Here is a 72,089-nt window from a genome sequence, read left to right as displayed (position 1 = left end):
CATTATTCCACACTTGGATATGATACGATACATTATATGTATATGTATATGTATATGTATATGTATATGTATATGTATATGTATATGTATATGTATATGTATATGTATATACATATATACATATATATACATACATATATATACATACATATATATACATATATATACATATATATATACATATATATACATATATATATACACATATATATATCCACATATATATATATATATATATCTAATTTACATAATTACAAAGTTGGCCAATATACAAGTTAACACCAATATTACAAAGTCAACTCAAATGAAGACACTCGAGTTCTAAAGATTGACTTAGCGAAATTATGATACATGGCATCCACTATCACTATTCAGCATCATCATGCATTTGGTAGAAGTAGAGGCTCGGTCCATACTAATCATCAGAAAGTAGTCTCAAACTCGATCTACACTGGTGACTCAGTAGATACTGTATAACTTGGTAGAAATTGCATTACTCATTTACCATGACTACACTCGATAAACACTAATTATCACATAGCTCAGTTAACACTAACTTTGCTTATCATTAACTGCTAGCTTGGTAACCACTAAACTACTTAGGTTAAACTATTGGACTTCACATTGCGTGATTCTGCTCGATTTGAATTGTTGCACTTCACACTAACTGAATTCACTTGGTAACCACTAGGATGCTTGGTAGGAATTGTAAAGCTCAGTGCCTATTGAATAACATGGAAAACAATATAGACTATTCAATGAGCTCAGTAGCCATATAGAATCTGAATAAGTGTTGTCACTAATAACAAACTTGACTTAATGTCAACAATCTCCCCCTTTGGCATTAGTGACAAAAATACTTATAAGCCAAAACTTATATACATCATAGTGTGATACCAGCTCGATGTGGTATACTATTTTTGAGATTTTTCAAAATTTGTTTTGGCAAGTATATACAGTATATTGTATCTGCAAATTCTATACTTTCCTTTCCTTTACATGATTCTCCCCCATACATAGTATAATAAGTATCTCATTATATATTGCAATATTTTATTGTCTCACCCCATATATAGCACAATGTCTCTCCCCCTTTTTGACAATAATGCCAAAGATTTATTCAAAACTTATTTACACAAAGACACCAATATAAGAAATAAAATCATAATGTACCTTAAGTATGAGTGCTAAAGTCTTATCTCAATTTTCTAGCAAAATTTTGCATGTAGCAATTTGGACTTCTGTAGAGAGTTCTATCATGTGATCTACAATGGAGAAGTTGTCATGGATCAATGCTTTTGAGTAAACAATGTGCTTTTGCATTGTATCCATAATGGGAAGGATCATATTCTAAGCATCTATCAGTGAAGACTAGATCCTTTCTTCTTCTCTCAACAACTCTACCTGCATATCTCACAAGAATCTAATTTTCATATGATGTGGAGAGCTTGAACTAGGGTGAAGTTGCAACTGATGTGCACAAGCCTGTAGATCTTCATCAATCTTTGTCAGTTTTCTCTTTATTTCCTTTGTGAACTCAATAACATTACATAATTTTCCAAAAAGTGATGTTACATTTGTGCAAGAGGTTTCAAGATTGGTCAAAATTGAGGAAAGCTCCACTTGTTGAATGGCAATTTGTTGACCAATGTGCTCAAGCACTTTGTTATCAAATTTCTTCTCTGATTTCTCAATCATTTTGTCTTGACCACTGGAGTCCTCATTAAACTTCTGGACTACCTCTTCTTATTGAAACAAAATGTCTTGAGAAGTATCAATTTCAACATCTATCACCTTAGTCAAAATATTCTTAGCATCTTCTATGATTTTATATTCTCTATCTCTTTCCTCTCAATTTCTTCTCTTTTGCCTTCTTTTGGAGGAGTTGACCAGCTATTTGCATTTAATCCATAATGACATTATCAAAATCTCATTTTGGAATTTCAATCTCCTCATCTAGGTCAATATCCTCCTTTATTTCCTTTCCGCTCAAAAATATTGTACTTGGTTGAGCCTTAGGTTCAACTGCCTTTGTACTTAATGCCTTAGAATTTGGAATAGAAACAATAGTAGAGATAGTAGGACTAGTTGTGAAAATTGATACAGTACTGATAGATGGAATACTAACTGGTGTGCTTACTAAATCCAAAACTGAAGTATTTATAGAAGTATCCAAAGCTATAGAAGACAAAACTGTAGAATCCAAAATTGTGGAACTTGAAACTGAAGTACTTACTGTTGAAGAACACAAAATTGTAGAACATATTGTACTCATTGTTGATGATGTTGACTCAGGAGCTGAAGAAGAGGGAAGTTGCAACTCGGTAGATGAAGTAGTAGAAACTTCTATTAGTGATGTGCTAAGCTGTAAGGGAGTGAAGAGTGATTGGACATTTGATGTATCTGTTGTGGTCACAATAAAACTTGTTGAAGCTATCTCCAAACTTGATGTAGTTGCTGATTTACTTGGAGAGTGAGGAAGTGAGGCAATACCTTGTGACCTTGTTTCTTGCATTTGTGACACTTGACTTCAAATTATGGTTTATTTTTACATTCATTAGCCTTGTGACCATGTTGATTGCAATTGTAACATTTACCATTGAATTTTCCTTTACCATTACTCCAACATTTGTTTGATGTATGACCTATCTTACCACAATGATTGCAAGTAGGTCTTTGATTCCTTTGAGCACCTTGTTTGGAGAATTCACCTTCTTCTTTGTATCCAATTCTTGCTTTACCTTTTTGTCTATAGAGATTCTGCCCATTCAGTTGATTCGATTAATTCATGTCTGCTTGGGATTTCATCATTCTCTCATTGATTTATTTTTCAGTGTTTAGGCCATTTTTCAATCTTTCATTGATTTTCTTTTCAGATCTCATCTCACTTCTTATTATTTCATTGATTTTTTTTAATGAATTTAGATCATTTCTTAATCTTTCATTGATCTATCTTTGGCTCATTATTTCCTCATTTGCATCGAAGATTTGATCTATAAGATCTACATGCTGAAGGGATTGGTTATGGATCTCATTGTTTCTTCCATCCATTTCTTCTTTCATCTTGTTCCTTTGTTCCAAAATTTTATATAGCCTTACTGACTGAATTTCTTGTTCTCTTTTGTGTTTTCTTACTTCTTCTTGTAAGGAACCATTCTTCTCTAAGAGTTCTTTGATTGCATCATTTGCTTCATCTAAACTGCTTGAAGGAAAAAGGTCTTCAATCTTTTCTTCAATGTATTGATGATCATTCATTTGATTTGCAAGTTCCTTCCTTCTTTTCAAAGATTGGAAAAGTTGCTCTTTAGCTTTCTTGAGTTGTGCAATTGTCATTTCTAGATCTAGCTTTTCATTTTCAATTGCCTTATCAAGTATAAATATCTCCATTGTTCTTGATCTTTGCTCAAGCTATCAAGCTTTATCCTGAGAACCACAAATCTCTTATACCAATTGTTAGAAATATTCAAGACTATGTTAGGTTACTAAGAGGGGAGGGGTGAATCAGTAATCTCAAAAACTTTACCAAATTTAGATCTTAATTGTAATCATCCAATTACCAATTAATTCATTAAATCAGATCAAGCTACATGCATGAGAAACTAAATATATAAACATCCATAACACATGAACACAATAATTTTGTGACCCATAAACCTTCCAAATAAAAAGTAAAACTGGGGTGGGGATTGTTAGAGTAATTATTTGTTTGCACTTATTAATTAAATCCTTGTTTGCTTTCTGTTTCTGTTCATACTTCCGCAGAACATCTGCAATATCATTTCGCATACTTCCTTCCTTGGCGACCCAACCCCAAATTTTACATATCAAAGCCCTAAATCCCTCATTTATCTAATTTTAGGGTTTGCCCTATCTTTTTCACCTCTCATCCAATCGCCACCAAACTGAGCCACAAGATTCCATTCCTCATTTTGCTCCCTTATCCCTCTTGGACTGTTCGCCTTATTTCGCCTCCCTACCCTTGAAACCCTCATTTTTCTGTTTCCCTTGTCCCTAGATAGTCTCCCACCACCCGTCGAACACCCATTTCCTATCTGAGTTTTACCCAAATCCAAGTTTGCCGTTACTAAAAAAGTTTTTGTTTCTCATCTTCTACCCATTCCAAAAAAAAAAAAAAAAAAAAAAAAAAAAAACCTTGCTTTATGGTTGTTACGCGTACAGGAGCAAAAATCATGGAAGAAGAAATGGCATCCCTCAAAACCAAACTTCAAGATCTGGATGACAAAATTTTGGGTCTTAACTTTCAGCAGTCAGCCATGAGCCGAAACCATTCAGGAGATACTGGGTCCTCTTCTGGCAATTTCCGTGGACCAAAGCTTGATTTTCCACGCTTCGATGGTTCTAATCCGACTGGATGGATCTATAGGGCAGAGCAGTATTTCAGCTTGCATAATACTTTGGATAACCACAAAGTCCCCCTTGCATCTTTTCATTTGGAACATGAAGCTCTTCAATGGTTCCGTTGGTACATCAAGGCTAATGTAGGCCCAACATGGAGAGAATTGTGCACCCTCATTTTGGAGCGCTTTGGCCCTAGTTCCTTTGATGATTTCACAGGAGCACTCACTAAACTGCGTCAAACAGGCACTGTAAGAGAATACCAGACAGAGTTTGAAAAATTAGCTAATCACACAGAGGGCTTGTCTGATGAATTCTTCCGTAGTTGTTTTGTCAGTGGTCTGAAGGATGCACTTCGCTCAGAAGTCAAAATGTTTCGACCTACTACTATGATGGAAGCCCTTGGGTTGGCTAAGTTAGCGGAAGACAAGATTAGTGCTCTACAACGCTCCAGATCTAATTTTGTTCCATTCAGAAATACAGGTTCTCACAACCCTCCAGTCATACCAGCTCCCAGAACTACTCCGATCAAGCACTTGTCTGAAACAGAGATGCGGGTCAGGCGAGACAAAGGGCTTTGTTATAATTGTGATGAGAAATGGTCTCGGGGCCATAGATGTGTTCAGCAAAAGCTCTATCTCTTGGATGTGGATTCTCCACCGGAACTGGAAGAATATGTAGATGCTCAGGAAACAGTGGATGATGAGGTTGAGCCTCACCAGCCTGAACCTCCTTCACCAGAAGCTCCACCAGAGATATCTGTCCATGCTTTGGCAGGAGTCACTACTCCACAAACCATGTGGGTCCAGGGTTTCTTCAAGAAGATCCCTCTTACTATACTCATTAATTCTGGTAGCACTCATAACTTCATTGATCCACGAATAGCCAAACAGGCTGATTGCTTTATCCATCCCTGCTCTAGCTTTGAAGTCATGATTGCCAATGGGGGCACTTTACCTTGTAAAGGGAAATGTTGCAATGTGCGTCTCTCTATTGGAGATTATAACATGCGCTCTGACATGTTTGCCTTACCCTTAGGTGGCTGTGATGTGGTTTTGGGTGCCCAATGGTTACGCACTCTTGGCCCCATTCTCTGGGATTTTGCTGAACTTTGGATGCAGTTTTCAGCCGAGGGGCACCAACACACTTTGAAAGGCTTACAACCAGGGTCTCTCAGCATCATCAGTTCACACCGTATGGAAAAACTTCTTAAGAAGAATTCACATGGTGTCATCGCTCAGCTCCATTCCATTCAGATGCAGCCATCAGCAGTCTCTAGCACTCCTGCCGATCTCCCACACATTTTGGACAAGTATTCTGGTGTATTTGCTGAACCTGTGGGATTACCTCCTTCTCGTCCAGAGGACCACCGTATTCAGCTCCTTCCTGGCAGTGTTCCGCCCAACATCAGGCCCTACCGCTACCCATTTCATCAGAAGACCGAAATCAAGATACTTGTCCGTGACTTACTGAAGCAAGGTATTATTCGCCCTAGTACCAGTTCCTTTTCTTCTCCAGTTCTGCTTGTTCGCAAAAAAGATGGGTCATGGCGACTCTGCATTGATTTCCGAGCACTTAATCATCTCACTATAAAGGACAAGTTTCCCATTCCAGTTGTTGATGAACTTCTTGATGAACTTCATGGGGCTCATTTTTTCTCCAAGTTAGATCTTCGTTCTGGGTATCATCAAATTCGGGTTAATGCGGAGGATATACCTAAAACTGCCTTCCGCACACATGATGGTCACTATGAATTTTTAGTCATGCCCTTTGGCCTCACGAATGCTCCTTCAACATTTCAGGCAGTGATGAATAACATATTTTGACCATACCTCCGAAAATTCATTCTGGTCTTCTTTGATGATATCCTCATATATAGCAAAACTTGGGCTGAGCATCTCCATCATCTGGAGCTTGTCTTGCAACTTCTCTCTGATCATCAACTCTGTGCAAAACTATCTAAATGTGTGTTTGGCCAGGAGGAAGTGGAGTATCTCGGGCATATTGTTGCACACCATGGAGTGCGGGTGGATCCTACAAAAATAGATGCCATGAAAACTTGGCCGCATCCTAAAACTCTCAAGAGCCTTCGGGGTTTTTTGGGGTTGACTGGCTACTACCGCAAGTTTGTCAAAGATTACGGAAAAATTGCAGCACCATTGACAGCTCTGTTAAAAAAGGATGCCTTCTCCTGGACCCCTGTTGCTGAGACTGCATTTGAACAACTGAAACAGGCTATGTGCAGTACACCTGTTCTCGCGATGCCAGATTTTTCCAAACCCTTCACTATTGAGAGTGATGCTTGCGGCAATGGATTGGGTGCTGTTCTCCTGCAAGATGACCATCCTATTGCGTTCACTAGCAAAGCCCTCTCTGGTAAGAATCTAGCCCTCTCTACTTATGAAAAAGAAATGATGGCTATTTTGCATGCTGTACAGAAGTGGCGGCCATACCTCTTAGGGAGTCATTTTTGCATCAGAACCGATCACCAAAGTCTGAAATACTTCTTGGAACAACGGGTATCCTCTCCTACACAACAGAAATGGGTCAGCAAACTCATGGGGTATGATTATGAGATCACCTACAAGAAGGGTAAGGAGAATATTGTGGCAGATGCTCTTTCTCGCACATTTGATAATCAAGCTTCCCTTTCCGCTATTTCTATGCCCATTCCCAATTGGTTAGCGTCTGTTCAGCAGGGCTATGACAGTGACTCTTCTTTATCTCAAATCATTCACCAGCTAGCCAATAATCCTTCTGCTATACCACATTACTCTTGGGATGGTGCTTCTCTTCGATACAAGGGTCGGCTAGTGCTTCCTCAGAACCCAGCTCTACATCAGGCTATTTTTTATGAACTCCATGCTTCTCCTTCAGCAGGGCACTCAGGCTTCCTCAAAACTTATGAGCGAGCAAGGAGAAACTTCTTTTGGAAAGGGATGAAACAGACGATTCAACAGATGGTGGCTGAATGTGATACTTGCCAACGCCACAAGGGTGAAACGACCCTCCTTCCTGGCTTGCTCGAACCATTGCCCATCCCTACACGGATTTGGACTGATATTTCTATGGATTTCATTGAAGGGCTTCCTAAATCCGGTGGCAAGACAGTGATCTTGGTTGTGGTTGATCGTCTCTCGAAATATAGTCATTTTTGTGCCCTCAGCCACCCCTATACTGCCTCCTCTGTTGCACAAATCTTCATGGACCAGATATTTCGTCTTCATGGACTCCCTTCTTCCATTGTCTCTGATCGTGATGCAACTTTTACCAGTCATTTTTGGACTGAACTGTTTCAGAAAACTGGCACCAAACTGAAGATGAGTTCGGGCTATCACCCATAAACTGATGATCAAACTGAAATTGTCAATAAATGCTTGGAAACTTATCTTCGTTGCTTCACTTCCGAACAGCAACATCAGTGGGCCAAGTGGCTCCCTTTAGCTGAATGGTGGTACAATACCTCTTACCACACTGCCTCTAAAATGACTCCATATGAAGCAGTCTATGGTCAGGCACCTCCAGTGCTCCTTCCCTACACTCCCAACAGCTCACCAGTCCAGGCAGTTGACATAGTTCTCCGCAGCAGGGATCAGATTCTTCGTACCTTACAGGATAATCTTCACATGGCCCGTAATCGGATGAAACAGCAAGCAGATCAACACCGTTCTGAGCGCTCATTTCAAGTTGGGGATATGGTTTTTCTTCGTCTACAGCCATACAAACAATCCTCCCTAAAGCTGAAAGGGCGTCATAAGCTGGCCCCAAAATTTTATGGGCCTTATAAGGTTCTGCAGAAGATTGGTTCAGTTGCTTATAAACTGGAACTTCCTCCTTCTTCCCGCATTCATCCAGTCTTTCATGTTTCTTGTCTAAAGAAAGTTCTGGGTACCACTGTCAGCGCACAAACTACTCTCCCTGAAATGGATACGGAAGGATCCATTATCCTGGAGCCGGTGGCAATCATTGACCAGCGCACTCGCCAGCTTCGCTCTCGCTCCATCTCTGAGGTCTTGATTCAGTGGCATGGCATGCAACCAGAGGATGCTACCTGGGAACCCCTTCTTCAGATTCAACAACAATTTCCACACCTTAAGCTTTGAGGACAAAGCTTTTTTCTAAGGGAGAGGGGATGTTAGGAACCTGTGTGTTCCTTCTGTTTATTTTGTTAGAGTAGTGTTGTTGGACGCATATGCTTTGTAAGTCGTCCCGTGAGTATATTTTATTATCCCACATGCATAGGTAGTATTAATTTTCTAGATCGTACTCAGTATATAAGAATAGGTTGAGGCCCTTGATGGGCACGGACGAATTTATTGTATTGAGCTTGCTCAAAGGAGGTTACCCCCTCGAAGTGGCCTGCGATCAGTAGATTCATTCTGAGTTCTGCTATCACTTTGTATTCTATTATTTCGAGCATTCTCACGATATTGCTATAAGGAGGTTCATCACACATATTACTCTAGTTTGCTTAAGCTATCTTGTAGGTGCATATAATTAATATTTTATTAATTATATTGTGCAACCTAGCTTTTTTAGGCTTTAGGTTACCCTTTTCGGGTTTCAATCTCCTTTTATAAGGATTGATCTCTTTGTATTTTTCATTATGAAGATCTGTTGAATAATATTTTCTTCGTCTGAGTTTTTTAGATCAAACCCTTGCCTCTTCTTGTCTTTTTCTTCTTTGTGACAAGTTTTTTGCATGCAGGTTTTCTTGGGCTTCGTGGATTTGTTGTGCACTTCTGCTCAAATCCTACATGGTATCAGAGCCAGATCTGTTGTAGCTTGTTCGGTGTTTCAAGAAAAAGGGAGAACAAGAGTTTGGTAGATCAGATCTGGTGTTTCTTTAGGTTTTTCTAAGAAAATAGGGGGGTCACTAATTTTTGCAGTAGTTTGAGGCCAAACGGACATCACAGATGGATTCAGAAGGTGTCAAAACCCCCATTTTGATATAAAATTTGTCTAATTTGGACAACGTTGATCTGGGAGGCAAAAAAAATTTGTCGTACAGGGCCATACGGCCTCTGCATGCACTCTGAAACACGGAAAATTTTAAAAAATTACACGATTTTTAGCCATGGCGATTAGAAAACTGTGGCGAAACCGCTGGAGGTCTGCCAACAGCCCCGCCACAGCTCCGCCTGAGGCACCCCTCCACCAGCCCACCACCACAGCTGCCACTCCACCGGCGGTGCAGCAGTGGTTGATTTTTTTTTTTTTTTTTTTTAATTAAAAATAATAATTTTTCATGCATTTTGGAGGCCCTGGAGTTTTTTTCCCGTAACTTGAGCATATGGACGTATTTTTTCGATCCGAAAAATGCGTCGAAAAGCTCGTTCTGAGACAAAAAATTTGGTATAGACTTTTTTGAGTTTTGATGCAGTTTGGTTTCCTATTTTGGCAGTCAAAGCCAAATGTTCTATTTTGCACTCTAGGAGGCGCATCTTGAGCATCTGATCTCCATTTTTGGACTTCTTTATATCGTTGAAAAGATCTTTCTGCGCTCTTTTCAATGATGCTAGTTGTTGTTCGAGATTCTACTCCAGACACATTTTATTCAGCCTTCTACATTTTTGCATGATGGTGGATATCCTGGCTGTTTCAGGTCCGGGGATCAATTTTGTTTCTTCAGATGCTTCGTTTTGGGCTCTACCTTCTGTTGTTTCAGCCTTATGCTTTTTTTTATCATTGTTGATATTCATTGTAAGCATCTTTATGCAACGCACTAAGATAAAGTGCCACTCTTATGTTTCAGGATCTTTTTCATCATTGTGATTCGTTGTACTCACACTATTTTATAAAGTGCCATTGGGGGGATAGTTGTTTGCCTCTTATAGGCCCTCTTTCTCTTTTGCCTCATGCAGTGTCGATGACAGGTGCCTTTATTGGTGTCTATACCTCACTCTCAATGTGTCTGGTTCCTGTGTTGTAGGAGATTATTTGGCCCACCTTTTCAGCTACCTGTCACCTCACCTGCATTAAGGGGGGGTTATATTCTTGTTCTATGCTTCTTTGGTTGATGGTTCGTTGGTGTGAGCTATGTATTTAGTACCTGATCCTCCATACTAGGCGATTGCAGTGGCTGGCTACCTATGCATTTTGGTGAGATGGATCATCTACCATATAGGCACACTTGGTTTGTGCCTTCTATTTCTGTGGAGGTTCTACAGATCAACACCTTTTGATAGATTTTTGTGGTTCTTCATGCTTCAGTGGTTCTCTTCATGATCTCTCTTTGCTCTTTCTTATGGAACATTCTTTACTATCTCTTTTTGGAGTAGGGTTTTTCCCATGTGGTTTTCTCTATTTCTCCTCTTTATAGAAATTTTGTTGTGATTGGGTACCTGATCAAGCCTTGTTGTTGGCACCCAATTTTCTGCTTTCATGGCTGTGCTAGGTTAGCTTACCTCCTGAGCTTCACTTAAGGGGGGGTGTTAGAGTAATTATTTGTTTGCACTTGTTAATTAAATCACTTTGATTTAATTAATTAAATTTCCTATTACTCTAGTTTGCTTAAGCTATCTTGTAGGTGCATATAATTAATATTTTATTAATTATATTGTGCAACCTAGCTTTTTTAGGCTTTAGGTTACCCTTTTCAAGTTTCGATCTCATTTTATAAGGATTGATCTCTTTTTTATTTTTCATTATGAAGATCCGTTGAATAATATTTTCTTCGTCTGAGTTTTTCAGATCAAACCCTTGCCTCTTCTTGTCTTTTTCTTCTTCGTAACAGGTTTTCTGCATGCAAGTTTTCTTGGGCTTTGTGGATTTTTTATGCACTTGTGTTCAAATCCTACAGGGATGATACACACAAAACTTCAATACTACAGCATAAAGTTGGCTTGTTAAGGCTTACAATGATCACTTCTGATGATATGCCCTATTAGGAGCAATTAGGATTGCTAGGTCCACCTTGTTAGAGGTTTTACAAACATACAATGAAGTATGCACTTGGTAAAGAGATTTGACAAAAGATTGTTAAGTCTACCTTGTTAAAGGATTTAGATTGGTTCATCTGTTAGGATGAAACAGTAGATCTCTGACTTACAACTGATTTTCTAATAGAGATTCTTTGAAGTACTAATCACCTTTATGTGATCGATATGACTCTGCTACTCCTTTGCTAATATGGCCTTACAGTACACTTTGTCTGTAGCTGATTGACATTCGCATGCTTCTATTACACATTAAACATTATTTTGCACATTATTCCACATCAATCCAATTTACATAATTACAAAGTTGGCCAATATACAAGTAAACACCAATATTACAAAGTTGGCTCAAATGAAGACACTCAGGTTCAGAAGACTGACTTAGTGAAGTTCTGATACATGACGTCCACTATCACTACTCGGCATCATCATGCTTTTGGTAGAAGTAGAGGCTTGGTCCATACTAATCATCTCAAAGTAGTCTCAAAGTCGGTCTGCACTGGTGACTCAGTAGATATTGCGTAACTTGGTAGAAATTGAATTACTCATTTACCATGATTGCACTTGGTAAACACTAATTATCACATAGCTCAGTTAGCACTAACTTCGCATCTCATGAACTACTAGCTTGATAACCATTGAACTGCTCGGGTTGAACTATTGGACTTCACACTACCTGATTCTACTCGTTTTGAACTGTTGCACTTTACACTAACTGAATTCACTTGGTAACCACTGGGATGCTTGGTAGGAACTGTAAAGCTTGGTGGCTATTGAATTACAAGGAAAACACTGTAGATTGTTCAATGAGCTTGGTAGCCATATAGAATTTGAATAAGTGTTGTCACTAATAACAAACTTGACTTAATGTCAACAATCTCCCCCTTTGGCATTAGTGATAAAAACACTTATCAGCCAAAACTTATATACATCATAGTGTGATACTAGCTCGGTGTGGTATACTATTTTTGAGATTTTTCAAAAAAAAATTTGTAAGTATATACAATATACTATATCTACAAATTATATACTTTCCTTTCCTTTGCATGATTCTCCCACATACATAGTATAACAAGTATCTCTCATTATATTTGGCAATCTTTTATTGTCTCACCCCATATATAGCATACTGTCTCTCCCCCTTTTTGACAATAATGCCAAAGATTTATTTGAAACTTACTTAAAAAAAACAAACCAATATAAGAAAGAAAATTAGAATGTACCATAAGTATGAGTAGGGTAAACTTTAAGAAAGTTGCCTCCAAAAAAAGATATAAAATATTGGCGAATCTTTCATTATTTTGAAAAAACAAAATTATTTCTATTGACGAATCTCTCAATTTTTTATTCTAAATATGATTAATATTGGCGATTATTTTTGAATCATAATTTTTTTTGTATAAAATATTAACGAATCTCAATAATAATAGGAAGTTAATTAATCACCATGAAATATTACAAATAAAAATTGAATATTTTTTTACCTCATGGAATATTATGAGAATCATTACATATACTTTAAATCAATAGTAAAAAATAAATATTGGTGATATATCCCTAAAGTAACTAGTAATTATGATAATTATTGGTCAGTTCAATTTAATTTCTCCAATAATATATTATATTTAGGTAACTCAAACCTATTCATGTCACGAATATTGTGGCGAATATTTGAGTTTAAATTTTTCAATAAAATAAATTATTGAGTGATTTTAAATATTCTAGAACTGAATTTTATAAAACTATGGCGATTTAGGTTGTATCAAATCTTAAATTATTAGCCAAATTACTGGCCAAAAAATTCTAAAATTAGCCAAATTACGAATATTAGCCACTAAATTATACCCTAAGTATGAGTGCTAAAGTCATATCCCAATTTTTTTGCAAAACTTTGCATGTATATAGAGCAATTTGGACTTCTGCAGAGAGTTCTATCATATGATCTGCAATGGAGAAGTTGTTGTCGTGGATCAATGTTTTTGTGTAAACATTGTACTTCTACATTGTATCCATGATGGGAAGGATCATATTCTGAACATCTATCAATGAAGACCGGATCCTTGCTTCTTCTCTCAAAAACTCTGCCTACATATTTCACAAGAATTTGATTTTTATATGATGTGGAGAGCTTGAACTAGGGTCAAGTTGCAACTAATGTACACAAACCTTCAAATCTTCATCAATCTTTGCCAATTTTCTCTTTATTTCCTTTGTGAACTCGGTAACATCACATAATTTTCCAAAAAGTGATGTTATATTTGTGCAAGAGGTTTCAAGATTGGTCAAAACTGAGGAAAGCTCCACTTGTTGAATGGCAATTTGTTGACCAATGTGCTCAAGCACTTTGTTATCAAATTTCTTCTCTGATTTCTCAATCAATTTTTCTTGACCCCTAGAGTCCTCATTAAACTTCTAGACTACCTCTTCTAATTGAAACAAAATGTGTTGAGAAGTATAACTTCAACACATATCACCTTAGTCAAAATATTCTTAGCATCTTCGAAGATTTTATATTCTTTGTCTCTTTCCTCTCTCAATTTCTTCTATTTTTCCTTCTTTTGGAGGAGTTGACCAGCTATTAGCATTTGATCCACAGTGGCATTATCAAAATCTCATTTTGGAATCTCGATCTCCTTATCTAGGTCAATATACTCCTCTATCTCCTTTTCACTGAAAAATCTTGTACTTGGTTGAGCCTTAGGTTCAATTGCCTTTGTACATAATGCCTTAAAATCCAAAATGGAAACAATAGTAGAGATGATAGGACTAGCTATGAAAACTGATATAGTACCAATAGATGGAATATTGACTGGTGTGCTTACTAAATCCAAAACTGAAGTACTTACAAAAGTATCCAAAGTTGTAGAAGACAAAACTGTAGAATCCAAAATTGTAGAACTTGAAACTGAAGTACTTACTGCTAAAGAACACAAAATTGTAGAACATATTGTACTCATTGCTGATGATACTGACTTGAGAATTGAAGAAGAGGGAGTCTGCAGCTCAGTAGATGAGGTGGTAGACACTTCTATTAGTGATGTGCTAAGCTATGAGGGAGTGAAGAGTGATTGGACATTTGATGTATTGATTGTGGTCACAATCAAACTTGCTGAAGTTGTCTCTAAACTTGATGTAGCTGCTGATTTTCTTGGAGAGAGAGGAAGTGAGGCAATGCCTTGTGACCTTGTTTCTTGCATTTGTGACACTTGACTTCAAATTTTGGTTTCTCTTTACATTCATTAGCCTTGTGACCATGCTGATTCTAATTGTAACATTTACCATTGAATTTTGTTTTACCATTACTCCAACATTTGTTTCATGTATGACCTATCTTACCACAATGATTGCAAGTAGGTCTTTGATTCCTTTGAGCACCTTGTTTAGAGGATTCACCTTCTTCTTTATATCCAATTCATGCTTTACCTTTTTTTCTATAGAGATTCTACTCATTCAGTTGATTCAATTGATTCATGTCTACTTGGGATTTCATCATTCTCTCATTAATTTGTTTTTCAGTGTTTAGGTCATTTTTCAATCTTTCACTGGTTTTCTTTTCAGATCTCAACTCACTTCTTATTCTTTCATTGATTTTTGTTTCTAAATTTAGATCATTTCTTAATCTTTCATTGATCTGTCTTTTGGCTCATGATTTTTTCATTTGCATCAGAGATTTGATCTATAAGATCTACATGCTGAAGGGATTGGTTCTGGATCTCATTGTTTCTTCCATCCATTTCTTCTTTCATCTCGTTCCTTTGTTCCAAGATTTCACATAGCCTTACTAACTGAATTTCTTATTCTCTTTTGTGTTTTCTTACTTCTTCTTGCAGGGAACCATTCTTCTCTAAGAGTTCTTTGATTGCATCATTTGCTTCATCTAAACTGCTTGAAGGAAAAAGGTCTTCAATCTTTTCTTCAATGTACTGATGACCATTCATTTGATTTGCAAGTTCCTTCCTTCTTTTCAGAGATTTGGAAAGTTGCTCCTTAGCTTTCTTGAGTTGTGCAATGGCCATTTCTAGATCTTGCTTTTCATTGTCAATTGCCTTATCAAGTCTGAATATCTCCATTCTCCTTGATCTTTGCTCAAGTTGTCAAGCTTTATCTTGAGAACCACAAATCTCTGATACCAATTGTTGGAAATATTCAAGACTATGCTAGGTTTAAAAGAGGGGAGGGGTGAATCAGTAACCTAAAAAACTTTACCAAATTCAAATATTAATTGTAATCATCCAATTACCATTTAATTCATTAAATCAAATCTAGCTACGTGCATGAGAAATTGAAAACATAAACATCCATAACACTTGAACACAATAATTTGGTGACCCAGAAACCTTCCAAATAGAAAGTAAAACTGGGGTGGGGATGATACCCACAAAACTTCAATACTGCAACCTAAAGTTGGCATGTTAAGGCTTATAATGATCACTTCTAATGATTTTCCCTGTTAGGAACAATTAGGACTGCTAGGTCCACCTTGTTAGAGGTTTTACAAACATACAATGAAGTATGCACTTGGTAAAGAGATTTGACAAAAGACTGTTAGGCCTACCTTGTTAGAGGATTTGGACTAGTTCACCTATTAGAATGAAATAGTAGATCTCTGACTTACAACTAATTTGTTGATAGAGATTCTTTGAAGTACTAATCACCTTTCTGTGATAGATATGACTCTGGTGCTCCTTTGATGATATGGTCTTACAATACACTTTGTCCTCTACTGATTTACATTTACATGCTTCTATTACACATTATTTTGCACATTATTCCGCACTTGGATATGATACAACACACACACACACACACACATATATAATTTACATAATTACAAAGTCGGCCAATATACAAGTTAACACCAATATTACAAAGTCGATTCAAATGAAGAGACTCAGGTTCTAAAGACTGACTTAGTAAAGTTCTGATACATGGCGTCCACTATCACTACTCGACATCATCATGCATTTGGTAGAAGCAAAGGCTCGGTCCATACTAATCATCTCAAAGTAATCTTGAACTCAGTCTGCACTGGTGACTTGGTAGATACTGTGTAACTTGGCAGAAACTGAATTACTCATTTACCACGACTGCACTTGGTAAACACTAATTATCACATAGCTTGGTTAACACTATCTTCGCTTGTCATGAATTGCTAGCTCGATAACCATTGAACTACTTGGATTGAACTGCTAGACTTCACACTGCCTGATTTTGCTTGGTTTGAACTGTTGCACTTCACACTAACTAAATTCACTTTGTAACCATTGGGATGCTCGATAGGAACTGTAAAGCTCAGTGGCTACTAAATTACATGGAAAACACTATAGATTGTTCGATGAGCTCCATAGCCATACAAAATCTGAATAAGTGTTGTCACTAATAACAAACTTGACTTAATGTCATCAACAATTTCATTTCAATGTTTGATGGGAAGGATAAAGAGTTAAATATGTAACTTTTTTGAACTAAAAGGCTTGCTTATTCCTAGATTTTAACATCTCAATACTTGCAAGAAATGAAGGAAACCAACCTCCACTTGGAGGCAATCTATGATGGCTTGATATGTAGTTCATTTCAAGATTTGCAGGAGGAATGATCATTGCTTTGAAACTTGAATCAATCCATGATCCAAGGCTTGGTTTCATACTAATGCAATGTAGTCTTATGAATACATCCAAAGTTTAACATTTAATAAACTTAATTATTTTCCTTCTTTGTTTTGCAAGGTCAAAAATGTATGATCCGATAGGTGGAAGATGGAGATGATGTTTCAAGCTAAAGTTTGGGACCTCAAACAAGATCAAGCTAGATGAGGAGTTCTTCAAGTTTCAAGATGTCCAAATGAGAGGAAAATACATGATCAAAGTGCAATTCAAGTTCAAGATCAAGCCAAGTACAATCACATGAAGACATTCTCAAATATAATCAAGTTCAAATTAGATTGAGATACAAGTTTAAGATGCAAATTCAAGTTAAGGCATGAGAAAGATCTCAACAGATAGAGAAGACTCACAAGATGAGGCATTTGAGAACATGGGCTAGCACATTCATCCTCAAGAAGTTAAAAGTTTTAGAAGAGTTAATCAAAGTTAGAAATGTTGAGAGTTACTTTCTAATAATTAACAAAGAAATATGTGTAGTTTTAATAGCCACATTACACAAACCAGCATTCAAAACACATCTTCTCAAATGGAGCTATAGGATAAGGATGATGAGGTAGCACCAAGTTATCTTCTCCAATCAAGAAATTACAATTCAAGCAGAGTTAATCACATTATACCAAGTGTCATTTTCTCATTAGCTAAAAAATCATTATAATGTTTTTATTGTACCATGATGTAGTGTGCTCATGTAATTGGTTGTAAAAGATATGTATTGACATAATCGAATATGATTCGAGTGTTGCCGACCAGTTGGAAGCAACTACTGGATCTTGTTGTGAGAGAAATTACCAACATGGATATCTCCAATATATTTGTTTAAACAATTAAGATTGCTTCGCAATCATCTTAGCTATTTAGGGGTAATTTTAGCACATGCTAGTGTTATTCTTCCAGTCACCGAAGTTTGATTTTTGTCGTGTTATCATTGTTTTATGCATTTATCTATGAAGGAATGAGTTATTGTTTAAGCATATTTATATCATTAATTTGTTATTTTATATAGTTATTCATTTAATTAAATCATATTTTCTTATTTATTAAAATGTTGTTAATAATTTGTTTTCAGTAAATATAATTTTATTTTGCATTTCATTAACTAATTTATTTAAAGAATCTTTCATATATGATTATGATATTGATCATGTTGACGTTCACATCCACACATGAATGACGTTCACATCCTTGTTCATGACACTCAAGTGACTTCATTTTTGCCAAGATCTTATCATTGATAAGTAAACTCAAAATAATCTCAATGTCCACTCCCTAGCAATCTATAATCACAAATGTGGATAGTAAAATCAATTTCTATTCTTTCAATTTTGATTTGGATACCTCTTACAAAGTTCTAGGTATTCCGGTTGCTTCTTCAAATAATTCTTGAGACTCAATAGCTTCCTTGTACACCGGTGTATCTTTAAAGTGTGTTGCACCAAAATTGTATGTCCTGACTACTAGTCGACAAGAAACAATCTACAAAAAGAAGAGATCAATCTCATTCATTATTGAACACAAATCATTATCCCACAAATATATAGGTGTATTTAAAAAGCACAAGAAAATTATATTGCTTGAAATACTTCTGCCATTAAACATAGATGAAATCTTTTTGAACTTTGAGCTTCTTGTACATTGCAAGATAAATTTCTTCAAATGCCTCCTCAAACAACAACGCCATCATCGAAGGGGCACTACACTATTGAAACATAGCAGCGGGGGTTCCTTGAAATTATATGGGGTGTTGCTAGTGTATCTTGTGGTAGAAAAGTTGTGCATTGAAAACCCAACTCTCACTATCCCAATATTGCCCAAGCTGCCTCTGCTTCCAACTTAAAACTTCATACACATTGTCTCACAATCTCAAATCCTAATCACCAAAAGATTTGATGATCTTGCTAGGCACAATCATTCTGAGTGTCAATGCACACAACAACTTATAAAAGTAACCCCTGCTAACTACAAAAGGTAACAAGGTGGTTGGATTTGGATGGGCCAAAACTAAGGCATCAAAGTATATGTGTATATGCAGCTAGAAGCCCACATACCTCCCACAAGATATGCACAAAATCCTCAGCTCCCGCAATAGCTCCCACAATCCTAAAATTCTTAGCTCTCGCAATCCTCAACTCCTACGAGATATGATTATTCAACTCCTACAATCCTCTGCTCCAATAGTGCACGAAGATAGAACAACAAATTAACAAATTCAAACTTTTAGCTATTTTGTTAATACAACCCAAGTTGGTATAAATTTTGACCAAATTTGGAAACACTAAGTTGGTCAAAATTTCAATCAACTCGAGCATAAAAACAAAACAAAAAATTATTGAACACAAGTCTCTTCATATGTTGGTCAAAATTTGACCTATAATGTACTAGTGTATGTCCATGTCCTTTCCTCTTTAATGTGAGTTGTATATTTGTACTAATGTCTTCCTACCTTGCCTAATTATTGAAAAAATGCAACCTTAGAAAAAAAATGTAGTTTTCATTCATTAAATTTTGATTTTTATATTGTTTCTTTTCTTTTTAAGTTTGACTTATGTTTCTTTCTTTTATACATGACATAATTCAAGGAATCCCTAAGATGATTTCTCAACCTAATTGTAAGACAATGTTATAAGGTTTAAGAGTTCTCGAAGTACATTGTTGTTTTTCACGCATTATAAAATCAATTTAAAATTCTCATAAAATTTCAATGACCAATTACACCCAAATGATATTATACATAGATACAACCATGTCATAAAAAATAAAATGAAATAATTTGATCTAATAACCTTCAATTACTTGGAATTACATCAATTGACAATAAAATATAAATCCACACTATGACTCATTAAGTCTATACGAACATTCATATGATCAGATTCCACATTTATCTATTTTCAATTATATTGAAATATTAAACATATAATTGAAATATTAAATGTTTCAAATATGTGTGTAATATATATTATGTGTGTACATATCTATGTATGTTGAAAACATGACAAAATTATAGCAAAGATTTGATGTGTTATAGTGATAATTGTGCATTCAAGAAATAGTAAAGATTTGATTTGCTATAATAGTAATTGGGCATTCAAGATACTCTCTAGGGATTGTGTTGTGAGTTAGAAAACTTGTTATAGTGTATATTGAAGTTGTAGCACCACTACACAATTATTCTTTCTTTGAACCCTTCTTAAACACAAGGTGGCATTGACCCATAGTCCACTTTTCTCCATTCTCACTCACTACCAATAGAGGGATTATTTGTTGGGTATGTGAAGCCCAATAGTCACGTGACCATTTTCCTTCTCTCTTCTCCCAATTTGATGGTTGTGTGTATTTCTATAAATGGCTATCTACATGCCATGGATTGTGTTATATCAGTTAAGCATTAATAAAGATGTACCTTGCCTTGAGAAAGGACATAGACAAATTCTTCGAAGCATGATAATTTGTTGTATTGTGTTTTGTCTATTTTTATCATTGTCTTAGATATGTTTATTTGCTTTATCTACTTGATTAAAACTTGCAAGTGGTATCAGAGCTTGGTTGAAACCAAGGAGCAAAAACATAATATTGCGAGGCTCTTATTGGTACTTCAACAAAATTTGTAGCAAATGATTGGGTGTTCAACACAGGAGCATCATTTCATACTACCATGCATAGGGAATTTTTCAAAACCTTTCAAAGCATCAATTTTGGTAAGTTATTTCTTGAAGATAATGAATTTCTTAGTATTGTTGGTAAAGGAGATGTTTTATTAAAACTAGCCAATTGAAAGTAGTTGGTTGGTATGGGATGTTAAGTATGTACCTCAACCTTAAAATAATTCAATTTCAATTGGGCAATTGTTCTATCAAGGATTTAATGTTAGGATGGAATTGAGTAAATGAAAGGTGACTAAAAGGTCTCTTGCAATTATAAGAGGAAGCAAGTTAGGTACTTTGTATCTAGTAGAGACTCTAAATGAAGTGGGAGCCATTCACAACAACAATCCAAAGTGTTGGCACAAGTTTCTTAGTCAGCCACAACAATGAAATGTTGAAAAAGAACAATTGAAGCGTAAGGTAAGAAATTGAGAAATAAAAACTAGTAGATCTTTTTTTTTTTAAATAAAATTGCATATGGCGGGGAAAGAGCTATTACTATTGAATGTGAGATTATGTCAATGGAAATAGTTAAAGCAGATTGTTTAGAATAGAGCAAGAATATGGCACTATGTTCTGCACCGAATAATGAAGAGCCTGTAAAAAATTGAAAGTAAGAGAGTGCAAAGGAATATCTATGCAGTGCCAATGATGACAACTTTATGTTCAAGAGACTCTTGAGAAACACTACAATAAAGGTGAAAACAATACAACCCTTGAGAGATGACATGTTTTTTTGCCAAGAGAGCAAGTTTCCATAATTTCTAATGGATGTATTGGGGTAGAGTGTTATCTCGGGTCTCAGGAATTTAAGAGAAAGGGGGGATTGTTGTCTAGTTCAACTTTGCCTCTCAAACAGCTAGACTAGGGTTCTATAAAAGGAGATACTTTAAACAATGAGGACTATGGTATTCCATCAGAGGTTGGAAAGTGGCACATGGAATCTTCGTCCCTCCCTGTGCTCAAGGAAATTGTTGTTATGTGAGCCTGTTCAAACTTAGAACTTTATTTTTCCCCACTTTATTTGGCACAGTTTAGGGTTTAAGCTTTAAGGTTTAAGATTAAGATTTTTTCTATGAGGATTTGGGGGCAGCACTCTCATGATGGGGTCAAGGGACAATGCTCCTAGCACGGTCCTAGGGAAGAGCCCCATGTGCACTTCCTATTACGATATGCAAAAGGGTTGAGAGGCATTACCATGCAAGGCCAAAAATGACTTTATTATTAGAAAAGACATCAACAATTATTTTTCTATTGGGTGACATATTTTAGCCCTAATTTTGTAAGCAAGATTTAAGTCTTGTGTAAAATGGATTAGGGTTAAAGGTTTTATGAAGTATGATGATTTAGTAGTTTTTTGAGGTATTATTAAGGGATTGCAAATCATGATTAGATTGAAATCACCATATAATAATATTGGACTTGTTGTTTGGTGGGCGTAGTCTACAGATTGAGTGAACCACTTTAAATCTTTGTGTCTTTTGTTCATTTCTGTAAGATTTATTATTTTATGATATTATTTATATTTTCATGTAATTGTTATTTATGTCCTCTAATTCTAATAGAAAAAACAAAAGCGACGATGATTCAAGAGCCCAAGTGGGATAAAGTTAGAAGTAACTCATTTGTAGGCACTCTACCATGGGGAAAGTTTTGGCAGAGGAGAAAGAGACTCGACAGTTGGCTAATAACCCCATGAAGCATAAGGATGTGGAAGAGCTTTACCTCAACTCCTATTCAAGCATTCACCCAATTCACCCAAGGTTAATTTGAATCACCACATCAAGAAATGTTTTGAGCTAATTGATGTATTAGAAATAGAAAATAATCATTTAAAGTTTGTCTTGATCCAATACGTAGAAATACTCTTTCAAGATGTTGTTGTCTTTCAAGAGTAAATGATTTGTCAAAGATGAATGCTTCCAAGAACCATTTTAGGAGACAAAATCAGCAAGGGAACAAAAGTTGGTTTCTTCAATGCCTAAAAAGAGGAAAGTTGCAGTACAGTCATGGCTAAGGATATGGAGGGGAGCTAGCACTTCACAAAATGTGGGTTTAGTTATGGTTTTCGGCTTACAATATAGAGTACACTTCTTCCATAATTTGACAAATTAATCAAACAATATAAGCGTTGATGCTAAAATACACACACACACACACACACAATCGAATTCAAAAGCAAAATTGCATATGGCAAATGGATTGTGGAGATATGATAATGCTAATCACACACTAAGCTTCATTCCAAGACTAAAAGTACTAAATAGTCAAAATTGACTTATTTTTTCCAAACTTAATTTTCTCCTTAATGTGTGATGTTTAAGGATTACCCAAATTAATTAGATGTCGATATGGTCTATTTGTATATATGGCACTCCTTTGTCTCCAGTAATGTATAAATATGATCAGATGTATTAACCTTTTGTAGGAATGTATTTTGAATCTGTAGAAAGCGGTATTCTTGATCATAGATTTATATGAAACTTTTTGCCTATAAAATTTGTAAGAGAAGATGTTCGGATGGTAGATTGTATTCAGATTGATACAATTTGGAGAAGGTTGACTAATAGTGTGCTTGAACAAAGCTTGGCGAAGCTTAAATCTCATATGGGCTTGGTTATAACATAATTTTAAAAGTGGAAATGCAATGAATGCCATTGTCCATGACTGTGTCGATTGGACTTGAAGTGGGAGATTGTTGGGTATGTGAAGCCAAATGCCTTCTTTCTTCTCCCAGTTTGATAGTTGTATATGTTTCTATAAATGACTATCTACATGTCATGGATTGTGTTATATCAATTAAACATTAATTAAGATGTTCCCTACTTTAAAAGTGGACATAAGAAAATTTATTGAACCACAATAATTTATTGTGTTGTATTCTCTATTTTTATCATTATCTTAGATTTTTTTATTTGTTCTATTAAAACTTGTATTATCAAATTATGTTATGTTAATGATTATAGAAATTCTCAAAAGGATTTGAAGATCAAGAAGAAAACAATGTCAACCTATATCTAATTCTAGGAAACCAACAAAAAGCTATGAACAATCCCAGCAATTGTGTAGTGTGTGTAAAAATTTGGAGGGTTCACCCGTTGAATTCAATTTTCCATCCTTTGCATCGACACCTCTTTCAAGTGGGCAATAAAATCCCTAATAAACATCAACACCAATTGTAATGTTCAGGTTTTTAAAAAAATTGAGAAATTGTATTGATTAATAACCTATTTGGTGAACATGAACCTTTTTAGACACCTTCACCTTACCCATAATTGCATATCTAGACAAAAAATAATTTCCATGGTGTCCTAATGGGCTTTTCAAGAGGAAGAAACACAAATTGCTTACATGTTCACTTTGAACAAGTATATTGAGGCATCTTGGGTATTTGATTGTGTTGGGGTTGTATAGAAAAAACTTTCACCATTATCATTGTATGTGGGTAGGTTGACCTGACTAATATTTGTAAATATTGGCCATGTTTAGATTACATGTACTTGGCTATAAGATAACCTCACATATTGAAACCAAACTATATACAAATAAAAATAGTTAAACTACCACATGTATCATGTATGTGAAGTGTTCTAAGTTTTACCCATAGGATTCCAAGATTTAGTTAGCTTTCACCAATAGGGTGGAAGTGACGGATGTCAAGAGCTATCCATGATATGGTGTAAAATCTATTTAATCAATTCTCAGAGTTATGTAGGTAACAAATGCTAGGGACTACTGTCATATCATCTAGCTATATATCACTAGTAACATCGATGCAACAAATTCCAATAACAACCCATTGTATGACATGGCTTAAGTGGCCTTTCCCATCAACTTGCAAGTGATAAATGTCAAGAGGTATCGTATACCAGCTTTAGTCAAGGCATGGAAGTGATTGTTGTCAAGATCTATTGACTTCAAAAGTTTAACAAATTAATAATATCATTAATTACCTTGTGTGATGTGTTGAAACACTTACACCTTACCATGATGTTTGCTCATTATCACAATCGATGTAAAGAAAGAAGGGAAAAGATCAAATATGGTATGCATTGAAAAAGATTTATTAATATTAATGAAAAAGTAATGGTGAGATGAAGCATCCAGCTTATAGCTAGTTAACTACAATTTATGTGAGTCAATTATTATATGTTTCTATTAGAAAAATCTTAAATATGTGTTTCCATTGACTGTGTCCATTTTTACTCGCTGTCTTTTCACTTTCTCTAAGGAAATTTAAGTGAAATGAACTTGTGACATTTGGCAAAGGCAAGTGCATCATTTAAGGTTCTATATGGATAATAGTGCCTAAATCCTCTTCACTTTATTTTTTCAATTAAATGGTATGCTTGAAGGATTTATTTCTCCTTTTCAATTTTATTTTAATTTGAACACTAATTTTTGTTTTAATTTACTTATTCTAGTTTTTCACTTTTTTGTATGATTAATAATACTCATGATTATGATGTAACTACCAACTAAATATAAATTATTTCTTATTGATTTTGAGATTATTATTTAGGTTTCAATGAATTTTATCTTTAACAAAAATTGGTTATTAAATAATTAAAGATTTACTAACTTCGTATATTTTTCAGTTTACATTTTATACGATCAATAATAACTATTAAAATCAATTACTTTATTTAATTTTTTTAAATAAATATATACACTTTAAAATTTTAGTAATTTTGTTTTTATCTCCCTATAACTTTTTAATTCTTTTCACTCTCAATTTAGCCATCATAAACAATGATGGATTGGAAAACTCATGGTGTGATATAGACAATGTTGGGTACAATGTAGTCACTCTTATGTATAGATGGTATATACTTGGTATTTAGCTATTCTTTGTGTATCTACATTGCATGTTGGCTAAGCTTCATACAAAATTTACTAAAGAGATATATATATATATATATATATATATATATATATTCCAAATTTATGAAAATAGAGTAATTTTTTTTCAAATTTTTCCTTGTTTCAACCACAAAATTTGCACATCATGAACAAATGTTGAAAATTTTAGGAAATGTGTTATATTTTTTATATTTTAAAATTCAGTCAATGCTAAAATTTGTCTAAAGCTTAACACCGTCCACTACGTTGTGCATGAGAAATAACCCTGGAATCCATAATCTAAATATGGAGCCATTACCACTAATACATCTCCATGCGTATTGCCAACCAATATGCAACGCTTATATTGAATTTTTACTTTGAAATGGATATCTTAAGACATTGTTTGAGAGTTGCAACATGAACATCTTTCCAAATGACTGAAAAATTGGCATGGAAGCTAGATGCACTTTCTAAACTTAAGGCTGGATCATTTCTCAAGGTGAGCACATATTCAAAGTCCTAAAAGCCCACAAACAGTCATGTTCTGATTATATATACTAACTTAAGTAGGTGCTAGATAAGATATGTTTATTAATGTTCAACAAGAGACCAACGAAGATCTAAGGGACTGAAAATAGTACATAGGGCAAAATGCTAGCAGAGGGAGCGACGTTCGTAGAAAGAACGTGAAAGCAAAAACAAGGAAAGAACCAAGAAAAAAGAATAACAACAGCTAAGAACTCCTCACAGGCAGGAAGTAGTCCAGAATGGAAAGGTGGACATTAAGGCAATCAGGTACCTCTAGAAGGTCACCTTGAGGTCTACTAGAGGGAAATTGCCAAGTGTAATCTATGTGGGGTCTCACAGATCTGGTGTGAACCAAGATCGTGCAAAGAGGCTGCTTTGATCCTTGAGCAGGAACTTTAGGACTGAAGAAAGAGGTGATGAGCTACGTACGGGTTGAAGCATTTCATATCTCAAGGGAAACAAAAGCCTACAATTATATTAGTAAAGCCAACAGCAAGAGGAATTAAATGTCAATTTTAAAAACAATTATAACTTGTCAATCAAAACATAAGTAATATGTTCCCTAACACCAAATTTTGTTACGCCTAATCAAATATATAATGATATTCACATCCTCAGTCATTAATTTGTTGATGGTCCTTTCAGTAACAACAATCTAACACACTTTGCTTTCCTTTAAGCATGTGAAACTTTAAAGTTGGATCCTGTGAACAGACGAACAACTTAACAGCGTTCATATTCTCTGAAAATGTACTGATATTGTTCTAAATGAATGGACCAGAGGATGTGTGTCCTCTGCTTTTATCTGCATTGACATGTCAATTTTACAAAGTTCTGATATGCTTTGCTCAAGTAGACGTTTAATACAATTTGCATGCCAAAAAATATTTAATACCATGTGCCATTGAAATGTCCCAATTAACTAGAAATAGTACGGTAGGAATGCTACAGTCAGCCATTATCACTTGATACAAACGAAATCTGCAAGTTTCAATGAAAATTGAAGTGAAATCCACTTTCAAAAAACCTTTTAGACCTAAATCTCATTCTTCAGACAAGTATGCATGCTTAGTGAATCTAACCTACAAGGAACCTTATAGCCAGGATAGACTAATACAATTCACATTCTATCAAATTCAAAATATTTGAGATCCCTATAAATGGCTTGGCATGCTTTGGTACTATGCTAGTACTAATTAGCCAGACATCCAGAAATAGTAGCATGCAACTGAAGAATCATCAGTGCTACTTCGCATAAAAAAGATCATCCTCCAAAAAATAGATGGATAAAAATCAATTTGTCCATTGCACATACATTAACCCATGGCCATCATAAATTCACCTTCACAGACTACTTCTCCACCAACATAAGCCTTCCCTTCCATCTTTGCAATGCCAAAGCGTTTCTGTAACTTCACCAAATTCATGCGCATAACTAATGTGTCTCCAGCTATAACAGGTTTTCGAAACCTCACTTTGTCAACTCCAGCGAAAAAAAAGTTCTCACGGGAACCACCGACTTCGGGCTGCAACATTATAAGACCACCAACTTGTGCCATTGCCTACAACAATTGTTTGGATTATAATCAACTGGAATTAGGATTGTATGGTCCATGAACAAGATATAAACATTTTCTGATAAATTTCATATAACTAACAATGAATTACATCAAATAAACAACCTAGCATTTCCTTTGCTAATTTGTTCGAGCAACAAACATGCATCTAGATCCCAATCATAATCTCTATTTGGACAGGCTTAAATATAATCTCCATAACCTTACAGAACTCATCAAGATAACACACTAAAATATCTTCCAAGTGTAACTCCGCATCTGTCATAATGGGGCATTTTATACAACAATACACTATACCATGACAGCTTGATTAAGACAATGGTTTCATTGCAATCCATTTGATCCTTTCTAAGAGATCAAGGAATATTAGAGCACTTAAATCCATTAAGATATAAGGAATAATTGAACTATACCCAAGTCTTCTCAATTCATTTGTATTTTAGCCTTTATCTGGCACCGTGGCCTGGCTGTAACTTATAGGTCAGCAAGAAAAGGACTTTTAAAAATAATGATGTGCTATATATAAGCATGCAGACAAGGCAAACATAGACAGAAAAAATTACCTCTACCATAAGAACTCCTGGCATAATTGGTCTCTCTGGGAAATGGCCAGGGAAGAAATTATCATTTATGGTCACATTCTTGATAGCGACGGCACTCTCACCAGGCTTGTACTCTACCACTCGATCAACAAGCAGAAATGGAAATCTAAACCCAAAGATAAAAAAGAACTTTAGCATTAGCATAACTTGTCATTTGAAATCCCATACAAATAACTACAAGCAATAGAGGGCTTACATGGAAAATCAAATTCTACGAAACCAATTTAACCCACACTACAGATGCTGAACAAAACCTAGTGCTTTTTTGGCATTATCCATGTATGGAAATCCATCAGAGACTTACTTTACCATAAGCAATTGTGTTAGAGAATTAAAAACCTGGAAAATAATGCCCCAGATAACTTATGATTATCTGATTATTCCGTGCAGATGACCTAACATTAGTATAATAAACAAAAAGGATTTACCTGTGGGGTAAGATCTCACGAATTTGATTGATATCAAGCACTGCTGGAAATGCAGGATACTCTGTAATGAACCATAGTTAACTGTCAGAACTTACTATATAAAAAAGCTGTTAAAATTTAGTTCCCATGTTACAAAAATAAAATTCCAATTCATTAAAGTAATACAACACATGGAATTGGCAGTGAGAATCTTTATAAATTAGCATTGCAAGTATTTTGCACGACTACATCCTTGAAAACCCTGAAATGCACAATTGCAAAGACCGATCCTTAGAACTTGGAAAATGAATTTATTAATTATTTTAGGTGATTAGAATTGTCTAATGGCAAAAGAACAATATTCCATTCTGATCATATGCCATGTTATCTGAGACAAATTAGGAATGCAGTAGCTGAAGACTTTTTGGAGGATACAAGAAGCTCTGGACTGTAATCACAATCACCTTTCTGGTGTTGGGCCACAAAATGACACCAAAAAAATCATTTATAAATAATATGAAAATTAGTTTTGAAATTCAATCTCGTAATTATTATGGCTTGCAGAAGTCTGAGGTGTTGATTATTGATCTTGTTCATATGAGATGTCATTTAAATAAGTGTGCAGATCATCTTGCCAACCTTCACTGTTCTTATAGTTCACACCGGTTCATTAAAGAGCATCCTGCATTTCCACTAGGGCTTGATATCAATCAAATTCATGAGATCTCACCCCACAGGTAAATCCTTTTTGTTTATCATACTGATGTAACATCACAGAATAATCAGATAATCATACATTTATCTGGGGCATTATTTTCTAGGTTAATAATTCTCTCACACAGTTGCTTATGGTAAAGGAAGTCTCTGATGGATTTCCATGCGTGGGTTATGCCAAAAAAGCACTAGGTCTTGTTTAGTGTCTGTAGTGTGGGGTTAAGTGGTTTTGTAGAATGTGATTTTCAATGTAAACCCTCTATTGATCATAGTTATTTGCATGGGATTTCAAATGACAAGTTATGCTAATGCTAAAGGTTTTTAATTTTTGGGTCTGGATTTCCATTTCTGCTCATTTATCTAGATAAATGAAAAGGAAGACACAATAGCGTTGGGTTGGTAATCACAAGGCATTTGACACAATCCATTGTTCTTATAAAAGGAAAAAGCTATATTTTGATAAAAAGATAATGGCGATATGATACCAAGAGAAACAACCAACTGTAACTCAGCTATCTATATATTACTGATAATATGCATTTTCAGGAATAATCAGATAATCATACTAATGTAATAATATCCTTTTTGTTTATCATACTAATGTAACATCACAGAATAATCAGATAATCATACATTTATCTGGGGCATTATTTTCTAGGTTATTAATTCTCTCACACAGTTGCTTATGGTAAAGGAAGTCTCTGATGGATTTCCATGCGTGGGTTATGCCAAAAAAGCACTAGGTCTTGTTTAGTGTCTGTAGTGTGGGGTTAAGTGGTTTTGTAGAATGTGATTTCCAATGTAAACCCTCTATTGATCATAGTTATTTGCATGGGATTTCAAATGACAAGTTATGCTAATGCTAAAGGTTTTTAATTTTTGGGTTTGGATTTCCATTTCTGCTCATTTATCTAGATAAATGAAAAGGAAGACACAATAGCATTGGGTTGGTAATCACAAGGCATTTGACACAATCCATTGTTCTTATAAAAGGAAAAAGCTATATTTTGATAAAAAGATAATGGTGATATGATACCAAGAGAAACAACCAACTGTAACTCAGCTATCTATATATTACTGATAATATGCATTTTCAGGAATAATCAGATAATCATACTAATGTAATAATATCCTTTTTGTTCATCATACTAATGTGACATTACAGAATAATCAGATAATCATACATTTATCTGGGGCATTATTTTCTAGGTTATTAATTCTCTCACAGTTGCTTATGGTAAAGGAAGTCTCTGATGGATTTCCATGCATGGGTTGTGCCACAAAAGCACTAGGTCTTGTTTAGTGTCTGTAGTGTGGGGTTAAGTGGTTTTGTAGAATGTGATTTTCAATGTAAACCCTCTATTGATCATAGTTATTTGCATGGGATTTCAAATGACAAGTTATGCTAATGCTAAAGGTTTTTAATTTTTGGGTTTGGATTTCCATTTCTGCTCATTTATCTAGATAAATGAAAAGGAAGACACAATAGCGTTGGGTTGGTAATCACAAGGCATTTGACACAATCCATTGTTCTTATAAAAGGAAAAAGCTATATTTTGATAAAAAGATAATGGCGATATGATACCAAGAGAAACAACCAACTGTAACTCAGCTATCTATATATTACTGATAATATGCATTTTCAGGAATAATCAGATAATCATACTAATGTAATAATATACTTTTTGTTTATCATACTAATGTAACATCACAGAATAATCAGATAATCATACATTTATCTGGGGCATTATTTTCTAGGTTATTAATTCTCTCACACAGTTGCTTATGGTAAAGGAAGTCTCTGATGGATTTCCATGCGTGGGTTATGCCAAAAAAGCACTAGGTCTTGTTTAGTGTCTGTAGTGTGGGGTTAAGTGGTTTTGTAGAATGTGATTTTCAATGTAAACCCTCTATTGATCATAGTTATTTGCATGGGATTTCAAATGACAAGTTATGCTAATGCTAAAGGTTTTTAATTTTTGGGTTTGGATTTCCATTTCTGCTCATTTATCTAGATAAATGAAAAGGAAGACACAATAGCGTTGGGTTGGTAATCACAAGGCATTTGACACAATCCATTGTTCTTATAAAAGGAAAAAGCTATATTTTGATAAAAAGATAATGGCAATATGATACCAAGAGAAACAACCAACTGTAACTCAGCTATCTATATATTACTGATAATATGCATTTTCAGGAGCACACATCTAATTCTACAATTTGATATTCAAAAATTCAAAGGACAAATTCTTTTTTTTTCTCATATGGAAGGTGGACTTCTGCCATCTGAAGGATGACACACATGTTAGACAAAGACAAAGATGCACAAACAATAAAAAGTAGGCTGCTGTGAAGGACTATAAAGTCAAAAGCTCCGCTCAAAACATACAGGATTCAAAAAGATGTTCTGTCTACTGGTGGGTCAATAGAAGATAAATTGAATGGGACATGATAAACAACGCAGGGAGGGCATGCAATCTCTTGATTTTCTTCTGCTACACAATTTTGGAATGTCATGATCTCAACACAACCCTACCCATGTTGAGTAAATTTGCACTTCATACTTAGCAGGTTTCCTTGGCCGATTAGTCAAACCACAGGGAGTGACATGAAAGGAGGCAGGTTCAGGCTAGAAAAGATAGCTTATATGCCTGATAATCATCCAATACATGGGATGGGACAGAGGACCCTATATCCCCCCTAGAGTATTATCCCAATCATGGTACTCAAGCTGCGAAAGTCAAGATAATGATAAAATTGAGCCTGACATGCCCCCGCCACATTTAACACAAGAAAATTGTATTATTTAAGACTTTGCTATTTTCTTGAATACGCAATCGGACAAGAGAAAACTTAAAAGCAGACACTTCCCCAGAAAATTAATCAACATACTTTCATGCCGTGCCATGATGAAGTGCGTATGCAAGGAAATCGGTGGTTTCGTATGGACTCAAGCAATTCCCCTTAAGAAGTGATCTTATGTATCAATAACATTAATGTTACCTCTTTTGTCACTTGGTGCAAGAAATAGTTTTGGCATTGTACCCCCCATCATCTAAAGTTTTTGATTAGGTGAAAACAGGTTTTGAAGGGACCCTGAAACCCTGAAAAAAACAGGTTTAAAAAGGGACCTGAAACCCCATAACTAAAGATATTCAAGACCATAGTTTAAAATTTTGGTTTTGGCAATATCTCGGCTGGCCCAAAAGATTTGAAAATCTTGGAATTGGCAAAAACTCTCTGAAAAAATTGGTAATAAATTGGCACTTTTATCGAACATTTGAAAATATACAATTTCCTAATATATTCTTAAAAATTCAAACATACACACCAGATTTGAGATATCTACCATATATCAATCAAAGTTTTGACTCTTGAGTTAAACAAAATAGCATTACAGTAAATTTACTAAATACTGTTACATAAATTCCAAAAAAACAGTAAATTTAAGTAATGCTATTTTAGTTAACTATTATAATTTATATAACAGTATTAAGTATATTTTATAAAAGATTTGTAATTTAGTTATTATAATTTATTTATAATTTATGTAACTGTTACTTAAATTACAAAAATTAGCAATACAGTAAAATTTATATAATAAATATTAAATACGGTCTATTTAATAATTTACTGTATTGTAAGTTTTAAATTTTTTATCAAAACAAAATAATAGATTGTTTTATATATTTTAATTTTTAGTTTTATATAAAATAAATTAAGTTTTAAACATTTTTTAAATCAAATTATAGATATATTAACATTTACACATCTGGAAGTGACTTGCAGCCAAATACAGAGTCTACCGTCAAATACAGACAAACGAAATACTTGAATGCAGACTGCAAATTTGTTGCTGATGCCTGAGAGTCTGAGACAAGGTGCAGGCAGCCAACACAGGCAGTTGTCGCCAATGCAGTTGCTGATGGGGAACCCATAAAAAAATTTACATATTGAAAAATATTGCCAGTAACCTAATTGACTTGTCAACATTTTTTCCTACGATATTTTGGTATAGCGCGATAAAATCAATTAAAACCACTGCAATTTTTTGTGAAATTTCGGTGCCGATTTTTCATCCAAAATAATCGGCCGATGTTTGGATGGCAGAAATATCGCAATATTGGCAATATTTCGCCGTTATTTTGAACTATGTTCAAGACTACTCACTAGATAGAGCGGGACATACATAGGGACAAAGCAAGATGGAATAAAACCAAGAACAGAGGGCAAGCCACACAAGCTTCCCCAACGAAGACAAGATGTTGCATGAAAAATGAAAAGAAAAAATAAACCTACATGCAGCCCAAGCCAATCAAACATCACTAAGTTTTCCCTTTTGACTTTCCCTTATGGGAATAAAGAGTCATATCAAATGAGGACTAAGTAGACTTAGATTTCTTACTTTTTACTGTTGTCCAGCCCTCTTCCACCCTAGCAGCAGCATTCTGCCAAGAAATCGAATCCAAAAGAGAAATTAAACCATCCTAGGAAGGCATAAAAGATCCCAAGGACCAGCATTAGCAGGGACTGTAGACATCTGAGAAGGCAGTGCAGGCTCAAAAGATCTGGCAGAGACAGCAGAAGTAGCAGGGCTAGCACAAGTCTGAGGCATAGTAGGCTGAATAGGAGAGTGAGCATCAGAACCAGTAGTCAGCAAATATTTTTAGGAATTTATCTATAGTTTGGGATATTAAATGTTGAAAATATTTTTTTTAAAAGAGCCAAATGTCAAAAATATGAAAATCTCCAATGTAACTATGTCAAGGGTTCGTTTTTTTTTATTTGGGGAGAAGTGAGTCCAGAAATAAATTGAGATATTGCTATCAGGATTTAACTGTGTGATTTTGAGTCAAACTCATTGACCCATGTTTCATGAGTAGTGATTCAGCATGAATCCATCTCTCATGAGAATAAATGGAGTGTAACATGAATCCATCTCTCATGAGAATAAATGGAGTGTTCCATTTATTCTCATGAGAGATGGATTCATGTTGAATCACTACTCATGAAACATGGGTCAATGAGTTTGACTCAAAATCACACAGTTAAATCCTGAAAGCAATATCACAATTTGACTTGCTGTGGAAATTATCTCCTACTTATCAAGAAATAAATTGTTTCAACTTCACCTCAAAAAACCAAATTCATGTTCAAAGCTGAGCTGAAAGAAGAGAACCCTACATCCATGCCAAAAATCTTTCATGACTGCCAAGAGAAATGAGGAACAGCAAGTTCAAGCAACAGAGCCGCAGTATTAATGGAAGCCAGCAAAAAAATCATAAAGAACTGTATCATCTTAAAAGAAAGTGCTTGTGCTTTATCAGACCATTGTAGCCATTCTTAGCATCGCCCTTCCAATTGAGATCTGCATTACAGTTAATTGCATACATCATTTAACCCGTTTTTTTCCTTTTATCTTGTTTCAAACCCTATGTTGGCTCTGATTCCTATGCACAATTTCTCATTTACCCATTTATTTACCCTATTCACCTTTCCTCTTGACTCCATTTTAGCCTTTATATTCAGTTTTCCTGCTTATTTGTCCATTTTGTCAAAAATTTAAATACCTCTTAGATCTTGCACCATTCACCTTGGAGTTTGCACACCCTAGAATGGGTCGCCTAGAGGCAACCTATACCAAGATAGGTCGCCCCTAGGTGACCCATTCTCCGAGACCCCCATTTTAAAGAGTTTTGAGGCCCAATGAAAGGTATTTTCCCTTTTCCACCTAGTGGAGTGGGTTTCCCAAAATTTAACCTACAAAATCACTATAAAAGGGAAGTCTTCTCCCTTCATTTTGACACCATACCACACCCATCAATTGCAAGACAACTATAAACTCTCAAGCCATCAAGATATTGTGCATCCAAAGAGTTCAAGCAAGAAAGCATTTCATCCATCAAACATTGAAGCATTTCCATCCATAGATCTAGTTCCTTTCTGCTACATCCCAAATTTTTGCTTAATTTAAAATAATCTTCTAGCCGTTGAGAATTCCTGTGAAGTTAGTTGACCAGTAAAGTTGTTCAGATATTTGATTGTATGAAATGGAAATTATGGTTGAGCGTTATTATTTCATGACATGTTAGTTAATTTTCTTGAATTTCATATGAAATGTTAGTTAACCATTAATAATGGAATTAAAAATGAATATTATGGAAATTGGAAAATGATATATAATATTTTGAAATTTAATTGATATTTTGAAAATCATGGAATATGTTATTGCTCTGGGGCATTTCCTTTTTGCAGAAGCACAATGAGGGGGACGGGAGTATTGCCAAAATGGCAGTTAGGAATAGGCCACCTGATCTATTGTCAGACCATCAGGTATGAAATCTAACCACCTTGATCAACGATGAAATTGCTAGACAAGCAAGAATGTACAAAGGATGACCATGAGCTAATCCAGTTGAAAATTATAACATCAAAATAAATAAAGAAAAAAATTACCTTTATAATGTGATTGATCTTTGAGTATCTTGCAATTTCTATCATGTCTTCATACAATAATATTGTGGGCATACTCATACCTATGTGGGTATAACATATGTATATATATACATAAATATTTGTATGTACGCGTAATCTCTAATAAAGCATATGCATATATATACGTACACATATATAAGGGGGTGATATCATTGTATTAAGGTGTGATTTTGAAACATTAGTTTTGCTATCTTAATTATTTCAGACCTTGGCCATAGCTTATGTATTTTGCCTTTAGCAGCCACTTTTCTTATTTCTTTATTATGTCGTCAAGCCTTATATATTTATCATAATTCAATCATTCTTTTGAACCAATGGTCTCAATGAACACCATTGCCACCTCAGTAATTTCTTGCGTAACTGAGCATGCATGCAGGATTCTTTTTGCATATCTTCACTTGCCTCAACAATGGATTTTTATATATTGCCTCTTACCATTTCGGTCGGCACTTCCAAGTATCATTTTTGCTTCTTGTCATGAATCATTTTTGCTTGCCATAGCTTCTGCTCTTTCTAAGCTAATGTCTAATCATATATCATGACTGCTCTAAGAAAGCCGACCATTGGCTAAATTACCTAGTATCCCTATACTGGACATGGACACAAGATCAGACTTGCACAAGGGAGTTGACATACTCAACACCGATTGTTTGCATTCTCCAAATCGCACTATACCATTCTCAGGCCATGCGTTATAATCTGATTTTCTTTCTTTATCTTTCAGAAGTCATGCATATGAATTACCCGATTTGTAGTGCCTCTCCCATTTGACTTTTGTAAGTCATCCTGATGGATGCAACCTTGCTAATCTTTTGTTGTGATGGGATCATGATTGTGACCCTGAGTGGTCTACACCGTTGAGGTGTTTGGGTTTATGTTTTTGTATCAGTTGCTTTGATTATGCTTTTGACTGATCTTTGAGATTATGATGTGATTTTTTGGTTCACTGAGGTTTGTGCCAGTGGTTACCAGGATCGATGTGGTATCATGAGGTTGTTCCGTGATTACCCTGAGATGTGTGCAGAGATTGCACTGTGTACTATTACCATGCTACACGGGACTAGGTTCCTGTAGCAGTGGTTAGTCATGTTTATGACTATGGTTGTTTATATGTTTTAAATGCCTTTTTAATGCAGAGTAAACAATCATTATTAAATGCTTAAGTAATTAGAATTGGATTATTTGGTTATGTGCTGCGGACATTTACCTTGTTACATTTTGATCTGAGAGATATCTATTCTTATGTGATGTTTTACATTTGAGACGACCCAAGGGTCAGATGTTATACCTTGATTTCAGTATCATAGATTTTAGATTATTATGCTATTCAGTTGATCTTATTGCATAACGATGCCATTTTGAGATGACAGTGTGTTTTATGATGATATTTGGTTATTTGGTATTTGGACGTACCTCTGATTATGTTATGTGATGGATTTAATGCTATGGTTATTTACATCATTCCTGCATTGTTATGCTTTATGCGAACATGAGTGATGTAAATAGATTAATTTAATATAATTAAATAAATGGTTAAATTAGGTGATTTAATGCATTTATTGCTTCGGCTATGTTACTATATGCAATTGCACTTGATCGTGTTGTTTAGTGTGCAAGATTTATATCCCTGGCAGTAGCACATGGAGTTAGTGATTCAACCGTTCATATTTTACCAATGTTGTCCTTGTATGGTCGACATATCCTTAATTAAATGTTTAATTTAAACCTTTCGGTGATTATTAAATCCGAACTCATTTGCATTATGTGATTAGAACAGTAAACGTGTCTGTGCATTTAGAGGTTCGCATTGTCGCGAGAGTTGTTAAGGAGATTTCTGTGTTTTTGGGTTTTCGGGCTTTTTAATTGCTTTATTTTAATTTCTGGCAGCTTTGCCATAGATGAATTCCTATTTATAAAAATAGCCTGTTTTCGTTTGGGTCGATTCGAGGTTTAATTAGATTGGCTAGTTAAATGCCCTAATCGATTATTCACCTAAAAAGTGAATAAGTATCCAAAAAGGAATTTAATTCCGGACTTCTCACTTTCAAATTGGAAAGTTGGAGAATAAAACCCAAAATCCTCTTCATGAGGATTTATTGTTTTGTTCATTGTGGGAGTTACGGGCGTGGGATCGTCGCGAGGTTGAGCTTGTTGAATCCAGCTCGGGAAAACCTTGGATTGCCGCGATTTTCAGCTACTTCTGCGAGATATTTATTTTATGGTTCAGATTCTCGTTTTACCCTTTTGGCTGTGAGGTAGGGCTTTCCTGTTTTATTGTTTCTGCTCCATTTATGCTTCTGTTTTTGGTAGCCGTTTGGTTGGAGGCTGAGAACTAGTGTTCCCCTCCGTTTCTGTATGTTAGTTCTACCCGGTTGGGCGGGTATGAACATTTCCTTGCTTTTTGTAATGAGGGCTTGGGATTTTACACCGTTATGCTGGCCATTTTTGCATACGATGTCCGGTTCCATTTATTTTTGGATTTTTGGGGTTTTTGAACCCAAAGGTCAAATGGGTTTTAATTTTGGAATTTTTCTAAAATTTGGAGTTTTTACCTCATTTTGCGTGCTGCCTTGTTTTCTCGAATTTTCTTGGCACAATGTGGGTCGTGAACTTGGATGATCCATTTGGATATCTGTCGGACCACTTTTGCATTTTTATGTTGCATTGGGATGCATGTTGCATCCGTACTCCCGACGTTGCGTTCAGTTGAGTGATTTTGTACCTGTTATGTTTTCTTTTGGACCTTTTCTTTTGTTTCGTGAACGCTAGGATTCGTGTAGAATCGATACTCTCGGATTGAGATCGGTTGAGTGAGTTCATGATGTTTGGTCTTGTTACATCATTGGGATTCGTGTAAAATCCATACTCTCGGATTGAGGCCAGTTGAGTGATTTCATGATGTATGATTTTATGGGCTTTGGGATTCGTGTAGAATCCGTCCTTCCCGTGTTGCTTTTAGTTGGGTGTTTTCTTTGCATTGTGTTCTCATTCTTGTCCTTGTGTTATGATCTTCGTGATGGTGGTGCGCCACACACGAGTACGTCCGTGTACATTTGTCGAGTGACTTGCGAGGCTCGATCTTTCGTGATACTTCTGGAAGTTATGATCATTGGAGTTGGGATGGGAGTATGCATGCCCACGGGCACTTGTCGTAGGATGAGCATGGGTAGGGTAGGGTAGCATATGGAGGGGGCTTCTATCTCGCAGCCTGGTGACCTTAGTCCCATAGGGTTGGCAAAGGATAGGAAGTTTTAGATAAGTGATAACTAAACAAAATGTGTGACTGGTAATAAAACTTAAGATAATAAAATCGTACTTTTGTGTGAGGGAGTTGAGCTACACGGTGTATTGGCCTTCTGTTGAGGGAGTTGAGCTACACAGATCCGAGCTTGGGCTTTTCGATGCCAAGCGACTCTCCATGATGTTAGTCCCTACTTAGTAGCTTTTTGAGTGTCTGACCAGGACCTGTACTCCTTGCATTGTCTTAGGTTCTTGGTTCAGCCATCATACTGTCTGGCGTGAGTGTTAGCCATGGATGTTGTGCTTTGTGTGTGTTTGTGGTTGGATCTTTATCTCCATCAGCACGGCGGGTGTGGACCTATGGGTGCCATGTGGTTGGGAGGCGTAGCTACCTTCACCACTACAAGGGATCGGTGTACAAAGACGATCTTTTGTCCTAGTGCGACCGTTGTTGGATGTCTTCACTTGGTACTTTGGGTTTCGGAATATGATTTTTTGTGATTTATGCTTTCATTGGGATGCTTGTATATCATGTTTAGATGATGTTAGTTTACTTGGCGCATTCCCTTATCATGATGTTTAGCATATGATTAGATGATGTTATTTGATTTAGTAGTATATCTGTGCTTATTGCTGTTTAGCATGTGATAGATGATGTTATCTACTGTAGGATTATCTTATGCTTTACTACTAGCATGTTAGATTTCCTTATGCTTATATTGTTGCATATTTTAGTAGTGACGTCCCTATTACGACAGTACTGACGATCTGGTCGGTGGCTTGGGATGTTATGCGCAGGGGATGGCTAGGACCCACGATGGTTTTATGATGCTATTGACGGTTGGGAGGAACCACGTACTTAATTTGGTTGTTTTGTAATTGTGATATTATTTATGTTTACTGCGATGTTGTTTCCAGTGTGTTCTTTGCTGCTGTAGTTTAGATGGATAGATGTTCTTCTTTGTGTTATTCTTGCACTCGAGTGTTCTTTCCTCGAGCCTTTGTGGATTCGGTACTCCCTGGTGTGGAGGTTATTTGCTCTATTTTGGTCCTTTTTGCTTCTGGGAATGTTTTTGTTTTCTATGGGCGACATTTGTTCAACATGGTGCGACACTTTAAAAAGTATCGCACGCCCATGCAAACTATGTCATACGACACTGTAAAGTATCGCACGCCTTCTTGAGAAATGTCGTACAACACTGGAAGAGTGGTGCACGCCTTCTTGAGAAATGTCGTACGATGTTGAAAAGTGTCGCATGCCTTCTTGAGATATGTCGTACGACACTGGAAGAGTGTCGCACACCTTTAGGAGAAGTGTCACCCTCCCTTAGTAAAAAGTGTCGCACGAATTTTGTGACAAACCTGCGCGTGTCGGCAGCGGGCACTTTTCTTCGTGATCCGTTCTTTTTGTGAGTTGTTTTGGATACCCTTTTGGGCGTTCTTCGACCCTATGTTGTTGCATTTTGTATTCTGGTGGTTTTCGTTAAATGCAGTTTTCCGTGTTCTGTTGTTGTCTCTTGGGGTTTAAAATATATCGTTTAAGGATAAGGAATTAAAGTATAAGGAATTAAATAAGGAATTATTGTATAAGGAATTAAATATACGTCAACTTATACTCAAGATATATTTTAATATATGCGACGAATCTTTTGAGATAGGTTTCAGACCTCTCGGAGATAAGTTATGGATTCTAAGAAATTTCAGGGCTTCAGAAATCCAGACTTAACCAATTTTCAAGGCTTCAAGATTTCAGACTTAGCCAAATTTCGAGATTCTACATTTTACCCCAGCTTGGTGTTTTGTTGATGAGTGGTTGTTTCTTGTGCCCTCATCTTGTTGTGGTGGTTGTTGGCTTTTGTTTGGGTGTGTCAGTTTGGTAGTGGCGTTTGGAGATTCGTTGGTTGCCGAAATTGTGTTGAAGTCTTGTGTTGCGATCTTTGTGATCCCTGTATGATGTTGTCTGTGCATTCATACTTGTAAAAAAAAAACTCTTGGCTTGTATTTCATCCTTGTTTCCAAGGATCTCCGAGCGGGGCATTACACGATTTGCCTATTAAGGATGGCTTCATTATTTCTTTTCTTGAGTCCAAAGTTGGAATGATTTCAGCCTGCATTTTTCTTTCTTTCTGTTAAACTGATATAAGGAGACATCTTGTTAATGAAAGATCATGTTTATGATACCATTTTCGAGTATAATCGTGCATATGTTCTCTGTCAAAGAGTGCCAACTTATACAGAGGTATTGTCAATATACCTCTGAGAAGGAAAGTATATTCTCATTTATAATGCCATAGGCCAGTTTGGGTGTGCAAAGATGGCAATATTTTTATTCCATAAACCAGATATCACTTAAGGAACCACCCAAGAATTCATCCTTGAGGACTGGTATGGTCGGGATGAAAAAGTTGAATGGGAATATCCCTGCAAAAGAAAAGTAAACATAAATTAGTAACAATATTCAAATCTACATAAATAAGTCAGCCCTTGGGAATCCTTTGTATAATTTCTTGTTGTCAAATCAAGTGGTGGGTGATCGAGCTTATGTGATGCCCATCCAAAATCCTTGGCCACGAGGTAGGTTAGTGGCATTAATGTTGTTGTGATCACTAGACTAGAGGTCAAAGTGCTAGCAATTAAAAGATAGGTTGATGGAAGGTGTCCATAGCCTTGTCAACTGACTAGCCGACACTACACTAGTATGCTCAGTGGTAACATTATGGTGTCCCAAGCCTACTCCCAGGGTAGGGCGGGCCTTTCTCGATAGAGATTGTGTGGGGATACTTAAGGGTCACGGTTTGGAGGTTAAACTTGTGCCAATGCTTCTGCTCTCTTCCAGTTGCCAAGACTTGCACAACCCAGGGACATTATCTGCATCTTTCTCAGACATTTATTTCATATTTCCGCATTTCATTTGATGTAGATATATATATAGTCATGTGTTTAGGTTAAGTTATTTCTTTATTCTAATTGTCAGGATTCAGTTACGTGGAAATGCAATGGATAGGGTAGTTTTAACTGAATTTCATGGGAACCTAGAAATTGAAATGTAAGTTTATCTTTCAGTTATGTGAATTGTAAGCTATAGTTAACTCGTATTTTCCCTTTCATGTAAATAAGTAGAATAACTGATATAACTATCACTTATACAAGCCAGTGGACATCCTTCCGGGTAGTGGATCCGTATCTCATTCAAAGGTTTGACTAACAAGGTGAATATTTACATTTATCTTGTTTTACATACTTTATTCATTTCAAGGTTAAAACCTAAACAGAGACTTGACCAAGGCAAGCCCCTTTCACAAACAATTTTCCCCTTTTCTTGTGTGCAGGTGCAGGTTCACAAAGTTACAGATCTTAAGACATGGTTTCCATCACAGATCTGTGATCTCTGTTTTCAGCTCTTCCATGTATACATAGCCCAAAACTGACCTGTGCCAGGTATAGGTTGCCCAAAAATGACCTGTTCCTAGTGCTTTGAGATTTTTATTACCAGGAGTTACAGGTCTCTGGATTCTGTATCTTAGTCGGTTTCTGATTCAAATCTGATTCTAACAGTATGACAGGATTGGTTCAGATCTGAAAGTGCAACCTCTACTACCCCTTAAGGTAAGTTCTTATTCTTTATCTCTCTTCTATAGCACTTACTTTGATGCACTAGATTAGATATCATGTTGCTTATCATTACATAAGTGATTGTTTTACTTTCCTTGCACACATCACATTTTTTTACATTAAACAGAAAAGGATAGCCTAAAAGGGACAAAAAGATCTTGGAATTAACACTTCCTCTTAGGTGTGAACATTGCATTAGCACCCCTACATCTATTTGGGTAGTGCTGATCTGGTTTTCATTGAAAAGGGGTACTATATTTTGGGACAGCCTTGTCCTCTTTTCCACGTGCATAGCATGGTGGTCTACCATTGATTACCATTTTCACCTATACAACAACCATATTTTTATGCAAAAAAATAGCAGATTTTCTCATTAAAAAGCAGTTTTGCGCATGGAATAGCAGTCTCAAGGGAGGACAGCAGCTAGCAGAGAGAAAGGACACATTTCTCAAAAGCAATAGCAAATCATCATTGCGTGAAATGCAAATCAAAAGGAAACAATGGTCGTTAATCTCAGAACAGCAAATTGCATGCATAAACAACCAACCAAAAAGTGAGCGGCAAATCAAGGGAAAAACGAGCTTGGATACAATAGCCATGAGTGTCTTGATAAGAAGATGGTCGTTAACGTGCAGACAGCAGTTATCATGAAGAGAGCAACAGTTCAGTTTTGCAAAAGAGGATGATATTCACAGAAACAATGAGATCCCATGGAGGTAGGGTTTTGAGTCAAGCTCACAGACCCCAATTTATTGATGAGTTTCTCTACCATTTCATCTAAGTTACCCTGGTTCACCCCTAGACCCTACCGGACAAGCTTGGGTACGAACTGGTATCTGGTCCTGGTCTAGTTCACCTGCTAGTCCAGCAAGGTTCAAAAATCAAGGACCCGCTTCAAACTTGTTGATTGTTAGAATGGACTTGGGTGAGCCATGCCCAAATAGGTCAAACCATGCACAAACTTCGACAAACTAAAACCTGCGGACATCATTTAAGTGACATTTTCTGGGAAATTGGATAAAGTTTTGACATGATTATAATGTGTTTCTACATATATTTAAAAATTTATGATGTTATGAACACAATTCATGATGCTATGATTACAAGTTTTAAAGTTTATGGTGTTTTTGCTGTTTAAATCATATGATTTTATGATACTAATATTATGCAAAATAATTGGTGAAATATTTTATGTATTAACAAATGATCAAAGAGATCTCATTATAAAGGGTTTTACGAATGTACATAATGGAAAGAAGATTGTAAAGACGATCTTATCGACAAATAATTAAATATAATACATAATTAACCATTTAAGTAATAAAATAATAATATTCTAATACCCTCCCTTAATGGTCAATTTGTCCACAACACCATTTGTCCCCTAAATTAAACAAACTTATTCGGACCAAGAGGCATGGTGAAAATATCTACAGTCTGATCTGTTGTTGGAACATACTACGATCGTCTTCAAATAACTGACGAATGTAATGGCAATGAACACCCACTTGTTTGGTTCTTTCATGGAAGACCAGGTTCTTGGCAGGTTTGAGAATTCCCTAATTAGTAGAGTGCAAGGGAGTTGGACCTACTTTAGACAACTGCATATCTGCAAGCATTCAACAAAGCCAAACTGCCTCACACGCTGCCTTAATAGCTCCTCGATACTCTACTTATGTGGACGAGAATGAGACTGCACATTGTTTGTTACTAGCCCAGGTGACTACAACAATCCCAAACTGAACACATGTCCAGAAGTTGGTGTCTTATCATCTACCGATCCTGCTCAATCTGAATCTATGAACCCACTGAGTCTGGAATCATGACTCCTAGTGTAAAGAAGTCCATAATCAGAGGTGCGCCCTTCACATAACGCAGCACACGCTTCAGTACTACCCAATGATCAGTTTTGGGAGCTGACATGAAGCATGAAATGTAGCTCACTGCAAAATTGAGATCAAGTCTAGAGGTGGTGAGATAGATGAGGTTGCCCAGTAGTTGTATGTAAGTGGTTTCATCACCAGGAGAATCGAACTTGGCTGATAACTTCAGTCCTTTCTCCATTCATGAGGAAGCAGATTTGCAATTTTGCATTCAAAATTTGTCAAGCAAGTTCCTGGCATACTTAGATTGAGAAAGAAAGATGCTACCATCACGCTGTCAAACCTCAACACCTAAACAATAATGAAAAAGCCCCAAAACTATCATATCAAAATGCTTGCATAGATTTTGTTTGATTTCTGCAATCAAATGTATTGAACTACCAATAATGAGCAAGTTGTTCACATAGAAAACACAAGAACGTCATCACCAAAGTGTTTCATATACAAATTACTGTCAGAAGGGCAACACTAAAAACCGTGAGCAACCAAGTCCTAATCAATCTTCATGTGCCATGCTTAAGTTGCATGTTTGAGTCCATGGAGTGCTTTCTTGAATTGACATACTTGGCAGTCTTTGCCAGCAACCTTGAAACAAAGACGCTGCATCATGTAGACTTCTTCCAGCAACTCATTGTTGAGAAAGGCACTCTTAACATCCATTTGATGGACTTTCCATTCAAACTGAGCTGCAATGGTGAGAAGACGAGTTGTAGTCATCTTGGCAGTAGGAGCAAAAGTCTCCTCATAATCAATGCCCTCCCGATGTGTGAACCCTCAAGCAACTAATCTAGCCTTGTATTTATCTAAGATACCATCCATATGATAGTCAACCTTATAGACGCATTTGCAGCTGATGGGTTTCTTCCCTAAAGGAAGATGAGTGAGAACCAAAGTGTGATTCTTCATTAGACTTTCGTAATCTACATCCATTGCCTGTTCTCAATTTGGAATCCCTTTAGCCTCTTTCAATGTTTGAGGCTCAAAAATACTACAAAGGTTGACCATAAGAGCAAAGTTAAATGTATCTAGCTGCTTGCCCTTATTTCTAAAAGGTCTACCCTCAATGAGCTGATCAGGAAGAAAAGATCATTGATAGTCTTAGCCCACCATTTAGGCTGGAAAGTAGATGTGCCAATATCAAGAGGAATAACTAGAGCTAGAATAGGATTTGCAACAAGTGGAGATTAGCATCATTCGAAGGAAAGTCAAGTAGTGCATCATCAAATTCAGATTTTGCATCATCCCTCCTATCAAGTGGACCTAACGAAAGATGGACAACCAAATCAAAGGCCTTTAAAAGTTGATCCTCTGAATTTTGCTCAAACAAGGAAGAGAGAAATTGTGTTTGTTCTTCATCAAGGACAACATCGTGATTGAAGATAAGACAATCAGTGTCTATCGATTGATTAGCCTTATGGTTGTCAGTGTAAGCTGTAAACATAAGTTTTGACTCTTGGAATCCAACTTGGAGTTCTAGGCGTCTAGAATCCAAAAATATGCTAAAAAGCCAAAAACTTTGAGATGGCTAATCCTAGGTTTGCGACCAATCCAGGCTTCCTCGGGAATATTCCCCTTAAACAATATGTGTTGGAGACCAATTAAAGGAGATAGACTGCAATAAACACTACCTTTGCCCAATATTTCTTAGGAACATTTTTGTGTTCCATCATAACCTGCTCATTTTTGTAATGATGCAGTTGTGATGCTCTATAAAGTTGTTTTATGTGTATGGTGTGGTTAACTAACATTTTATGCCATGTGTATCAGGGCAAGTGGAGAAAGCAGGCACAACAAAACTCCCCTCCATTATCAAACCTAAGAGAGATAATAGAACAACCGAACCCTTTTTCTACTAAGACCTTAAATTTTTGAAATACAATAAACACCTATGATTTATGTTTAAGAAAGCATACCCACATTTTTCTACTAAAATCATCAACAAGAAGAAATATCTCTACACCCAGCAACAAAAGGAGTATTCATTGGATCACATACATCAACATGGACCAACTATAGTACCTTAGAGGCTCGCAATGAGTCACCCTCCTTGAACACTGTCCTATGCTACTTTCCAAACTGACAAGCTCCACAAACTCGATAATTCTGAGTTTGAATTTCAAGCAAGCCATGTACTAAGTCATCCCGAACAAGTTTAGCAAGGTAGTGAATGTTCAAGTGACCATATCACTAATTTCGAAGACTGGTGATAGATGTTGATTTTGTTGCAAAAGCATGCTCGAGAGAATCACCAATATCCAAAAATCTATATAGACCACGATCCTCAATGCCAACAACAACAGTAGCGTGTGGTGCACAATCAACAATCAAACACTTGTGTGAATTGAATACTATATCGAGTTGAGGAAAATGACACATGAGCTGACTCACTGAGAGTAGGTTAAGTTCCATGCCAAGAACATAGTAAATACTATATGAGGAAAATGAGATTCCTTCCACCAAACAGTATCTGAAAGTTGTCCTTGTTGATAACTATATACTCTTCACCTCCTCCAAATATAACTAAATTAGTAAAGGGAGAAAATTTTGTGAGCCAATAACACGTGAGTGAAATACCAAGAAACACCAGAAATCTATATAATAGGCAGAAGACTTCACATGGTCTGCAAGTCTTTAAGCCATGAAGACGTAAAAGGCAGACTCTTTCTGCTCTATGTGTCATTGATCCCCCTCCAACATTAAGTTGGTCAAAGATGCCATCTTGTACGTTTCTCAATGCCCAAAATACAAGAAATAAAGAAGAGGCAATAGCAGATATTCAAAAGCATGGATCCCAATGCAGAAAACAGAGCCCAACTACAACAAACTTCAATAAAAATGATTAAGTACATCTAGCACAGATAGAAAATTTTCAAGACAACCCAAAAAACCTAGAAAGAATCTGAAGTGAAAATTCAAATTCGCTGGCACAAAAAATGAGGCACTCAAAAAAATCTAAGACCAACCCAATTTGAGCTCCCAGAAAACCCACCAAAGAATTTGCAATCAGATTTCAAATCCAACAAGACAACTAAGAGGATTGAACATACCCTAGTCGGCTTCAAAATCTTCACAAAAAAAACCATAAGAATGGTGGAAGTTGACGCAATGCAAGGCAAGAGAATCCCCAAAGGAGATGTCCTAGCCCCTAGCAAATAACCACACAACAGAAGATAACAATAACTTCGAGATTTAGATCCAAAATAATGCCAATTCTCATAGTGTAATCATAAGATTTACATCCAACATGCCCAACTGTAAGGCCTTCCGAGTTACGGCCAAATACATTATCAATTACACTAGTAATTCTGCAAAATCTCACATGATCCAAACCCTAGCTGGCCTAGATCCACAATCTAGTAGAAAGCCCTAGAAGAATCTAAACTTGTGCTCGCAAGCCATCAAGCAACCTTCTTGTTTCCCAAGCTGCAACAACTAGCGCTGCTCAACTTCTCTCTTCTCAGCTACTCCTCTCTAGCTGACTTCCTCCATGTTAGATGATCAATTACTTAAGACTCCACAAGACCCCCTACTTATACCCAACTAAGCAACAAGTCGACCTAGTATGTTACAAATTAAATAAAACCTTACATTAAATACATGTTGAGCCACAAGTCGGCCTACCACAGATATTAAATACCAAATGCCTTAGAAGGCTTACAACATTCATTAAATACACATTAAACAAATAAACAAGACCCAAATAGATCCACACAAACTCCCACAATCGCTCCACATCACGATCTCAATCCTCACGCAATAAATGCATTAAATGCTCCCAGCTCAATCGAGCAAATCTGCAAGAACTCCATCCCGCAAGCCATACTTTCAAGCATCAGCAAATTAACAAGCATTGTCGAGTTCCTCACATGCCGAGCAACATAGTATATGTCGAGCAACAATGTAGATGCCGAGCAAGCCTTCAGCGGCCAAGCCCCCTTCATTACCCAATAACGATCGAGCACCACTTCTTTGGTGACCGAGTCCACAACTCCAAAGCCAAAATCCCTCTAACATGCAGGATTGCCAACTACCTTAGGATGCTTCTACATCAGAAGTTGAGTGTCTTGGCGCGGATTAGAAGCCCTAAATGTCACAGAAGACATCAATAAGAATGATTTGAAATGCGCAAACAAAGACTCGGCCACAATTTTGCATAAATCGTCAATAGAAAACATTGTCTTGCAAGAATAACTCCGATAAAAGAAAAAACGATGACCTAGTAAACAAAAGAGAACATAATTTGCAGAGTAACAACAACAATTCTTCAAAGTTGCAGATGCAAACACAAGCCTTGAGGCACCATAAAAATTTAGAGAAATTAGATGCCCATAAACAAGTTGCAGAGAATGACCGTGATCCATTTTTTTGCAAAAAAAATAGCCCTGAAAAATCCTAGTCAGGTTTGAAAAAAATTACTAACAAACTGGTGATTAAAAGCCCTAGATGTCAGAGAAGACAACACTAAGAATGAGTCAAAATGCCCAACCAAAGACTCCGCCACGATTTTGTATAAATCATCCATAGAAAACACCATCTTGCAAGAAAAACTCTAATAAAAGGGAAAAAAGAAAAAAAAGATGACCCAGTACACTAAAGAGAACATAATTTGCACAGTAATGGCAACAATCCTTCAAAAGGAAGTTGCAGAAGCAAACGCAAGCCTTGAGGCATCGTAAAAAATCAGAGAAATTAGATGCCCATAAATGAGTTGCAGAGAATGGCGGCGATCCAGTTTTTGCAAAAGAAATAGCACTGAAAAATCCTAATCAGATTTGAAAAAAATTACAATAGTGCTTAACAAGCCCAGACTGAAAATTAATTTTGAAAAATTTAATGCAAAAAATTTTAAAAGAGATTATAAATTTTTCAAAAATAGTTGGTAAATTTTTTATGTATTAACAAATGATCGAAGAGACTATAAAAAGTTCTATAAATGTACAAAATATAGTTTCTAATAAGAAACTTAGGAAGATCCTTAAGATGATCTCATCTACAAATAATTAAATATAATACATAATTGACGACTAAGTAATAGAATAATAATATTCCAATAATACTGTGACATTCTAATTTTCTCATGCTTCTAGGCTTCATTTATATATATATATATATATATATATATATGGTTTTGTATGAACGAACCCAAACAACCCCCAAACCTCTTTTCAAATTTTTGTCTTACCAGCAAGCCGGTCCTTCGAACCTGAACTTATAGCCGAACTCAAACCGCTAACTTAGCATTTCATACATATTTTGAGGAGTTTCGCTGCTTTCTTCTTATTTCTTCCTGTGTTAAAGAGGAGTTTCACTGTTAGAGTTGTGTTCACTTTCATGTCAGTAGTATTTTCACTGTTCTTGAAGAAAATCTTTTCATTGTTTGTGGGTCTTTCTCTATTTGGTTTCACTGATCTGTGTAAAGTTATTCAATACCAAAAGGATCACAAATAAGACATTCGCAAGCCTAGACAGAAGGTTGAAAGTGCTTGAAATGGATATATATCAAGACACAGAAAAGCAATGAGGACGAGATATTAGTTCAGAGGAAAAGGTCATGTTTGAAAGGCTAATGACAGTAATCAATGATTGCCAAGACCATAAATAGCAATCTGATCTAAAAATTACAGTCAAAATACAATATTCTGTATATTGAAAAAGTTGATTGAATAAAAACATTGATAAACGTGGTAACTAATAATTGAAAATGATAAATTATTGTTAAAACAAGATTGCAATGGTCATAGGACAACAAAGGACGGCAAGAGTGCCAAGGAAATGAAAGACCAAAGACAGTAACAATTACATCATGACAGTACTATGTCATGGGAAAAAGAACAGTGATATGGCCCTGCCGTAGAACTGTCAGAAAGATGCAAGGAGGGGTTTCTCACAGTCAAATGAGAATATAACAGTGAACAAAATTCTCCACCATTGTTGAACATAAGGTGATAATCTGACAACTGGACTCTTTTCCACTAAAGCCTTGAACTTCTGAAACACATTGAATACCTCTGATTTATGCTGAGAAAAATACACCCACATCTTCCTGCTGAAATCATCAGCAAGCAAGAGAAAATACCTGCATCCTGTGACTGAAGGAGTGTTCATGGGCCCACAAACATCTGCATGGACCAACAGCAAGGGCTTGGATGCCCTCCAAGCATCATTATCTGAAAACAGAGTCTAATGTTGCTTCCCAGCCTAACATGCTCTGCACACTCCATGATTCTGTGTATGAATAGCAAGTAAGCCAACAAAAAGACTCTCGCACAAACTGAGAGAGAGTGGATATTCAGATGCCCATATCACTGATAATGGAAGAATTTTTGGCTTCTATGGCCTGCTCAGGAGAATCACCTGTATCAATGGGTCTATATAGACCATGATCCTGAAGACCAACTGCAACTGTAGTATGTGACTCCTTGTTAACAATAGTACACTTGTGTGCACTGAAAACAGCATCCAACTGAGGAGAATTAAGCATAATCGGACTGACAGACAATAGATTTAGCTTCATACTTGGAACAAAGTACACATTGAGAAATGACAAAACCCTCCAACAAAGTGAAATCTGTACATTTCATTTACCAACTGTACACTCCTCTCCTTGTCCAGAAACAATTGAATCAGAGAAGGGCATGAACTCTGTGAACCAATCCTGATGATGTGTGAAAAGTCGAGAGGCACCAGAGCCAATGTACCAGGCTGAGGATGTGTCATGCTCTGACGGGCATGTGGGCATGAACAGATAGGAGGTAGGAGATAGATCCCTGATCAGAATGTGTAGCCGCTTGGGCCTTCTTCTGAGACCCTTTCTGTAAAGACTGCATGAGAATTAATCGCTTCCTGCAATCTACCTTCAAGGTGACCATATTGGTGACAGTAATTACACTAAACATTCTTCTTAGAAGAAGCTGGAGGTTTACCTGACCCTTTCTGTTGGGTGGACTGAGGTTTACCTTTATGCTTTTCTGAGGCTTTAGTTCTCAAGGCCACCTGTTTAGAAGTGGAGGGGCTGGCATGACTTCTAAACTATCGCTTCCATCTTTCCTGTTGCAAAAGTTTGTTGCAAAGATCAGAGAATGTCAGGGAAACACTAGTAGAAGTGACATTGAGTGTCTCCATGAAGTGCTTGTGGGATCAGGGCAAGCATTTTAGCGTGATCACTACCATATCTTCTTCCTCCATCTTTTAGCCAATACCTCTAACTAATTTCCTAGATCCTTGATTTTCAGCAAATGTGCCTAGAGAGTTGTCTTCTCATCCATCACGATAGGAAACAACAAATACTTTAGAAAGAAAGTGTGTCCCTTCTCAAATGTCTACACACCTAAGAAAGCTGATCCTTTATAACTGAAAGTTTGTGCAGGATGACAACTTCCTGGTTACATTCATCCCATTTATCTTGATTTGTCTAAGCTTGAGCAAGACATGCCTCCATACCCAAAACAATCTTATCGAGACAAATCGAGACAACATTATTCAAATATTGTCATCATGCACTGCTTCCAGGTGTTAGTAGTTGCAGCCATTAAACCGTTGATTCCCTTCTAACATAATGTTGGTCAATGATGCCATCATTGAAACTAAGGTTGCTTGTCAACCTCATGAATATACGAATATCAAGGCAGACTGGACACACTAAAAAACTGAAACCTGCTAAGAAAATAGACTGGATGAACCACCAAGAGAGTGAAAAATGCCAAAGCATTGCTAACTAATTGGAAAGTTGCCAGAAAAAACAAAATACTGCTAGATTTGGCTGCGAAAAGTTTTGCTCATGATGTAGCTAATAAAAACTATAGAAGACTCTTCCCTTTGTTTGAAAAAACTCAGGTCACAAGTGATAAACCCTATTTTGACTAGGGTTGACCCACGACTTGTAGTAAATTCTATTCAAGTTTTCTACAAACTACAGAAAACTAACCCGGACAAATTTTAAATTTAGCTTTCCCACATGTTTTTCTAAAGACGAATTAGAGAAAAAATTAACTCCCACAAAAATTATTCTGACACCGTGAAATTGTTAAAAATGAGAAAATAATTGTATTATCAATGAACTCTTAAATAGAGTTAATAAGCGTATTATCAATGAACTCTTAAATAGAGTTTACAAACACTAATAATAGTATGAACAAAAAAGAAAGGTCGTCTTAATAAAGACAAAATCTTTAAATATAACTGAATGGGTAAACTAAAAAGAAAGACTAAATGACCATTAACTAAAATAAGCAAAAAATACCGAGGTACTAAAATATTAAAAATATTCTAATAACATCAACTATGTTGTGATCTAAATCTCTTACTTCCTGAGAGCCCCAAAATCAAGCATGTGTTGCGATATGCGAAGGGCAATCCTAATTTTGGCATTCTCCACAATAGAAGCACAAATCTAGAGCTCATTGGATTTATAGACTCAAACCGAGGAGAATCTATTACCAATATAAAGTCTACTTCTACGTATGTTTTCAGTTTGGGCATAGGTGTAGTCACATCAACATGGACTAGCAAGAAGTGGCAGACAATAGCTCTCTCCTCTGCCAAAGCCGAATTTTGGATTCCACTAAGGTAATTTGGCTTCAAAGGATGCTTGTCGACATGCACATGCCTCAAGCAAGACCTACTCCCTTGCTTTGGGATAATCAAGGAATTCTAAAGTTGGCCAAAAATCCAGTCTCCCATGAGTGGGCAAAGCATGTTGAACTTCAATGTCATTTCATTTGCCACTTTCTCCAAGACAGATCAGTGATGTTGCAATATGTCCCCGTTGAGGACAAATTGCCAATATACTCACTGAGTCTCTCAATCCAAAAAAGTTTGTCAACTTTAGGGGGGCAACTTGGTGTAGTTGATAGAAAGACTATTAAAAGAGGGTATTAGAGTATTTTTAGTAACTTTGGTTTCTTTATTATTTTTAGCTAGCTTCTAGATTCTTTTTGTTTATGGTCATTTAAGCTCCATTTTTTAATTGTATTGATTAATTTTATTTTAAATCATCTATATTTAGACGACTTTGCTTTTTTGTTAAAGATTTTGTAAACTCTACTCATTTGGGTGAATAGGTAATACAATCATAAAGGTTTTTTAGAGTTCCATGGAAAATGATCTTATTGGTCAAGACTCGAAATCCAAACAATTTTGAAAACATTGAGAATTTTATTTCACATTTCAAATCACCAAGCTACAACTCAAGGACTAACAGAGAGATAACATGCAACTAAATCTTGATATACTATAAAAGTTTATCTTGATTATTATGTCTTTGTTTCTACGATCTATGCTCATAAAAATGCTTTGGGTATTGAATTCAATGTACCTTCCCTTGATGTGTTTGATGATAGTCTAACTAAACAATGTAAAAAGTTAATACAAATGAGTATAGCTAAGTTTTCTAAATAGCATGCATTGGTCACAAATCAATCCACAAGAGTCAAAAAGGCATCACGTAGTTCGAATAAGAAGCAAAAGACAAAATGATAGGCCTATATTGCTTCCAAAACAAAATCACAGTCTTCTTCTACTTCAAAAGCATAATCATGAAAACAAGCACAATATAATGCGTTCAAAGATAGATCTTAGTACTTAGATATCCTCAAGAAGAAGAAAATCAACCATTCCTTTCTCAAGTTTCCTCCTCTTACAATTCTGATAGACAGAAAGGTAAGGTATTGGTAAGATTGTCTCTTCGTCTTCTAAGTCATGGATTCTTTACTCTAGTGCTTCACATCATATGACTTCTTTCAAAACTAGTTCTCCTCATTAGAGTCGAACTCTAACTCTAGATTTTTGTGGGACTAGATTTGTTGTGGTGATGAAATATACAATGATGTTCTTTGTGTACCATCTTTGTCAACAATTCTCTTTTATGTCTCTCATGTCATGCAAACGAGTAAAAGAAAGAGAGTTGAATCTATTGTAGATTCAATTATAATGAAAAAATTAGATGATGGTGCTCCAACTGTGGTTACAAAGGTTTATCATCAATTTAGATTGTGCACATTTTCTCCCTTGGAGCTAGAATTGCCTTTTGTACACTTCTTACACATACTAATCATGTGAGTAAGCTTTGGCACAAGAAAATTGGCATCTCAACTACTACTACCTTCAGCAATTGAGTCAGAAAGATATAATCACAAGGCTTCCAAAAAATCTCTCTTCTTGATGGGGAGTGCCAAGAATGCATCATGTCAAAATATCTGGAGGATAAGTTTGAAAAAGAAGTCTTGGCAAGCTTCACAAGTTTTGAAGCTGAGTTACATTGATCTATTTGAACCCTTCTTGTCCTCGTCTTCGAACAAACTCCAATATGCACCCTTTATTGATGTTTTCTCCAGATTCATTTAGGTATACAATCTTCAACAAAAGTATGCACCATATGAATAATTTCTTGACTTCAAATCCTTCACTAAGAGTCTGAATCAAGATCCTTTGGACGCACAATGGTAAGGAACGTGTGAATCACCTACACAATCCACAACAAAAGATGGTTGCAGAATAGAAGAAGTTAGAATAGAACTTTAAAATACATGACCAATGGCATGATCCACTCTTCCTCACTTGGGTCCATTGTACTGGTCTATAAGTATAAACTATGCTAACTACATTCACAATGCCAGCTTGAAAGGTATCAATTGTTTTGAAGGTCATGGCCATAGAAAACCTAAAGTTGTGCATTTCAATGTTTTTACCCCCCCTATATGGGCCCATATTCCCATAGAAAAATGCAAACCTTTGAAAACACAAAGTAGACCTTATATTTTTGTGGACTATTTTGATGGTGTGAAAGAGTATATGTTGTCATATCCTAATACTCACAAGTTGATCATTGCAATGAGTCTATAATTCAAGGAAATCTCGCCAAGTTTTTACTCTTTCTTTATTCTTTCCTTCGATGTTAACTCCCAATTTTTGACCTAATTTAAAATATAGCCATTGAGGTTCACATGAAGTCAATTGACAGTTAAATTTGTTATAATCCTGCGAAATGGTAAGATAGTTAGTCGTTATAATTTCATGTGAAGATAACATGTTAGTTGATTATTTATCACAAATTCATGGAATTGAATAAGTGGTTAGCTGTTATGATTATTTATGGTAATATGATTTAACTGCGAAGAATTTCCTTGTAGGGAACATGTCAAAGGGGTGGAAGCATTGTCAAAAAAGAATTGGGCACGGGAGCATCACCATCACTGGGCAAATGGGTATGAATAGTGAATCACCGTGGTTGAGGACCTAGCAACTTGAACATCAAGATACAATCAATGAAACCGCATGAGCTATTAAATAAATAATTTTAAAAATAATTTAATTTAATTAAAATATAATGCGTACCCCAAAGGTTTTGAATGATCTTTCACCATATTATTACAATATATACCTATGTATGTACACAGATATAAAAATGAAGTGACACCATCAATTATTTTCTTATAATAAAATGACGCCACCTCACCAATATATTTACATACACATATATAAATATAAATCATAATAATTTTTGAATTATAACCTTCCAACTCTTTTTCCATCTTTTATTCTTTCCTTGTTTGAAACTAATTGAACACTTGGCGTTTTTATTTGGTAAATATTCTTTAAGTTACGGAAGCCAAAGAGTCTTTTTAAAATCTTTTTATATCATGAGTCGGAGGAGACGAAAGAAGGAAGAGAACGTATTCCCGATTTCCATTTTACTATTGCATTTTTCCTTGCTCATTTTGGCTCCCTTAAAACATTTTTGACTCCTTCAATATTTCCATTTTTCTCTATGCATACTTCCAGCTACCATTTCCATTCGAAACCCTGCAAGTTCTCTGCAGATTGTAGCGCTGCCATCCTTGTTACAAGCTCCTGAATATCACTCTACCTTGTTGGAATTAAGGTTGTCTTGCCTACTGCGGTTACACCAAGAAATTAATTTGAAGAAGAACAGATATACAAATGTCTAGCAAGACTCCAGACATTTTGGATTTACTAGAAGTTTTGTTGTTATCAAATTCGTTCAAGATCTTCATAGTCGAAAGGGAGACAAGTTGTTGAGCATCCAACAAGATCCATTCCTTTTCAGATTATCCCAGGTTATGTGGATATCCAAAATCCAAACATTACAATATGATTTTCTTATTTATTTGTTACAGCTAATCTGATTTATATAGCAATAAGCTACAACTTATATCATGATGCAAAATATCTTGCTTGATATCATAGGTTAGATCTTCTCTAGGTTAGAGATGTTTATGGCAAATAAATGTCAAGTAATCATGTTATGAAATCATGATTTATTATGCCATTGAAGATTAGAGTTCAAATGATATTTTCTGCAAGCCTTAAAGAATACATTCATCAAATACAGCTTGTGATAAGCTGGAAACTATATTATTCATGAACAGTTGAGAATCAATAGAAAGAGCTGGTTGCTCCAAGATTCAAACACCTAGTACTCACCCGGCTGTATAGCCAAGGAAAAGGGTGAAGAGGTGACAGAAAGGAATCTGCAATAACATGAAACAAATTCAAATGTGATATAACAATGTTTATCATTTTTAAAAGAAATCATTTAATAGCTCATGCAAGATCACGTTTACTGTTTTCTCTTGCTGTCAAGTTGAGTGGTGTGGTTAGATACCAGGATGCTCAGTGGCTGACAAGGTGTTCCATGTCTAATTATCGGTAGGGAGGGCCTTTCTCGTTAGAGATTGTGTGGGGATAAGTTATAGTCCGAGGGTGGGTGGTTAAGCCCCTGGCAATGTTTCCCTCTCCACAAGATGTTTGACGTGCATTAGATAAAGATAAGCTATGCATTCAAACATTTGTCGAAAATGGGTATTTTTACTTTTATAATGTATATTCAAGTAGAAGGTAAGATTAATTGATTTGTATCATTGTTACAGTTATTTCTTTAAATGAAAACAACTTTTATCGTAAATATAGTTAGCAACCAATTAGATCGATTGATCTTCTAACTGAACATGGAATATATTTATTTGTGAGAGATAGATTTATCTGATGAATTTTTATTTCAATCTTTTAGTTATAAGAACAATAATTATGAACATATTTTCTAATCTTATGTTATTACTACAGTTAAGCAATCGAAATGAAGGAATGATACAGTGGTATTGACGCCCCAAATGATACAGTGGTATCTGATGCCATAAATGATCTAATGGTAATTGATGCCCTAATTGATATAGTGCTATCTGAAGCCCGAAATGATACATTGGTATCTGATGCCTTAAATGATCGAATGGTAATTGAAGCCCTAAATGATACAATGGTATTTGATGCCCTACGTGATCTAATGGTAATCAATGCGTTAATTGATATAGTGGTATGTGATGCCCTAAATGACATAGTGGTATTTAATAGTGATCGTCATTTGATTTTGATATAGTGGTATTTGATGGTAATCGTCAATTTATCCTAAGCGATATTTGTGGACTAATCTGGGTGATAGCAGAAGCATCCCTACAATGATTTCTCAGTTCAAATTACATGGTATGTAGATTTTAATTTCCATAGTAAATTTATTGATAGCGTTTTTGATGTTAGTTATGAGTTTTCCATTTAAGTAATTGTAACTATTAATCTCATTCACATGAACTTAACTGGTATAACTGTCTTCCTATGAAATTGAAGTAATAACTATATTTCTTTGAGTATGTTAGTTCTTAATTAAGACTCGGGAAAAAGTGGTTGTTACATTCGGCCTCCATATATGTTGGTGGTGCTTTAGAGGATTCCCACCCCACAAGTCAAGTAATAATATAGGTCTTTCAAACAATTTCACACAATCACAACATCAAGATAATCCCCATTCCTACACTGACCACTCCAAATCTACAATCTTCTTACTAAGTATCTAATATTGTTGAAAGTGATTGGAGAAGGTATAAAATTCCTTGCTAAGGAAACAAACATGGTATTTGGTCTCACTTTCTAAAAGGAAGAAAACGGTTTGATACAAGTGGATCTGCCAAATCAAGCATATCGTGGATGGTAGAATTGACAAGTTCAAAGCACCACTTATAACAAAAATGTTCCCTCTAGTTGTAAGCATTGGTTAACTACGACCTTTAATGTCATTGCAAAAATGAACTCCCTCTGGTTGATTCTCTCCATTGTAAGTGGTAATCACTGTGTTGTACATCAAATAGGTATGAAGAGTGCCTTCATTTAGGGATCTTCAGTTATGAGCATCTTCGAGAGGAGGTATGCACGAAGCACCCATTGAGACTTATTCAAAATTATTCTTTTGCAGACTTCAGAATCTCAACAGGCTCAAACAAGAACCCCATTGGGGTTGTATTCGGTTTCACGTATGCATTTCTTCCTTTGCATAATACTTTTGTTGCATTTTTAGAGCTATAAGATAGAGCTCTGGCTGATTAATTGGTATAAAAGATTCTGGTATTAGGAGAAAGAAGGCAGTCAATTCTACTGTTTATTTGGATGGTTGCCTACTTTGAATTAGGTGTCTTCTTTCTAAAACAGGCAGACACTTTCTTACAGCTTTAGATCCTAATAATATGTTGGCCCTGCTATTCTAAAACTTGCAAATGTTTTAGATTCAAAAGGAGTTAAAATGTATTTTTTTGAGAAAGCAATTGGAAAGAAAGAGAGTTACTTGAACTTCAGAAAACCAATCACAAAAATCAAAAAGTAGAATCCATGCTCACAACAGAACCAAAAATCTACAGACGTAACTTGATATGTATGTCGCTTTTATTAACTTTTTCAATGGATTAGTTCAAAGGCGCATCCATACAAAACAATAATGGAGTAATTACTCATGTTGCTGTTGTCAAACTACTAACATTGGCATTGATAAAGACAGAAATAACAATTTCGCAACTAGCTATCCAGGGAGTATTTGTTATTCGTACTTGGAAAGATATCGATTTTTAATCAAGGGGGCCTTGATTACTTTACTCCATAGACCAAATGGAGGTGCTGAATTTTTATAAATCAGCTCATTTTGTTCAAGCACGAGAAACTACGTGATGGAGTTAGATATGTTGCAAAAAAGATATTTATACTTGCGTAGATGTACAGGTCCCAAATCAAATTTACAACATCAAAGATTCATTGATTTGGGATGGGTCGACACACTAGATGGCAGGGTATAAGTATGATTTTGCCATGTTCCCAAGTTCGTTCAACTTTAAGAGACCGTAATCAATATTAGACACTCAATTCAGAAATTTTTTTTTGCTTCTCAGGATTTTGGCGTTAGTTCAACAAAAGGCCAATACAAGAGTATAACTTTTAAAAGGAGAATTAACTGGTGAGAGATCGCAAATTGTCAGCTGAGCAGCTGATGCACAAATGATGAAAACATGATAGGCTTCTAAACTTCATTGGTTATAAATGATTTGCCTGGTTACTGACTGGGATTTCTTGGGCAATCAATTAGTAAGCCGCTATCCTCGGCTCAGATCGAATTCGTACCGTTTCGGCTAGAAAGGCCTTCAGACGGATCCAATAACACAGTAAAAACTAAACAAGAATCATAAAAGCTAAATTACAGAGCAATTAGACTGAAAATTCAAATTAAAACCCTAGCTTTGATTCTTTGTCTGAACAGCTATTATTTTCATTTTGTTTAGGTATCCATAAGTGGAATCAGGCAAAGGCACATACATACTTTTCTCAATCGGAAGATCGTCTTCCACAGCGGCATCTGTGGCTGTTGCACTGCCATCCTCTGCCCCGACGCATCGCACTATCTGGGGTTTCAAAAAGTTCGATGTTTTTCTTGCGGTTTTTGCCAGTCTCGGTCCCGAAATGGAAATCGAACTCCCTCGCACTCCAGCCGATCGGAGCGAAACTACAAATGGCTGCCGCATTACTGAAGAAGAAGAGGGCAAAATCACTGTCGGGGTGAAATTAACAGCGGACGCCATTGTTGCAGCTCCTGTCAATGCAAAACAAAACCCAGAACCAAAGATAACAAAACAGAAGATGGAGAGAAAAGCTATGTGGCAATGGAATTTATGGTAGCGTTTGCTGGATATGGGCCATGTTTTGCAATTTTTTTCTTTGATATTCTGGCGGAGAATACAAAGTTTTCTGGGTGTCAAGAGAGGGTGCCATCGCCATGTGGGACAAGTTATTTTATTTTCAATATGTTTGGTGTAAATTAAGTAGAGTTGTTGGTCTGTGTATTCAATGCGGGGTGTTTGGTTTTAGGAGAATGTATCGTGGGCAAGGAAAACCTCATTTGTCCATTGTTTAAGCTTTTTCTGCTCAACATGTCTTCTTTGGATTGATTGTGTGTTCTATGAATGGTGAAAGTTAGCTGTCAATTTTTAAATGGTTGAATATTTTCATTTAACCATTAGACATTGTGGAGAAAGATCTAGTACGTGAGCATGTTTTAATAGTCATCATCACACCAAAGTTGATACTATAGTCATCATGATAGAAAAGTTGATTCGAGATCTATATTTGTATATTTATATTCGGTGATTTAATGTTCAATTTTTTTTATTGGTGCTCTACCAAGACTTTGAAGTTATTATTGCTTATGATGGTTATTCATAATTGAAGGAAAATGCATCTCATAGTTCTAAAAGCAACTTATCATGTGGTGTCACATTGGCTACACAAGTATAGGTCTCCATTTCACAACTGTCGCACTTACTTTTTTGGGTTTGTTTTGGACACCTTGGCAAAAAGCATGCTAATGTGGCATCATATTTGTGTGGCCCTCAAACCTTAGTTATAAGCAAAAGATTTGTCGAGTAAGTAGATGTGAAAAAGTAGGAGTGATTTTAAATTTTATAGGATTTAGATAAATGCAAAGTTTGTGTACTCAATTATTTGGTCCTCTACCCTAGTCTTGTCATTTTCTATATTGTAGTATTTCAATTTTTTTTTCTATTTAAGGTAATGATGAGCTCCCTTAACTTCTCAGTAACCCCCTCATTAAATAAACTATACCAAGACGCCGTTGTTTAGATAGTTGTACATGTTTGTCTATAATGTCCCTCAAGGCACTATACCCACAATAAAGTATTTTTTTCATTACGTGGCTTCATAAGCTAAAAAAAATACAAAACCCACCACCTTTTCTTATATCAAAATTCATAAGAGTTAGTTTCCCATTGAGCAATAAGAATTTTGCCTATATGAAATACTTATCGCTTGTGTATGTCTTTTATTGATGATCGTGTGTACTTTGTGGATGATCAAAGTAGTACCAAACTTTTGTCAATTCAAGATTTTAATCATAAACATATAACTTCAATTGTCACTTACCGATAGCATTCATAGTTTACCAATATGCTATAACTAAAAATTATAAAGTAAATAACAGTAACACACAACATGACTCACACTCCCATACCATAGAGATTTTTGCTCTTGCAAAAAACCCTTGGTCAGAGGAAAAAAATTGTGGTGGGGATGGTACTCACAACTCTTCACTGTAGTAAAAAAGAGGTTCTCAATTAAGGCTTACAATATATCATTTTCATAGTGACTTGTTTGGTTACATTTGATCTTAGGGTTCCTTAAACTCAATCTTTCTATAAATCTTGTTCCTATTCTTCTGTCTGTCAACTACAATGTGAAGTTCCCTTTGACCAATAACTGTTGACTTTTGATAGCTGACTTTCTTATGTCGATAACCATCTACTTATTCGATAATTCCTCTTACTTGTCGGTGGTATAACTATATACCTTTTGACTTGTTCTTGTCACTGTTTGAAATCAATAATAAAATGTATCGTATACATCATCATATGCCAATAATTCTCAACAATCTCCCCCTTTAACATTGAAGGCTAAAAAAAAAACTCTCTCGCTCAAAATTTTCAAAACTGTTATCTTCAGATACTCCCCCTATGATAATAGTCTTTATTATTTTTACAAAACCTTTTTCAAAATGTATATTGTTTGTGTTTCCTTTTTTTGTTTTATTTTGCTTCTTTCTCCTGCTAATTTTCTTCTTCTTTTTTAATCTATTTTTCTTCTTGCTCCTCCTAATTTTCTTCTTTATGCTTTTTCTCTTCTTCTCCCCCCTTTTTTTTTTGTGGTAATTAATGTCAAACAATATGCAGAGTTTTCTTTTTAAGGTTCATACCACCTACAATTTATCTATGATAAACTTGTACCTATCATCTTCATTATTCAAAATTGCATCCCAATATTCCTACAATGCTCTTAAACCTATCATATGCTTATTTAAATCAGAAGGAAGTTCTTATAAGTTGTTCATTGTGTTAAGCTTCGACGGTGTATGCACAACTTGCTCTAGTGCTACAACTTTTGCCTTCATGATCAGTATATTGGGTGTTATAATTCCTTAAAATTCCAATATCCTCGTATGTTGGTGCTCTTTCTTTGTGGTTAGCTCTTGTTCTTTTTAAGATAATTTATCTTAGTCTAGCTGAATATTACACAAAGTTTGATGTTGTAGGCTATAAGTTGTCGATATGTTGCACTGACTCATTATGTACTCTAATAAACTTGTTATCAACTTCACCTATAAACTCCACAAAATTATACAATCTAGTGTACATTGATGTGGTATTTTTAACATTTTCTTTCAAAATTTCAATAAACTTTAATAATTCTACTTACAAAATTGTTATCTCTATTAGTAATTTTTGCATAATTTGATCCTCCTTTTTCATCGTTGCATCTTTGCCTATTTTTTGTTCAAGATCAATGAATGAGTCATTTATTTCATCGATATAACATTTTAATAATTTGACTAGTGAGTCATTTTCATCCATAGTAACATGGTGTTATCTCTTCAAATAGAGTTATCATTGTGATCAAAACTCTTTTCTTAAGTTTCTTTGTGTTTTCCTTGTCCAGTTTTACCTTTTTATTAAGAACTCGTGCATATTCTTCTTTATGGTTTATTTTCTTCATTTTCCTCAGACCTTATTTGAGCATCTCAAACTCTAGATCATTGATATTTGTGTCTTCATCTTCTTCCAATTCTTGTTTCCATTTTCCTTTAATGTCTTTATGTTTTGTCTTCACATTCTTATCAATGTCCTTTTTGTATCGTTATTATCACCTTTTTCTCCTTCTTTCTTCTCTTCATTTTTTTGTTCTTTATTGTTATATTATTTTTCTTATTGCCATTATTCATCTTGTCCTGCATCTCCTGGGACCTAAGTAGATTGATCATATATTTGTCTCTAGCTTATGTTGATATCTCCCATATCCTATTGCTTGTCGGGTATAGTATCCTTATTAGTGTGCATTAGTTGTGACATCGGGGCATATGTTGTTGTTTAGCTAATAAGTGGGTTTTCTCATTTGAGTCTAGTACTTTGTCTTGTCTCTTCATTTCTTGCAGTATTTCTTTTGTGCTTTACAATGTAGGATCAAGTACATATCAGTTTGCTTCATTACTAAGGCATTGACCTGATCATGACCTTGTTGGTTTTTTGTAGTACTTTTGTGGCCTTGTTTCCTATAGTTTCCACTTCATCTTCTCTTTTTCTATAGGGTTCACATATAGTGGTGCCTCTATTTTCTTTGTCTCTTTAGGTGGTTTCTTTGCTTCCTCAGTAGCCTCTTTGGTAACTTCCTTGATTGTCTCCTTAGGTATATCAGTTGCACTTGGTGCATTGTCAATTAGTTCATTCATTATAAATATGTCATCAATAATTGAGAGGCCTACCTCTGAATAGGCTTGAGTCTATTCTTCATGCAACACATTCTTCCATAATTTTGTGAGATCTTGTTCTAACATAGATTCTGCATCTGCTAGAACCATAGTTGCCAATGTCTTAAATCCAAACTCTTTCATTTTCTTGTCTATATACACTTCTACATCATTTTTTATAATTATGGCGATAGATTCTTTAGTATCTTTTTTATCAATTCCTTGACATTACGGTACACATAATTTCATCTAATCAATAATGTCTCATATTGTTCATTAAGCATGTGATCCTTGAAGGCTCTTGGATATTTGTTCTACTTTACAAGATGTTATAAAATAGTATCTTCTGTCAACTTCTTATCTTCTTAAATATAATTTTGTAAAGGCAGTGAGATTGATTCTTCCAACCAATCATGTTTCAGTTATGTATTATGCTATTTCGATAGGGTTTATCGATATCTTAAATTATTTTCTTCATGTATGATTTCCCTAAGTCATTATTTATCTTTATAATTTGGTATATTCTTCTTTGACTTCAATTTGTTTCATGGAGGTTGATGGAGTCTTTGGCTGACTCCTAGTAGTCCTTCATTCAGACACTTGAGGTTGAGATTGCCTCTTTGTAGGCACTTTCCTTCTCGATGTTTCCTCAACCTCTTTTCCTTTTGTACTGATAGCAATTGGTGTCTTCATTTCTACTTCCTCCTCTAAACTCTCATCAATTTCTTGGATTGTTGGTAGGGTATGTGTCTCTACAAACTTTTCTCCATGCTTTGTTCTCTTCTTCTTGGTTGGTGTGGAGGGGAGCTCCATTGGCTTTTTCTTTTACTTGCTCTTCTAGCATTTCAAGCTACATACTAATTCCTTCTCCATCACTTTCATACTTGGTTGTAAAATTCTTCAACACTTTCTCCTTCATTTGGCTTCTTAATGTCTAATGTAATCCTTTCATACACTTCCTTGTATGTACCAAATCTTTTAGTTGTTGCATCATTTGGTTGACCCAAAATGTATTCCACACAACCAATTATATCTCTCTTTGTAACCTCACAACCAAAGGTTGACACCAAGATGTCCTTGGTTCCATAGGGAATCCTGCATGTATTAGTGTCTATAAGAAGAAAAAAAAAAGAATCTACATACTTCTCTACTACCAATGGGGGTATCCAGTAGTGTATTTTCATTTTGAGTTGAAATTTCTTGAAATATCCCCACATAATCTAATTATACTTATCTCCTAATTTTTTAACACTATAATTTATTTGATAAAATATAGGTCCATCTACACTCCAGTTGACATGTTAATATTAGGAAATAAATTCTTAACATAGAAATAGAAAGAAATAGGTAAAGATCCAAACTTAACTTTTTTCGCAATCTTTCTTTAATTGCCTCATGCTTGAAAATAAATTGGTTTGAACCATATATGTCAAGTCATAAATTTTGCCTTATTTCAATATCCTTTAGATTGCATATATAGCACTATTTAATACACTGTTTGGCTGACTAGATTGGTAGACATTATAGTCAACTATCATTGTATTAAAGTGTGTTTCCAAGTCCTTGAACTTGTCTACTCTCCTTTCTCTCCCATCCTTAGATATTTTTCTTATTTTCTTCAAATCATCCATATTACTTATTCACATATTACATTCTTTCCCTTCAGCTTGTGAGCCAGTGACCATATGAATTAGGTCTTTAATTATTCTAAGTGCCTTTTCCTCGTCTAGCCACAAAAATTCTGTATTTACATGGCTCTATTGGAAATTTGGCTAAGGGTAGTTGTTAGGGTTGTCATTAATGGCAATATAACACAATTTTGAGGTAGCTAAAGACAAAGGATGAGTTTGTTACAAGGATACTTAGAAAATCATCTAAGATTGGGAAATAGACAACAATTTGACGATTTTGTTCAATGAGCTTCACAAAAGGCATATAAATTTTAGCAATCTTAAGGGAAGGTGTTAGTGTAAATTATTATTTACACTTTACTTAAGTTTACTTAGGATAAATGCATTATTTATTAGTTGTCATCTAGGAGTTAGCATACTTTTACGTATTGACTTGTTGACAACACAAGAGTTTGTTCCTACCTTGTCATACTTATCCTCTCATCTATGTGGAGGATAATCCACCTTTTTTGGATGTATGCTTAATTGTCATACTTAGCGCTTTCTAGCTCATTCTAGAAGCTCTTGATAAGCCTTTATAAACAGGCTCTCCTAGTGTATTTTTGTACAGCAATTTATATTTTATCTGAGAATACAATTTTCTTATTTTCAGACCAAAGCCTTGCCTCTTCTTGTCTTTTTCTTCTCTGTGACAGATTTTCTACATGCAGATGATTCAAGGGCTTGTGGATTTAATTTGTGTATTTAATCAAATCCAACATGGTATCAGAGCCAGATCTATTGTAGCTTGTTCTGTATTTGGAGAAAAAGGAGAAAGAGGGTTTGACATAATAGATCTGACATTTTTTGAGCGCAACAACGGAGATTCAAAAAAAAACTACAAAGGTGATTTTCAAATAGCGATATCTCCCTCATACGGAATCCATTTTCTGAGCAATTTTTTTTGTTTTGGGTAGGATTTCGTGATCTACACATTGGTGTAGGTTCTTTGAGATCTCTATTCTCGATTTTTTTTACAAATTGAAAATCCCACTTTTTGCACCTTCAAAGGCTTTGTTTGGGCTCATATGGACACATATTTCAATGCTATTTTTAAAAAAAGTGCATGATTTATTATCTACTTTCCAAATCTGGAATCAGTTTGGAGTAATATTGAGCTCCTATTTTTGGTGTTGAAGTAGAGACTTCAGTTTCCTCCCTCTCTACATCTGGCATCTAGGTCTCTTTTTTCTCAATTTTTGTGCTTTCAGTAGTTGTTTCTTTGGTTTTTGAGGGATATATTTCTACGTTGTGGGGGGAGCATTTTCTTTTCTGTAATTTACTTCAGAATCAACCCTTCTACTTCCATCTTCTTCTCTCAATGTCAGACCCCTCTGTGGCCTGACTAACGCCACACAACTATCACACTTGGAAAGCACAAATGACTCAACTTCTTATGTCACGAGGCTTATGGTCATGTTTGGATGAGAACCAACCTATCGTACAATGCCCTTTTGAGGTTCTTCAACACAGAAACAAAATGGATGAAGCCATGGGATTGATTGCACTGAACATCTCCAATAGTCTATTGTTTCACCTAGATGGTATGACCACTCCTCGGGCTATTTGGACCAAGTTCTACAACTTGTTTGGCATAGTGAATGAGTTTCGGGCACTACTGCTTGATGCAAAGTTGACTTCTTTGACACCTACCAGCTTCCCCACCATTGAAGACTTCTTGATGAAGTTCAAATCTTTGCGTATAGTTTTGCAAGGATGTGGGAAAAACAAAACAGATGATGAGTGTATTTTTTTGATACTCTAAAAGTTATGAGGATAGTATCAGATCTTCTCTTCCACTTTCTACTTCAATATGGATGCCTTGGGTACCAGACATCAAATGTCTTCTTTTGAGATATTCTGTGATAGGTTAACTCATGAGCAGTCCAAGATCACTCAGATGGATTCACCTATAGGTTCACATTCATAGGTAGTGCTTGCCAAGGATACACGGGAGTAGAAGCTGAAGCAGATATCAGATTCCTCTTCTCAGCACTCTACTGGTCCATCGTCTTCTTTTAAGAAGAAGGAGAAAAAGAAGACTAAAATTCCTACCTATTTCTATTGTCAGAAGGGACCTCATGATGAGTCACATTGCTTTTAGAAGAGATTTGATGGTTATGAAAAACAAATTGCAGATTTGCAAGCTCTTCTTTAAAAGAGCATTGTTTCCTCTCCATCATCTTCTACCTCATAGGGGTCTACCTTTTAGTCTTCTTCCACATCTACACCAGATTTTGGATAGGGTCATGCATTATGGACATCCATTGCATCCCCTTCTCAAGTCCCTTGGATACTAGATTCAAGTGCTTCTCACCATATGACATCATCTCAAGGTGCCTTCTCCACTATTGAGGCTTCTCCCATTCCTCATATTCTCATGGGGAATAACATTGCCCTACTAGTCTGTGGGAAAGGTTCAGTTGGCATTGAAGATGGTATATTCAATGATGTATTGTATGTTCCATCTCTGTTTGCAAACCTTCTCTTGATTTCTCAGATTACATGCAGTGGATCAGGGAAGATAGTTGAGTTCACTGCAGATTCAATCTTCATTCAAGATCATGCAATAATACACCTTATTGCTATAGGGACAATTGATCATACCACTCGTCTCTACACTTTCTCACACTTTGGTCTGCCATCTCCATTGATGAAGCACAACTCTTCTCTTTCGCAAGAGCATCATGTGGTGCAGTCAGGATACTTGAACCTTTGTATTGTTCCTAAGATCACTGCTTTAACTCCCACACCACATCTAGTTGAGGTCTTTTCTCTTCAGCAAGATTCTTCTTTAGCTCTGCCTAACCCTCCAACTCCACTCATCAAGCCTCTAACTACACTTGTTGAGGATTCTATGGAGGACATTCATCTCCTCTTTCATGATAGTGTCAGCACACCTGCCTTGGGGTTTCCCTTTTAGGATCCTCATGTTTTCTCCTTTGAGCATTAATTAGGCCTTCTAGTTTCACCTCTGATTTAGAGGTTTCCTTATTATGTTCCCTTATTTCTTTCACATTGGAGTTTCATTGGTTCAATCCTTTGTACAGGGGCTCCATCATTCTGAGGGGGGGCTTTGGTGTCTCTTCTCTATCTTGTGAGGGGGCTGGTTGTACTTATGGTTTTGAGAGAGCCTCTTGAGCCATTTCAGGTCCATGCTTTGGATTACAAAAGTTGTCCTTGGGGGGTCTTGTTGAGGCCTTCCTTCGTTCATGTTTTTTTTAGCATGTTTATACTTACCTCTTTTTGGGGGAGGGTTTTTCCCATGCAGTTTTCCCTCTTTCCCCGTTTTTAGAGGTTGCATTTTTTTGTATTTGTACATGGGTACCTAACATGACCTAGTTGTTGGGACCCATTTTGCATTTTGTGAGTTTAAGTACATTCCCCTAAGTTTCACTTAAGGGTGGGGGTTGTATGCACCCTAAAATGGTCGCCTAGACTATGGGCCCCCATTATTCAATTTATCAATTTATCAAATTTCTTGAATCAATGGTTTGCAATATTTTATTAAATTAATTTAAATCAATTTTCTTGATCAAATTCGATTATTTCATTTCTAATGTTGATCATTTTATCCTAAGTCTAATTTAATTAAAAGAAAATCTCTCTTTTAATTAAATAAAATAAGTCCTCATTTAATTAAAAGAAAACCTCTCTTTTAATTAAATAATTCATCCACATTTAATTAATTAAGAGAAAAACCCCTCTTTTAATTTAATTAAATATTTTCTATTTAATTAAAAGAACTTGCTCCCTTTTAATTAAATAAATCCCCACTTAAAGAGGAAATAAAATAAATATTTTATTTTATTTTTCTACACTTAAATGCACATATTTCTAAGTGGGACTTATCTTTATCCTCTTTCCACTTTCTTCTCAACCACTCCTCTTTTCTCATTGGTGGAATTTTGTTTCACATGGATCAAACTCTATTATCCCATATTGGTTGTGAGAAGCCTCTCACCTCCATATTTTCCTTTATAAGGTAGAGCCCTCTGCTCATTTTGGACACTCATTATTGAAGACCCAGGATGATGCTATTGTTATGCTACAGGATTGGAGAGCAAATTTGAAGAAGAAGTTTTAAATGCTAAAGCTTTTGTGGAGAACTTCTATCTTCTTGTCTCATTCTCTCTTGCACCCATGGCTTTTATCATGGGCTTTTATCATTGCATTTGCATATTAGTTTAGAGTCATATTTGCTTTCGTAGATTAGATCTTGCTTTGTTTTGCATTGTTATCATTTAGATTAGTTTTCATTTTGATTTGCATGCATATTTTTGGATCCTTGAATCTCTTGTTTCATGGTGGACTTGCATGGACACAAATTAGGTCAAGTTGAGGGCCTCCATTACAAACCCTTGCACTCCATGAATAGAGAGCTATGAGTCACCATTTGAGACCTCATTTTTTAGTAATTTTGGATATAATGACTCATAGAAGTGTGCTCACATTTTAGGCATACATTTTTGGCGCCCACCGTGGGGCAACCCACCTTTGCTTGCTGGTTTTTAGACTCAAAGAAACCCTAGATTTGATCATATCTTTTAAATGGCTAGGTATTTTGATCTAAAGAAATTTTTGCAGGGTACTGATGTATCCAAAAAGCTTTGGTCAAATTTTCAAAGTTTTTTATGATTTTTCCTTTATTTTTCATAAAAAATCATTTTCGGGAGTAAATCAGCACATTTTTCAGAAACATTTATAGTTTCGGAAAGCTCTTATAATTTTAAATAGAGTTGGTTCTTTGTGTTTCAATTTTAGAGGTCATATTATGGGTCAATAATTCGATTTGCAAAAAATGGTCTGTTTTGACAAAATGACTCCCTAGGGCACAAATTAAAATATCTTTCCAAAAATTTTGCATTTTTGGAAAGCTCTTTTATTTTTTATAGGGGTTACTTTTTTGTATTTTGAGTTTTGGATCCAAATTCATATCATGTAGATCCAATCTTTATGACTAAGTCAAAAAATCAATTTAAAAAAAAAGGCATTTAATGAATAGTTTGCATTTCAATTTTATAATGAATCAATGGATGATGTGGGCTTTCATTTGGGTTACTTGCTAATTATTATCAGTCTTAAAATTTAGATTTTTAGAGCTAACCCTAGTTTTGCATGAGTTGGACATATATTGCATATCTTGTGTTTGCTTGTGTTGTTTGTTGCTTTGTTCGTTGCGAGCAAGCGATCAAGTGTAAACGAAAGGTACAACAAAGAAAAGATGCATTGCAAGGATTATCAGGTATTTTGTTTGAACTCTAAAACATTTAGATTTGGGATTAAAATTAAACCTCTCATGTGTTTGGCTTGAGTGTTTCACATGCTTTCATAGAACACATTTCAATTGATGCTCTTAATGGGAAATTAATGAACATAGATTTGCTTTCATTCAAGTTTGTGTAAGTGAATGCTTGTGTTTAAACCTCAAGTAATTCTTGGTTCCAATATCAAATATCTCATTAAGTGATTGAGGGCATGGATTCATTCCTTGCTTACATAGGGAGTTAAATGCACCACTTTGTGGACTCACTCTATGTTTACTTGGAAAGTTAAATATTCCATTGTTCAACCCTTTTTCATTTGTGAGTAGTATTGATTAGCAGTCTTAGATTATTTGTGATTGATCTAGATTGCTATCTTGGGTTATTGGACTCACTAATCCGCTGACCCCTCATTTCTGCCCTGTGGTTGCAAGATTAGCCCCACATTAAGGGGGAGGGGTCTACAAGAAAAAAGCGTTAATTGCTCCACTAGGCAACCCTTTTGTGCTTTTTGGAATTCACTTGTTTTCTAAGGTGTGGACTTACTTTGAGTTGATGTGAAGAGTTAAATGTTCCACTTTTGGACTCACTTTGAGTTGATGTGGGGAGTTAAATGTTCCACTTTTGGACTCACTATGAGTTTGTGTGAAGGGTTAAATGTTCCACTTTTGGACTCACTTCACATTCTCTTGAAGGGTTAAATGTTCCACTTTTGGACTCGCTTCACATTATCTTAAAGGGTTAAATGTTCCACTTTTGGACTCACTTCGCATTTACTTGAAGAGTTAAGTATTCCACCTTTAGTGCTCTAAATACTTTTGATAGTGAATTACTTACTTTTTATTTCTAGGAGACTTGCTCGGGGATTTCATCACCCCTTGGGACAACCTCAACTCATGTGTTCCGATGGAGTATAAATATTGAGAGGTGAATCCAAAGACACCTCTCTTGGGAATTGAGTTTGATATCACTCTTGGCTAAGCCTCAAAGAACTTTATACCTTTGAGAAGTGAAGGAGGAGATT

The 72,089-nt window shown here is 35.7% G+C and overlaps 1 protein-coding gene across 1 annotated transcript; it reads right to left on the bottom strand.

Moving 5' to 3' along the window:
- Positions 1 to 26,846: 26,846 nt before the first annotated feature.
- On the bottom strand, positions 26,847 to 60,706 carry LOC149571735 (uncharacterized). Its single transcript, XM_089813146.1, has 4 exons — positions 60,145 to 60,706; positions 28,579 to 28,639; positions 28,112 to 28,256; positions 26,847 to 27,533 (listed from the first exon to the last, which is right to left on the bottom strand). The coding sequence occupies exons 1-4, from the start codon at positions 60,401 to 60,403 to the stop codon at positions 27,288 to 27,290; spliced, it is 711 nt and encodes a 236-aa protein (XP_089669272.1). The 5' UTR covers positions 60,404 to 60,706; the 3' UTR covers positions 26,847 to 27,287.
- Between the last annotated feature and the right edge of the window lie 11,383 nt (positions 60,707 to 72,089).

Source organism: Cupressus sempervirens, chromosome 2 (assembly GCF_028749045.1).
Source record: "Cupressus sempervirens isolate cs-2001-9-10 chromosome 2, ASM2874904v1, whole genome shotgun sequence".
Lineage (NCBI taxonomy): Eukaryota > Viridiplantae > Streptophyta > Pinopsida > Cupressales > Cupressaceae > Cupressus > Cupressus sempervirens.
The sequence above is the reverse complement of the archived record's forward strand: the minus strand, read 5'-3'. Positions and strand labels throughout refer to the sequence as shown.

Excerpts from the sequence above, each read along its gene's own strand:
- LOC149571735 (XM_089813146.1), bottom strand. The coding sequence starts at position 60,403 with ATGGCGTCCGCTGTTAATTTCACCCCGACAGTGATTTTGCCCTCTTCT. Across the intron at positions 28,257-28,578 it reads CGTGAGATCTTACCCCACAG|ATTTCCATTTCTGCTTGTTG; the intron begins GTAAATCCTTTT and ends CTTTGGGTTTAG. Across the intron at positions 27,534-28,111 it reads CAGGAGTTCTTATGGTAGAG|GCAATGGCACAAGTTGGTGG; the intron begins GTAATTTTTTCT and ends CAATTGTTGTAG.